We start from the raw sequence: 72,089 nt of genomic DNA, 5'->3' as shown, positions 1-72,089 counted from the left end.
AGCGTTCAAAAGTCCCATTAAGAAAGTAGTAGCCTTTTGATGTTAAAGTGGCTTAATGCTTTGGGAAAAGAGGGCTTGAGCACGCTGGTGATCCAGTATGCTATAGGAAAATTGTGTTGCTGGTACTTAAAAGCTCATGGCTCTAGGAAAATTCAAGTTACAAGATAGGTTTTGAGCTATAAAACCTCACACCGAGATGCTCGAGTTCTCCTTAGCTAATTATCAAAAGCCAATGTTGGCAAGGAATATCACACACTTCTCCCATGGAGTCAATATGGAGATTGCTCATTTGAGCACATTCTGAAAGGGCAACCCCTTCTGCCTCCCCTCTCTTTCACTGTTATATTTAAGTACATTAATATTTTAATCTTCTAAAAGCACAAGCAATTTATCTCTTCTTTAAAAATAAATAAGGTGGCAAATGTGATCATTTTTAGAAAGCAGTATCTAGAGAAACATTTTAATGTAGGTAGAGGCCTGTTTCAATACCCCCAAAGCATACAGAAGGTCGATCCAAAGTCACAAGGGACTAGCCATTTTGGATGCCCAAACTCACACCTTCTTTTAAAAGGAACACAGTTTTTAAGAGATAAACCTGCAACCACCTACTAACCTCCTGAAAAGACAGAGGAGCAAACAGACTTCCATCACTTCAGAGAAATATTTCCTTCCACGTTTTACAACAAAAAAGATAAATAATAATAATAGTAATAATAATAATAGAGACAGAAGGAGACAGACAGACATCTGGGTTATGTTCTAAATGTAATTAGAAGCCTGACAACAGGACAGAATAATGTCAAACAAATTACAAGCAATGTGTTTTCATTCACAGGGTGACAAGTCAACAGGCAGTCAGTTAATTTCAAGACTGATTATGTACCAACTCCTTAAATAAAATAAACACACTCAGTACACGTAAAGCAACAGGGAGTCCAAACACACCATCGATTTCCCTTTGGGCAGGGCTGAACATCTCAGATGTATCTGAGAAATAACAAGGGCGAGTATTTTAGGGGGGGTTGGTTTGTTTTACAAGCAGCTGCCACTTCTTTTCGGGTGCCCAAGCCAACATGCTTCGGGGCCCAGACTTGGAGCTGCTGAGCATCTCCAAGAGTCACTAACCTCTGACACAAGCGTATATAAGCATCTGTGTAAAATGACATTGCAGAGTGCGACTCCCACCCGCAGCCCTGCCCGAGGCGATAACCTTCAGGAGGAAAAGCCGTAGGATCCTGAACAAAGGTCTTTGGGAGACCGGCACCTTCACGCCGCATCAGATGACTCCTCTCCTGGGTTCCCCGGCTCCCAGACGCCACAGTGGGCACGCAGGGAAGGGCTTTGCTGTCTGAGCTCCACCGGGTGCACTTCCAGAGGCTGACTGGCACATCCCCTTCTCACTCAGGGGCTCTTTACTGGGTGGGGGTTTTGTTCCTTTGGGTTTGTTTGTGGGTTGGGTTTTTCTGGCCAGGGCAGGGAGGTGCAAGCCCCCAGCAGCGAGGAGCCTGCCGGCTGAGAACTGCACAGCCAGTTCTGCGGCAGTTACGTACCAAAGTAACCGTCAAAGTGGGCAGTGGTGGTGGAAACGGTACTTCTCTCCTAAGTGAGATGGTTCTGCCAAAATGCTTTTCAGAGTAGACCAAGCCTCAGAGAATCACAGAATCACTAAGGTTGGAAAAGACCTGTAAGATCACCAAGTCCAACCATTACAAAAAAAAAACCAAAACACACCAAAACAAAAAAAACAACCACACAAACAAAAAAAAACCACACCACACAGCACCATGCCCATCAAGCCATGTCCCACAATGCCTCGTCCACACACTGCTTGAACACCTCCAGGGAGGGTGACTTCACCACCTCCCTGGGCAGTCTATTCCAGTGTGTTACCACTCTCTCAGTAAAGCAATTTTTCCTAATATCCAGCCTGAACCTCCCCTGGCACAACTTGAGGCCATTTCCTCTTGTCCTGTCGCTAGTCACTTGGGAGAAGAGGCCAACACCCACCTCTTGGAACCCCCTTTCAGGTAGTTGTAGAGAGTTAAAGTGTTGCCTGTAACAGACTACGGACAGAGCGGGACAAGAGCAGCTACGAAAGACTCCACAATATTCCCCGCCCTGAACTTAAAGGTCCCACTGGAAGATAGTTCTGCTGAGCGTAAAAGGACCTAAAGCTGACTAACAGCAATCCCTGGGCAAACTGGGGTATGTTCTTACAGGAAAGCAGTGGCTGTCCTTCTCACGACATCCAGGCAGCTCCTGCCTGACAGCGGGTTTCCCAGCACAGAGCTGCACCCCTGCTCCAAGGGACACATTCTGCTTCTCACATCAGCACCTGCAGGGACCAATTTACACAAAGCTTCAACTTTCCAATTCCGAGGCAACTGAAATTAAAAAAAAAATTAAAAAATTTAAAAAACTCTTAATCTACCAAGTAGCAGAGGGGGAAGATGTGCAGCCTGGGGAGCTGGGGAGAGAGCAGTTGCAGAGGGCAGCTCTTCATTTTCCTGCAGCAGTAAGAACTACCTATTTGTTTGAATGATGGTGGCTTCACGGGAACACCAGCGCAGAGCCAAAAGACGACAGCTATGACGTAAATAGAGGGGAAAAGCAAACAGACTCAGTGCAAAGCGTTAAGGCAGCAATGGGACACGATGGTGGAGACGCCAGGCTGCAAGGAGAAACAATGCAGCAAGACAGAATGACAGATGAAAAAAAGAAAGGTTACAAAAGCAGAACAGACTAGAAAAGCACTTATAGGATAATAATCCTTGCCTGTGTTTCTAATTATATCTGTAATACTTAAAGCTGAAAGGATTTTAGAAGGCCAATTTACTTTTCGTCCTTTGTGCCATTTTCTGTTGGCGTTTGCCCCAAATGCCTGAAGACAAACGGTTGGATTCAGAATCTGTTAACGCACGTGTGTAGCTGGGGTGAACCGCTTCCTGGGAAACTCTGCAAGGGACAGAGCTGAACTGGCTAAAATCCCCCCGCCGGGGCAGGGACAAGCTGGGCAGCCCCCATCAGTCGTGCACCTTCCCTCAAACCTGCCAGTGGAAATGCAAATCCAGCAACGCCACGGCAGTAACTCCAAGCACCTTCTGGTGAAAATTTTAACGAACCAGAAAACTGGGGAACAGCACCAGGCTGCAAGTTAGACATCAACTCCAAATCCTTTGAATAAATAAATATACACGCAGTTTAGGATGGGCTATGCTGAAGGCTGGTGAGACCGGCTGGAACGATGACAACCCAACAGAACTGTCCCTGGGCAGGAGTAGACGTGGAAAGCAGAGGAGTCATCTTGTCAAATTTCTCTGGAGTCTTCAAGCGGTTCTTTAGAGCTTCACGTTAACCGATTAATACATCTACAAGCTTATAGCTGTGAACAACTTCATTTAAATTAGATTTCTGAAGCATGAACTGCCCCAAACTACTCAAATTTGAAACAAAAAGGAAATAATAGGTATTAGATTAACCAAGTAAAGATATATCAATTTTAATTGTAGAGCTATTCAGAGTAGAGTACTCTGGAGAGGGAAAAACACTTAGCCTATCTCCTTGGGAGTAGTAGTGCTTAGGTTTAATCTGGAGTGTTGTCACTCTACAGAGGCGTGGTGCTCTGAGAATTTTAATGCCATATGCCAGACTTCAAGAAGTCAACCCAAATTTCAGAACACCAAAGCCTGTAACAAACAGTCAATCACGACAAACATCGTAACTGGAAGCACTTTAAGCCTGGAAATACACAAACATAATGAAAACTGCAGCAGCACTACCACGGCACTCTGAGAATTAATGTTGCCATCTGAAGGGAAGGGGAACATCTCAGCACTCGCTGTCTGCTGCATGATTCAAGAGCCTGGCACATTTGCTGACACCTGAATCTCCCTGCTAATTAGTGTCTTCTGCCCAAAAATAGGGGGAAGGGAAAGACTTTTGGAAAAGAAAAATTACACCAGAGATGTTGTTATAACAGTTCAGAATATTTCCAGTAATGCTTCAGATGCTGCAGTGAGAGATCTTACCCAACAGCTTTTGGAAACAAGGTGGTAATATTTATCATCATCACCTTCCCCAGCTCAGTATGCTGAAAGCACACAGAAAAAAAAAAAAAACACACAGCCTTGGAATAGTTAAGTGTTTGGGGGGTGGGGTTGTCTGGTTTGGGGGTTTTTTGTTGCCTTCTTTCTTTTTTAAATTACTGATAACTGAATCAAACCAGAAAAACAGTCTAAGAGTGCAGCCTTTGTAAACCACACTAGACCTTGTCCCACAGCACAGTAAACACACTTTTGCAAAAGGACAAAACTACTCCAACATCTTGAGCAGACATTCTTGAGATCTCTAAAATGACCTTTCTGAGTGCTGACTGAAGAGGCTGAATCCCAGACTCGGCATGAACAACATGGCCCGAGACTCAGCCATCCCACCGTGCAAGACACGAAGACCACCATCCTCCCCGCCTGACTGCACCGCGAGGTTTGGTACGCCAAGAACATGCCTATTCCTGGGAAGGGCTCTTTCAACTGGTGTTCTCTTAACCAAAAGCTTATGAGCAGAGGGCCCTGCTGCTCTCTGGAAAGAGCCAAGAGTCAGAGCCCAAACTGAGGACAAGCAAGAGCCAGCTTGAACCCCGTATGACGACGAGGTGGCCAGCGGCAGCTGACGGCATTGCTGATGGGGCCCCGGATCAGCCAGCTGCTTCCCCCAGCTGCCATAAAAAGCATCAGCATTACCATGTTGCACCTGCAATTACTTTAAGCAATCAGCTTTAGAAAAACACCAGTAAGCAGGGTTCATTCCTCCTTTCGCCTAACAGTACAACTCGTACTTACCCCTCCCGTCACTAAAGAAATATTCCATTTAAGAAAGCAGCACAGTATCAATTTAACAACCAAGCAAACAATACCTTCACTTTGCCATGCCCGTTAACCTTTGATTTACAACTACATGTTTGTCAGTTTTGTTTTTTAAATTAAGATGTTTATATCCTGAAGGGTAACAAAGTTCACTATTAAATTAACATCTGCTATAAATAATGCACTACCAGAGAGTCAAAGAACATCTACAAAGCACTAAAAACAGGTGACTGAGCATTTAAGTGTCTTTCTCTGAATAACTTGAAAGATAAAAAGATAATAAACATCTGAAAACTAAAGTCCTCCTTTGCACACATTTTTGGTATAAGAATAGTCAGCTCCAAATAATTTGCTTTGTGGTTGCTGTCAAGAAAGACCCACGCAAGACAGTGCAGGCTCTTCGCTATGCCGTGGGCAACAGCTGACGTGGAAAGCAGAGGCTTCCAGGGATGGATCATTTGTCGACCCCATGTGTAGGCTGTAACACTGACTGATCTCCCAAAGCCATTTTCATTAATAAAAAGTTTCCCAGACCAGCCTTTCTCCTTCCTTAGCCCCAGAGGAAGCTTTACACAAGACTCCTGGGGGCCAGTCCTGCTCCCCCCCCCCTTTTTTTTTTTTAAAAAAAGATGGGAGAATCAAGTTCAGCAATTTCTTACGCTATATGGGTATGGGTAACAGGAGAAAACAGTCAGCAGATCATACGGCATTGGCTTCCCTGCCAGTGTCAGCAATACATGCTCGGTGTAAAGGCTGTATTTTTCATTTACGTGAATCCATGGAGCTCACCGCTATCATATTCCAGTACCCGCTGTCACTTCTGCACCATTTTAAAAAGGCAAAGGAAATAAAAGGCATAAATTATCTTCTAAAACAAGCACTTTTTTTTGTACCGAAGTCTTCTGTGAAGAAATATAAAACACAATTGCAACAAGAGCTCAGATTGCTGCTTTAGACTCTAATGGCTTCGTAACAGTAATTAAGGCTTCTTCCTGACTTCATAACTATGCCATAATGCATTTATCAAAAGTACATTACCACAATGGATGCATTCACTCTTTCTGCAATATTTCGACAGCTCCCTTTGGACACTATCAGTAAATAAAATCTTATGTGGTCCAATTAAAGAAAGCATAAATCCCAATCACTTTTCTGTCTCTATCTTGTTTTGAATGCACTGCTCTATCAAATTTTTAAATGGAAAATGGTAAGTGTTTTGGATACAGTAAGAAACTTCCTCCTCAGAACAACTCTGGGATGCTGAGTCTTTAAGAGGCAAAGGAAGGAAGGAGAGGAATGTTACTCAGGAGCTTCTGTTTTTATCACAGAAGGAGGAGAGGTTTTGACAGCGGAGAGACTATTGTCAAGTGCATTTGGACTCACATCAAGTCTCTGCCTTGACAAATTGGACTGGGAGTCCTTTCACAGTGAAAGTGCACGAGAGAACATAACATGCAATGCCGAGCCATTTCTCCACTTCAGTGAAAAGCAGAAGGGAATTACAGATCTCTCTTCCCCTTCCTCCCATCCAGTTGCCTCCAACAGGCTGGAACAAGCACAGCACAGCAGGGACACGTTCACAGATGCGAGCATCCTCCCACTCGTCCCTTACCCACGCAAACCCCGCTATTTTATTGTGGGGAACACAAACTGCTGCCGCCAGCTGAGCTCCAGGAGGAGTGGCACATGTGCGAAGCTCACACTGTGTGACGACTGCTACCAAAAGTGCAAATGCAAGTGGGTGAGTATTGGCATGAACCATGCGGAGCGGAGCTAAAACTAGGGCTAGCAATGTGGAGAATCCGTAATAGCCTCGGCACCAGGGTAGCTCAGTGCACTCTAGCCCAAACATGCTTTAACTGGAGGGAGGGTAAAAGGGGGAAGATGCAAAATACACATGACCTTCCTCACCATTTTTTCCACCAAAAGAGGCTTTGCATTAGCCATCCTGCAGCAACAGCTCAAAAGACTTTAGGGTGGAGACACTTTGGAACCCTTTCTTTAAGTACATGAAAGATTATTTTAAACCAAACCAGTACTCTGTTCTAGCAACGATCCTCAATCTTTGCCATGCTTTATTTTTGCCATACACTTCTCCCCCATCTCCTAACTGCTAGCCTGGGGAAAAATTGGCAGTATGTTTAAATATAGGATTATTAGTATTAGGTCAGTATTCAAGCCAGAAGTAACAAAACCCACTTCATTTAAGGGAGGTAGAGTGCTTAGCATCTGTTACTGGTTAATCTGTGGTGTTCACTCCCTTGGTGTGGAAGGTTTTACACCGATGAGTTCTGACTGCTCCTTAGTACAGGGAGAGCTGTGGGCACTAACCTGACCAGGACTCTTTACAGCATAGTTCTGCCCCTCCCGATTTTAGTACCCTTTGCAAAAAAATCACAGAACTTCTCTAACAGTATCAGAGAGAGAGGCAAAGCAGCCAGGCAGCATGCAAAGGAGCTCTCAGGTTTTTGTCGCTGGGTTGCAGGGGGTAGAGGGGGAAGAGTTGTCCAGAAGCCTTCTAGAAACCCTGGGGGTGAGAGGAGAGTACTAGAATCAGCTACAGTAAATGAAAAGCGTAATTCAAATACTGACATATACTTCACCAAGCCGTTCTTTAAACTACATGGGAAGGAGCTGCACCAACCTCCATTTAAAGAAGAAAAAAGGAGGGGGGGACAAAAGCTTAGGCACAGTATTATCCGGGGGCTGTTCCTGAGGCCTCCATCCAGAAACAGACTGCCAAGGTTTCATTCAATAAGGTACCGCTACAACAAAATTACCTCCTGGGTGCTAATGGTCTCTTAGTTATAAACAACCTCTTTAAATAAGGAAAAAAAAAAAAACCACGCTTATCAAGGAATTTGCCACACATTTCCTTCAATAAATCCTTCCTCCATTCAGTGCTTCCCAACAGGAGCTGGTCTACCAACTATCATCACCAGTAATTCTCTCTCACCAGGGGGAAAGTAACATAAAAATTCAGACCACAAAAATATCTCTTTTATCATAGGAGAAAGTTATTTTGAGCCCTCGCTGACTGGCTGATGTCTGTACACACTGATGGCCCCCTCTTTCTCCATTAACTGCCCGCAGAGGGAGAAAGGAACAAATGCTGACCATGTAAGGTGCACCCAGAGACTCAGGGTAATCATATTCATTTAGTTTTATTTATAGTAACAAGTATTTTATTTATTTGCTTTTATTTACGCCAAGAAGAATAGGTCCAAAGGCTCCTGGCAAAAGCATCCCATTAGGGCAGCTGGGTAAGTTGCCACCACGCTGTGCCAGGTATTCCCCTTCTGAACCACCTACTCTTGGCGTATGCCAGAAAAAGAAAGGAAAAAAAAAAAAGATTCCCCTCTAATTTCCCAGAGCTCCTGACAGCTCCTACCTGCTTGGTTTGTTCTCTGCCAGCTCCATGTCACTGCCAGCTCCAGATTTCTTGGCCGGTGCCCTACTCCGGCGAATGTCTCTCTTGGGGCAGCCAACTTGCTTTCCAGTTGAGTGAGAGCCCAGGGGCTGCCTGCAGAAACCCGGGAAGAGCTATCGGCGACACTGGGCAAGGAGGGCACCCAACAGGCTCCTACCCAGAGCTCAGAACTAGTGGATTGATTTCCAGACTTTCCCAGCCCAGCACACATGCCAGAGACAAAAGAGAGGACGTGCCAGCTCTCCCCAGGACTGCTCACACGTTCCAAGTCCAGGTGATGACGGAGCAGCACCGCACGTCACATACCTCTGCGCTACATTTGCGGCGGGGCAAGCAGACGGCAGCATGCAAAGCCTCCCAGGTGTAAGAGCCCACTGGCAGAAGAGCTCGCCAGGCACAGCGAGGAGCCCGAGGGAACAAGCAGTGCCCAACCCACGGTCCCCTCTGCGGGGCTCTTGCACCACACTCCTCAACAGGGAACGTCAAGAGGTCAAACCGGTCCGGAGAGAAGTGGCTCGGACTAAGCTGGACTGTCAAATTAGCCTCCACGGGGAACAGGGCAGCAGCCCTGGGGCTGGGCAAAGAGCTGCTAAGGCAGGGAACAAGGTGCATTTTCCCTAAGCAAAGCCCAGCCAGAGAGATGGGCAACTCTCATCCTCCAAATGCGTAAGCTTATTCCTCATAAAAAGTTTACATAGACTAAAGGAACTAACACTAATAAAGTTTTATCACTTCCTACACCCAGCCCTCAAGGGAGTCCCAGCAAAGCTCTGCAGGCAGCCGCAGCAAGAGCCTGGGATTGTGCTGCATCCCATCTGAAGGGGCGGAAAAAAATTCCTGATGGCAATCAAAAGTATCAAACAGATATTCAGGATATATTCAGCCCTGAATCAGAAAATAAATTTTAAAAAAATACTTCATCCATGCTTGTAAGCTGGTCGCACCCTTAACCTCTCCAGAGAAGTTTTACAGCTTGTAAAACCCTCATGATTCATTTGGAAAGAAACCACAGTCTGTGCTGCAGCCGCAGAAGTGCAAGGTTTCACGGGGAGGAAGGGATGCCTCAATAAACCGGACTTCGAGCACTAACACATCTCGGGGCCCAGCTACAAACACAAAAGAGGGGAAAATAGAAGGGCTTCTGCCCCATATCCACGAGACACTTTATGCAGAGAAAAGCACACCGCTTTATTTATAGGGAATTTTTCTTTTCAGTGTGCACCACTTAGCTATCCATTATCAGCCCAAAAACAACAGGGCACAGGAGACTGCTTTAATGAACAGCATGAGCAGGAAATACAAAGATGTGGAGCAAGATTTAAAGCGCAAATGGTTCAGGCACTCTTGTATTTTACAGAGAGTCATTCACTGGGCCTTTATACTTCATTTATCAAATTATACCTGAATTTGTGCAGTCATCCTGATTCAAGAAACCATCACGCACCTTTTCCCTACAAAAGGGGAAATAAATACTTTATCTGTAAAGCATTTTGCACCAGAGGATCTCCGAGTCCTTCCCCGGCCCTTTGACTCCTAAAACCACCCAGGCAGAGAGCTGCTTACCCTACAGATGGCCTTCAGAGGCGCAAAGAACTGAAGTGTTTTGCCAGTAATGGCTCAGGCAGTCGCATAGCCAGATCTCAGATCTACACCTCCTCCCTCGAGATGCACCCGACTGAGCCAATTACACATGTTGCTACCCTTAACGAGTGGGATTTTAGAGCCTCTATTTTTCTAGTGCTTCCCTCGTCATCATAAACATCCCAGTGTTTGCTCACAAGCTGTTCCATTAAAAACAAATATGCTGCCACTCCACGGCAGTGGAATTTGCTGCAGAAAATCATCAAGAGAACAGCCCTGTCTTGCCAGCCACCTGCACCACCTCTCCCCCTTTAACTCAAACCCAGAGGCATGTTACAATTACATTATTCCAACCAAATAAAATTATTTTCCCCTGTTCCAAGACATAAAACAACCACATTATTATGGCCATAGCCACTGTGATTTAATAATTTAAACAAAAGACACACACAATGATAGGAACATAGTAAGTAGCACAGCACTTCATTACGGCTGGAACCAGTATTTATGATCCCTGAAACCAAAGATGGTCTTGAAAATTATATGCCCAAATGCGTCACTTCAAAATTACAACTTAATCATATAATGTTCAGCACAGAGCTTTAAAAAACACTGATCATCTTTTGTTTTTTTTCCAGGGTGAAGAAAAGCTCCGAGCGATAATAAATCATTTAATGCATCGGTGGAAGCAGCTTACGAAACAGGATTTGCAATGCAAAAAGTGAATCATGAAGCATCACCTTCACACTTCACCCTTCCTCACGCATTGCTACTGAAGACTGTCTCTCCAACTCGCCCACTGCCTCCTACAGCAGGTCAGTGACAGGGACAGTCGCCCATTTCTCCATCACCCATCTGTAGGAAAGGGTTCATCGTGCTCTCCGAGCTACATGAGGAACAAGCTGAAATGCGAGGCAGCCACCCAAGATCTGCAAGTACTTTGAAAGCTCTAGACCATGCTGTATGAAGAAGTTAATCTAGTAAAAACGCTTTGGACACGTAGCCACAGCCCAAATACAGTTCTTCGCTAAGACTGAGGACAATGTGTTATTAACTAAAGTTTAATTATATCCACAAACATACATTTCTAGCTGAAGCATACAACCATGTGTCTGTAGATTTGTTTGTTCTTCTAGTGGTCCCATTAAGAAATTAGTTTCGTGCTCACTTTCATAGCCCAGAACACACATTTATCTGGTATTAAATTGGCTCCTGTTTTGTTTCCATAGGAATTCTCCTGGTTCCATATTAATTAAATTATGTCAGAAACAGACAACACTTCACAAAGGACCCTCTAATCAGTGGCTAATAAGGGCGGGCTGCGATACAGCATTTATGTAACATTGGTAAGATTATTTTCAAAAGACAAAGCACAGTTTCAAAGAACACGCTATTGTCTCCCCACCAATCAAGTGCGGCAATTAAGTAGATCTTAATTATTACATTCGCAATGCTTTGGATTAGGTGAGATCGATTTCCAACAAGTATCATTCCCTGTAGAAAGAAGAAGCCAGCTACTTGTAACATGGAGACAACGTATTTTTCTTTGAAGAGAAATTTTGCAGGAAGAACGAGTCAGCAGCGGACACCTAGCCAGGTCTCTACAGCCAACCAACAACCGCTACAGGAGCTTCAGCAGGGGAACCTTCCCACTCTCAAAGACCCAAGTATAAGACAGTCACGTCGAAAGGCTGCCCACTCTCCCCAAAACAACCCAGTAACCCAACTGCCACAGAAGCGAAGCAAGTAGCTCTGAATATTTTATCTCTTCCCACACTCTTTCAAGTGCATCAACCGTACGTGCCAGTGAAGAGCGTACACTCCATTCTAATGGAAGAGGCAGAATTCAATTAATGACACCAATCTTCAAAAGTCAGCAGAGACTGCAGAAATGGCTCATTCGGGAAATTTTTCTTTCTGAAAGCTTCCGTGCACTATAATAAAGCAACTATTGCAAGCACTTATTTATTAATACAGAAAGATTTATTTATGAGAGATCTGCAATCAGCTTAACCTCTGAAAGCGCAGCTTGATGTAGCTTAGCCCCTAGCCAGAGTTTCTCGTCTGCTTTTATGTCAGGAAGCGGCATCCATTAGCTCAGGGGTTAGTTGAGAATAGCCCAGGCAACACCTCGGCACTCACTCCGACTCAAGGCTGCCAAAACCAGCGGGCAGCCTGCAGTCACCCAAGCTCCACTTTTACGCTGGGCTTCGATACGGTAGAGGGAAAGAGGCAGACTCGGCAGGCAAGGAAAGCTGGTAGGTGGCACAGCCAGGGCGTGCATGATGGCGTTCAGGAAAGGAGCTAGAGAATTGCTGCTTTCCCTTAAACTAGCATGGCAGGCAGAATTATGGAAGGCTGCTAGTGTAAGGTAAGTTACCCAAATCCTTGCTTTTCTGCAAGAGGAAGACCAATGTCAGATGGCCACAGCAGAGAAGATGCAACACCAGCACATCAACATGTCTCTGCTGGGCAGAACATCTCCCAGAGCTACCAGCAACAGGAGGTTTGGCTACAATAGAGCCGCTTGATTTAAAGCGGCTGTACTATTAAGTTAACATATTTATTCATGATACAGGCTAGCTTATATTTAAAAGAAAGGGAAAGGGAATGGCACAGGGACCTGTTTCAATTCGTAAGAGGCAGCTGTTAAGACAACAGTAAGAAGTGGGGAGGGGAAGTTTTCCCAATGGTTTTGCCACATTCTTCCATCATGATTTCACAAAGCCCGAGGAGTCAACAAAAGTGTATTTTAGATCTTTAAGGAAGCAGATCCACATATTGCCGACTCTCTCTGTTACAAGAGACAAACCCAAACGAAAGCGTTGCCCAGTTCCCAAGTATCAGGATCCTAGTCCTCTTCAGTTTGTCCTTTATCACTAGTAAACAGCCATGGTGATAACAATAAGACTAAGTACAGCTGTCTAGAGAGACGGCAGGTACTGCACCGAACATACCACAAAATTAAACACAATCCTCGCCAACACAGAACAAGCGCAGATCTAAAAGCAAGGGCAGTTTTTCACCGGCAGTAGCCCGGCATCATGAAACTGCTTCCTGCCGTCCCACCTCCTGAACTTCCTGCCATCCCGTCCAGGGAATACAACTTTGTCCCTGACCACTACCTGCAGAAAACAGCCATCCGCCCAGACGTGAGCACTGAGAAGTCCCTCCAGCACACTCAGAGTGCTGGGACAGTCCCTTCCCTCCAGGTTATCGGAAGGTCAGCTCTGCAGAGCAGTAGTGCACTACCCACCATGACCTTGCGAAGGGACACCCTCTGTGCCCCGCTGCTTCTGGCTCCTCGCAACGAAATCGCTGGTACCAGGCCAAAACTGAGCATCCGTGTCTTCAGAACACAGGGAGGGAGAGAACTGCTCATCACTGCCTCTGACACAAAACAGCAAAATCAATGACAACAGATGACATTGTGCATATTAAATATACACGTAAAAAACTTCGAGATGTTAACATTTGTCATTGCTATATCTCCCTCAGAGCCTCTTCCCTGAGCCCCAGGAAACGCAGCAGGGTGCTCAAAGCAGTGCGGAGCACAGACCAAAAGGTTGACTTGAAACAAAAGAGAAATGGCTCAGGAAGTTTGTTCCACCTGCAGAGGAAATGACCAGGAGGGAGGTAAGTTGCATTAAAAATGTCCACCTTAAAGAATGGCATCAGACAACTGCCTAAGAGACCGTACAGTCAATGCAGTCAGCTGCCAACCACTGATCTCGCACGACTTGTCATATCTCTGCTAGGGCTCAAGTGCTGCACCTTCTTATCCAGGAGTCTTATGCACAGGCAGGACACCTCCACCGTCCACACAACTGCCCCTCCACTGAGCATCTCCTCAGCTCCACAAACCACAGGGACACCCTTGGCTGCTGCCGACGCAGCCACATAAAGGATAAGAGTGCTCATATAATCCTTGAGAGGCAAGTACCTGTGGGGCAGTAACCTCCCGGGGTGCTGGGGAGCCCCTAAGCTGCTCAGACCAGAGCATCTCTGCCCACATCCTCCGCTTCCATTTCATACGGTACTTTCTCGCCAGCACAGCTGCTGATTGAAGACTCAAAGGCAAATAAAAAACCCCTACACTTCTTAATCTGATTCATGCTTTTTTAATGACTGGAGTTAATATCATGTGGAAAGCATCTTTTGCAGGATACTACTTCGACCACTGCTCTTCATAAATATAAAAAGACTTGCTAATGCTCTGCTAAACTTCTCACAGAAGTATTTATCTCAGCACCCCTCTATTTTTTTCCAACAATAATCTAATTCATGTGCCTCTTATCTTAGCTATGAAACGGCATGTTAAATCCAAGATCACAGCTCATTTAGATAAATGGAATTGGGCACATCCAGCGAGTCATTCCTGCTGTGACATTTCTACTATTGACAGAGTTATTTCCAGGCCCAGCGTGGGCGGGGAACTGGGAAGACTCGCACACTTCAGCACAGTCACTGCCCCTCACTGAGGATGCACGGAACAGTCAAATTTTCAAAAGGGACCCTACCTGGGTCTATTAACATGTTAATAAGCATTCTGGCAGCGTTTCCCAGAAATAACCTTCAACAGTTACCTAGAAACATAATCCATCAAAATAAACCTCAAAATTAAAAAAAAAGAACTTTTATTGGTAGATTGCGTTCTAGCTATGTACAGAAGAATAAGTTGACAAACTAGAGTCGTTGATCAAGGGAATAGCTCAAATTAATTTCAAGGTTATTTTCTTAGACAGTTCTTTTACAAACACAAATAGTGCTGTCAGAAAGCTTCCCTTTCTTCATTCTTTGTTACTCTCCATGAGCTCCTAAGAATACAGCTGAACCTTATGGGCCTCTACAGGACTTAAGAGCACGCAGTGGAGCCTAAGCACTTCAGTAGGCGATGAGCTGAAGTGAGCCTATTGCTCTAGAGCTTAACAGTTAAATCATCCAGAATAGATTAAAATTTCCCATCAAATAAATTGAAAATTCTCCTTCAGCACTGAACGGTTCCCCCTTTTCTCTAGGGTTCCATCCCCAAATTCCTTTTAATCTGAACTAATATGGTATTTGCATATCCCTCTTTTTTAAAAAAAAAAATAAACACAACTGCTGGGATGATGCAGATATAGCACAGTCAAAGGATTTTCTTTAGATACTCAGAGCACTCCTGATCTGCGTATTGATTTCAACTCATCATTCTTCATAAACAAAATGGATATACGAGAGAGTCCATCAATACATCTGCTGGTGCATCTTTCTCTCCGCTCACAGCCAGCAAGCCCGTGCACAGAGACTAACGCAAACTTGTCCTGCAGAACGTACAGCCTCAGTGAGAATTGGTACTTTTTGGACAGTTTCCAGATGAAGCTGTAAAGCTGAGATGCAATCAGAAGTGGTCACAACCACGCAGCCACACCCATCGAAACACTTTTAGTGCCAGGGCTCAGCTGAGGTTATCTCACTGATACCCTACATACACCCTGGGGACATTTGTGCAATGTGCACATCCACACACTGATGTTTCGAAGAACATAAACCAAAACTTGGCTGCAGCACATAATTTCCCAGCAGTGCCTCAGAGCGCTGCGTGAGACACGCTCCGCTCAGCCTTCAGAAAGGAAGCTAGCCTTGATTTCGAGCGATGTATGGGCTTTGTGCAAGTGCAGACATAACAGTATGCTACCGCCCATTAACAACTTTACACCTTCCTGAAAATCGTATTTTCAGCCAAAAACCCCACAACTGATTATTAAGACAGGGCTCTCTATATCATATACCCCAGAAATTAATCATTCTTGTATCAGGGACCTGGTACTCCACTAAGACCCATCACAAGATAGCCTGCTTCTGGAAAATTAACTCTATGAGTCAGTCAAAAAGACACACAATTTAAGGATTTTCAAACATTCTTTTACTCAGAATTCTCTCTTCAACCCTTCTCTCCAATAATCAAGCATTTCTTGGATCTGGCATACACATTCAACTCACACTGCTAATTGGTCCGGTTGGAGAGAGCTGGTGGGGGCTCTACCTAAAGTCTTAGAGTGGGTTCTCTTCAAATCCATAAAGTTTTGCTTTTGGCCTCAGTGGAAGTAGGATTAGACCCTAAATAGGTCCAGCCACAATGACATAGGAGAGCTTGAAATGGATGAAGACAATACAAGGAAAGAGAATCTCAAAGCACGACAGTTTCATCAGATAAGGGTGTATTCTATGCAACAAAAAGCAGCTAACGTCACCCTTATCTGCATTACATCAAGTATCTTTCGCTTCCAAAAGCCCTTAAGGCTGCAGAGTTTTCAGTTACCTTCTCCCTCTCTACTTCCACCAGCATTAATACTCTTCCTTAGAACTCTGCTGCCAGCTGCTCATGGTCTCTCTGGATATCGTGAATTAAATTCTCGTGTTTTCTGACTTTTTCCACTGTTAGAAGGACATTTATCAGGTTAAGCCCAGATTTCTTTCCCTGTCTTACCAGCGGAGTTTCGGATGACTAATCAAAAGACTGAATATATTTTAAAGATCTAATTCTCCCTTCACTATTTATACTAGTCAATGTCACTTTGACACTATTCTGGCTTTCAACCGCAAAAAACTTTCCAACTTAAATTCCCTTAAAATGAACATGCTCTCATAAGCAGACAAGAGTGCTATTCGCTCCATCTTTCCCTTCCCCAAGTTAGCTTCAGCTGTCACCAAAAACACAGTAAGCATTTTCCTTCTTAGGAACTATGTGTTCTTGCAGTTATATTCAGTGGACTGGAAGAGTCTGGCATCGGAAAAAGAACTATCTGATTTCTTGGACTCACTGCAAGAGAACCTGTCTTGGCCAGATACAGTTATTACCACCAAGAACCAAGAATTTGGTTAAATTAAAGATGCCCTAGGCAATTAATATCGGCTATACAAACAGCGATCAAGCATTCACCCACTACAGATAGGTCTTTGGGGCTTTGACTGCTCTTTATAGGGTGTTTCTTCCTGCAGTTATAAACAACTGCGACCAAAACACTCACTTTGTAAATTAGCATAAAGACGTGCAGAACTACCATCCACGAATCGCTACCACTATTTTAGTAAATGGAAAGTAGTCAACAGCTCTTGAGAACCTTTCACATTTGTCTCTGTTTTCAGTTTGTTTGGATCTGAAAGTACATTTCAGCTTAATTCAGACTGAGCATTTAAGTGAAGGTCAAATCTACTATTTTCACCGTGATTCGTATTGCCTTCTTTCACCTATATTCCCTGTAATTTCTATTTCTATGCCAAGTCATATAGAAGGCAATATGGCCTGCAAAAGCAGCTGCACCTTAGACCTACCTTGAGATACTGAACCTGGGAGCACCCCTTTATATCAGGGAAGAGAGAGCTGCCACGTTCAGATAGCTAATCCTGGTGTGACAACTCTTGGACATTGCAGAGAACACTACCTCCGGGCAGCAGTGAGGAAAGAGTACAAAAACCACAAAACAGACACAAACCATCTCCCTAAAAATCTGCTCAAGGCAAGAGTTTTCCGCAGACACTTCTACCCCAGTTTCCATCTTTTGGCTCGCCTGAGCCCAGTCCTCAGGCAGAGGAAATATCTCTGACAACTTCCAAGCAAGTCCGGTCTCCACCCGGATCTGCCTCTACTTTAAGTGGCCTTCTCTCACTTCATCAATTGCCCCCTTCCATCACACTATTAAGGTATGGTAAAAGCAGGTCTGAAGCACATGCCTTGCTGTCCCCTCCGGGAAGGGTCCTACCTCCACGTCACAGGAAGGGCGCCAATGGGAATTTTATCGGTCACGGTGAATTGCACAGCATCTGCTCTATGCTATGCTCAGGACAACCTTCTCTACACAGCTTTTCCATGAGGGGTTGTTCATCAGGTCTTATTTTTAAAGAATCTGGGCCAAGTCATCCCTGCTGTAGCTTTAATGACGTCAATGAGCTACAGCAGGGGTGAAATTGGGCCATTATTTTTTATGTCCATATGTCATGTGCCCATTAAAAGAAAAAAAAAATGCAAAAGAAGATCAGGGAAGAAGAGAAAAGTTATTGAATCAAAAGACTATCCTGTGCAGAGATTAGCATCTAGATGTGGAATGTTTCACTTTTGTTCCTGCTGTACACTTATAAATATAGCAGTTTATGGAAAAAGAAATACTTCTGTAGTGTCAAGGTACAACGCGAGTTCTGTAGTGACAAATTATATTCACATTTTGTATCCTGTTTTGATAAAAAAATAACAAAAAAAATATTTACCAGGAAAAGGCCTCTTCAAAATTCAACAAAAGTAAGCGACACAGTTGCCAGTAACTTAGTTTCTCCACTGTAAGCCAGTATTAATCATACTCTGCATACCACCACCCAGTAGTAAAGCCCAAAGGACCTTGTTCTGAGCTTATTTCTTAGTAAATCCAAAACAGGATTATACAAATATCAAAAGCAAAAATATGAAACAGAAGTTTAAACCTAAGCAGTGTTTTCTGTGAATATTCAAAGCCTCAAACACCAACATGGAAAGGGACGCAGCTGAGGAAACCGAGCCTGCCAGATGTAGGACACCAGCCGCGAACAACAGCCCCTGCAACACATCACGACTCTGTGCTGTGGTTCAGAAGGCGGAACTGTATCATCTATCTGGAGCGAGTGTGCATGCGTGTTTTCCACCCACCGTGCCCCAGACCCTCAGGTACTGCCCTGGGCTGTAAGCAGCGACTCAGGCTAGCCAAACCACGAGATGCATCACAGCCAGCGAGACCTTCGACCAGAATTTCTCAACTCCATATTTAAAAGCCCACTTAACTAACATTTAAGCATATGAGTAATCATATTCTTACGAACGTAGGTAAAATTACTCACCAATATGCTTATAGAGTCACGCCAATATACCTTTAAAGCTAGATAGCAGATTTTTCAGAACCTTCCAGGAACAGCACCAGATCTCAGGAGCTTGGCGTTAAGGGCCTCTACTCTGTAGATAACTTTTATTTCAAAGCTTAATGGAGGATTCCTTTGAAATCTTTGACCCTAATTCTCCAAGTCTCAACTTTAGTCAAAGACTAAGTCTTCTTTGTAAAGGCCTTTTTTCCAATTGTTTTCCCCTTGCATTAATGAGTTCTTTTTCCCACAATAAGCCAGAACAGTTTGGGGTTTTGGTGGGGTTTTTTTATTATTTATTTTTATTTCTCTCCTCCCCCTCTCCCCCCCACCCCATTCCAGCACTGGAATCAAAATAACTTGAGATGGAAAACGTGTGACCTCCCAAGCCTTTATTTACAGTATCACAAACCACAAGGGAAGGATCTGTCCAAGTTTTCCAGCTGGAATGGGAACAGCAGGGAAAAACGTGCCCTCATTTTTGCAGCCATGATATTTAACACATCATGGGGGAGAAGGATGGGGAGAAGGTAGGACAGTTAGAAGCAAGTAATGATGCCATGGAAATATTGCATGAAGAGGTCTCAGCCATACAGGTAGGTTCACGTGATTACGTCCTTTCTCCCCAGAAATAAACAGAGCTTTGTACATGCAAATGTAATTGCAAAACCAGCCTGACACATATTTAATGGGGTTACTTCTTGACTTTTACATTATACAAGACTGTAAAATATAGAAACCTTCTGGACTTCACCTGAATTTGTATTCGTGCTCTCACGGTCTCTCTTCATCCCACCATCCCCCAAATTACTACAACAAAGACTGTCAAAAACAAGTAGCCTAGAAGCAGTGGAATCTTCCTCAGATATTTAAACAGCACAGACAAACACAAATTAACAAGGTTTAGATCTATAGAAAGTTACTTGCAGCAGGAAACTGTCAGTTAGTTTGTGGTTACAACCACACCAGTGTCACAGCTCCTTCCTCCCAGTTAAATACATATGTCCAAACAGCTCCTTGTGTCTAGCGTTTCTATTGTAAAAGGAGGAAAACAACCAAAAGAGAAACTCGCACATATTTCCACTAGAAATTTCATAGTGCCAGACTATACAGGAGACTATCTGTTTTGAAAAGAGATCCTTTTGTACCTTTCCAAACACTTATGTCCTAGACTGTCAGGTCTAACTCAGTTTACCTGTAAGTATCTCCTACCTTTACAAGATCCCATTCTCCCTCCCTTACCTACTAGCAGCTCCCCCTTCTCCCTGCCTAGCACGGTTACAAGTGCCACACTAACCCACAACCTTTACACACTGAGATAGGTGAATGCCACAATTGTACTGCTCCGTTACGCTGCCAAACAAGGTTCCTCTCCTTGCCAGTACAAAAGCAGCCATCACCCAGCTCTCTGAAGTGTTATCGCCTTGATCTAACTCACTGTAAAGTGTTTTGCAGTATGGTCTATGAAGGATCCAACTTGAGGATAGATTTCTCTGCATTCAGTCGATTTCCATAAACTCAGCCCTTACAAGGGGTACAGTTCTTAATGTCACGGGTCACACCATAAGCCCCCTGGTAAGTACAGGGCGCAGAAAAAGTAAGATTGAGCCCCAATTTGTGTCCATATAAAAGGGCACAGGGCTCTGGAAGGGGACAAGCTTGTCATATCACACAGCCAGGGTGGAAATATACCTAAAAAAAATAAAAATCACAGCACAGCATGGCACAGGCTCAAAGACAGGTACTGCAGGCAAGGCAGGGAGTGCTAGAAGGGCATTAGAAGAATCCAAATGCAAAGCAAACCTGTGCTTCCTTTTGAGAGGGCACCATACATTCCTTCTGTGGTGTGCACAAATTGTTTAGAGGAGACACAGCTTCCCCAGTGCACCAGACCTCTGTCCCCAGCCTGCCTCACATCTTCTCAGGCTAAGGCACCCTGTCATTCCACCTGCCTTCACCTCATCTACTTTCCCCTCTCCTATATATTAGCCTCCTGCCCAATGCCAGTCTCTGCCCCTTCTTACAGAGAGAAACACTCACTCCTGTTCCCATCCAGGATTCTGCAGTTGCAGGACTGGTGGAAACACAAAAAGGCATTGCAGTGCCCCAGACAGCTAGAAGTGAGGATGCTGAGGGACAGAGCAGCAGGTACCTCCTCATTCTGCATCAGCATCCTCCACCTCCCCCTATGATGCTGCTTCCCCCTCTGCCTTCTTGCCAAGGTCTCACAGCCATGCTTCGAGCATCACAGGCACTTACAGCTTACGTACACACACGTGCTCCTCAGATTCTGCTCTGCCCTTCTGCTTGCACCAGGGATTGAGGATGCTTTCCTAGATTTTGAAATAATTCTATGCAAAATACTCCCAGGTATGACCTGCAGAGGAACCTCATCCCATCATTTTCACTCTGTCCAGCAGTTTGGATTCAAAGCCTCCGGGTTTGGAAAAACAAAGGGCTGCACAGGGATGCTGGCAGAACAGAGGGGAAAATTACCCGGTGCCTACAGCATTTTCCTGGACATTGCTATTCAGCTTTTTGTTTTCATGAACGCTGCATTCCCTGACAAGGTTTAAAATCCATTTTTCTCCCTATGTTCCTCACCTGCCAATCCACGGACATTACTTGCTCTCTAGTGACGCAAGCCGCACGGATTCATTTTGCTGTGAATACAATTCTGAAGGCAGTTTCCCCTCACCTGCCCAGGAAATTAATGACCACTTGGGCACCTCTCTTACCAAGGATCATCAGCCCTGTTAAGTTCTTCAGGCAAGTGAAATGAGTAGAACCACAGCCTCAAGGCAAAGCAAACCCTAAACATTGCTAAGGATTGCGTTTCTTTGCTGTTACCACTAATTCAGAGAAACACACCCTCCTCTACAACAGCCTACGGGGGAGCAAAGGGGGATTGTGTGATCTAAAGCAAGGGAGGCAAAGCTCTTGGGGCATAGATGTTCTCCCTTAGCACAGGAGCACAAATTCACATGGCAATTAATGCCTCTAGGAGCATAAACTCCTCCGTTAAAGCTGCTGACAGCAGCTTTTCTTCCTAGAGAGACCTGTCCACAGCTCCTTCAGAGAGCTGCGGTGGCCAGAGGAGAAGCTGCCGGGCTCTCCCGAGGAAATCAGGTATCCCACAGAGGGACAAGCCACGGCACTGGGAGCAGCCTACCTGGACTGGCCCTCAGCTCTGCTAATCCTGAAGAGAAAGGCTTCAGGAAGGGAATCGACATTGGGGAATGGCGATGAATTCATTGGGAGCCAATTTCCCGACAGGAGATAATTAAGGTATTCAAATCGCCCTTAGTTTTCAAGGATTTCTGGTAAAGATATTGCACATTAATATAGAGCTGGCGTCACTGCGGTTTCACTGTAACTGGTGCGGCCTCGAGGTATAAGTCCAGAGAAACTGAAAGCACATTTCAGTCTGATAAGTGAACAGTCTCACATCCAAACTCATTTATCCTTTTTCTGTTCTTCCCAGCAATTCATTGCTCTTAAAGTAAAAACAAGCAATTTTTTAGTTTTAGCATCCAGCGGCAAAAATGCAAAGTTGCTATACCACATTATCACTGCAAAGAGAAACATTTGGTGGAGTTAAGAGTTAAAAACACCCTTTCTGACAGAGGAAAAAAAAAACTGAGTGGTGAGGAATGTACTGGAGCAAAACAAGATACAAAACTATAGTCAATCTAAAGGCTGACACCCCATCTATTGAAAAACTCCTGTTCTGCCACTAATTTTGTAGGCAGATTTAACACCACAATATACATTTCTAGAACTCACACAAAAGAGGTTTGGTGAGAGCTGGACCACACACACAGCGAATCCACAAGCAACACTGCAAAGGTTAGAGCATAGGGGAGTAGCAGGTACATACATTCATAAAAAGCATAAAATCTCTTTCAATTTCCTTGTAAAAAACACCACAGGGTACTTCCTTCCCCATCTACACTCTTTACTGGGGAAATTCTGCATGTCGATCCTCTTGGCTATGTAAAGCAAATTAAAAGTTCAGAGGGAAAAAAGGGGGAGAAACTAACAGCAGTTTTATGGTAGTACCAGAGGTTGCACGCTGTTTATTTCAACACAAATAAAATGCAACAAGATTCAGATTTTTGGGGGGAAAGACCCACACAAGATTTAAATATACACAAAAAATTTATGTTAATTGCACATCCTATGCAGCCATTCTCCCTTTTAATTTATTTATTTGAAAGATTTTAAGTAAACAAGGATGCTGACTAAGCAGAAAAAAGTGGGGAACATGAGTTTTCTTTAAAAAGGGGTTTATTACCAATCCACATGCCTATGCAATTTAAGCCAACCATGTCCTGTGACTGCCAAGCCCTTCTCAAAGGCAACTCATACAGCCATTCTTCCAGACTCCATTTTATCATGTTTCCCCCGAGCATCTATTCGAGTGGAACCCAAGCTAAAGTTAATCCCCTCTCTCACCAGCAGTGAGCTAGTGTCCGTCAGACTCATTACCATTCTCCCTAGTAACATCTCAATGGTTTTTTCTAATATAGAGAAAAAAAAAGAACAGCCATCCAGCTGAACTGCCAGAACCTACCTTCTGCAAAAAATCTCTCTAGATGCTTCTGAATCCAGGAGGGAGTAAAGACAGCATTGCTGAAAAAGGATGTCACTGTTGGTCCACATGTGTCAACATCCTAGAGAAAGATAAAACACAGTTGCTTAACTGCCGTGCCCATAGGAAATCAACAGCAAGAATAAAGCTGCATTATTTTCACAGTTATACCATGCTAATGGCTCCTATGCAAACAACATAAAGCTACAACATTTTCTAATTGCACGTCAGAGTTTCTCTGCAGACATCCCTCCGGTATGTCAGAAATTCAATACGTGATAGTAGGCGGCAATGAGCACCTCAGGGATTTAAACTGCATTCCAAGCCATGAGTCATCGTCATCTCTAACTCATGGAAATTTAAAAAAAAAAAGAAAGAAAAAACCACACACACGCGCTGCACTGACCACTCTCACGTGCTCTCTCTGTACGATACCGTAACTCCCCCCGAAAGCATTTCCCTTTTAAATTGGGTGAACGATTTCCACAAAGGGCATATCATCACAGACAAAAAACAGCACATCGCAGCGTTCTTCCAGATAGCTCCCCGGAGACCGGGCACGATCCCACACTCGAGGGTAGAAACAGAGCTGGAGCTGCCTTTCTAAACCCCACAAGTCCTTCCACACCTGGAGGACAAGCGAGGAGAAGGCATCTCCCACGGCTGCCGCAGAGGACGGCGTGGCCGGGCCCGGAGGATGGCAAAGGCAGGGGTGGTGAACAGGCAGCGCTCCGGAGGATGGATCCAGCTCTCTCCCCACACAGCTCGGGAAACGTCAACCCCAGGCAGCCCGTTTACCCCTCGTTTTCCAGCTATCAGCTACCTGCTCTCCCCCAAGCCTGATTTTTGTCAGGAGAGCGGAGGGCCAGAAGGAACTTGTAACCATTACCTGCCGAGCAGCTTATGTGTTTTGCTTCCTTGTGCCAAGCAGCCCCTTGCCTTTCTAAGGGATTCCTTCAGGCAGAGTCTCATCATTACCTCCAACCACTGGAAACTGGTTTTAATGCTGCTTTTAAAGCACCTGATTCGCACTTCAGGACACACACATGTGCTCCTCGCTGCCCTCTCCTCTTAGATCTCCCCAGGTACATTCACATTCCTTTAGGTCTTCTTTAATTTCTCAGCTTATCCTTGGTTTCTCTGCTCCTGCTGTCCTCCAAGCAACAGCCAGAGCACAGCAGCGGCTCTCGGGAGCGCCAGGGCTAACAGGGCGGATGGAGAAGGGAAGGCTGGAGTATTTGCAGCCCTTCCGCTGACCAGTGACCCCCGGGCAGCCAGCACGGCTTCAGGAAGTCGACAGAGATCAGAAGATAGCTTGGCTCTGCGTGCGGGGAGGACGGGACCTCAGCAACTCCCACACGCTCCTGAAAACCACCCGTTCAGATTAAAGCTGCCTCTAACTCGCTGAACTCCCCCAGCAGCAGAAATAGTCCTTTCATTTTTGGGTCAGGAAGGGCACAGTTGTCCTTCCCTGTGGCAGGAGCCACGTTTTGCACCAGAACGTGCGAATCTGGGTCCACACACAGGCGAAAAAGGCATCTCCTCAATTGGGACCTGGATCCAAGCCTTAAGACCAGCACCCACAACCAGAGCCTTCAAAAAAAATAAGTAACACCCCAATCTACTCTGCTCCCTGCACCAAAGAACCTGAAACGCTTGGAAAAACCCTTGATACCTTTAGCTGCGATACCCTGCTTCAGTTAAGATTTACACGTTATCAACAATTAAGAAAAAAGTAACCACTCTTTACTCTTGTACCTTCTTGCACAGCAACTTAAAAAAATAAGAGTGTTTGCACAGGTCAGATCCATCCCGGAGGAAGAGCAAACGTGAGTAACATTGCAGGACCATTAATCTCAGAGATCTCACCAAGAGCAAGCAGCCAGACAGCTTAAAAATATATTTAGTCCACAAATGCTTATTAACGTCATTTGCTGATTCACAGCTGAGCCAGTCGCATGGAACCCAAACGCCACTTCTGCTTTCCTAGGCTGGCTTTAAATAAAAAAGTTGAAAGAGCTGGGCATCAAGTTGCTTAACCCATCTCAAAACCTTCTGCAATGCAACTATTAGATGTCGATCTGTCTGGGCTGAAAACTATAGGCCTAGTCTGTAGACCTAAGGTTTAGGAGTCTGATCTGAGTTCTAAAGATGAGCTATTCCCATGTGCTAGGTCTGGCTCACGTACAGCTTTCCACTGCGGTCTCAGAGCAGCCACCACACATCTGCGTCCTCACATGCACCGTGCAGAGGAAACGCTCCCACCACACAATGGTATTACAGCATTTGCTTAGCTTTGCCAGGCACTTTGAGAGTCAAAAGCACCGAGTATGGACAGCCATCCCGATCCAGCTATCCAGGATGAGCTACGATTCGGTATTTGTAACACACGTACATAGATGCAGTTGTCTTACGTACTCACTAGATGCCATTCCTCGGTGTCATCCAAATATGACTGCAATGTGCTACAAAGCTGAATCTTAGTTTTCTTTTATTAACTATCGCTCTTGTTCCCAATATTAATACAGTCAAGATCAGATCATAAATAAAATGGACTCCGCAGGCTTACAACAAAATTAACAGTGAAAAATCACTACTACTTTTAAAATTACATCTTGAAATCAACTGAAGAAAAGTATTTCATGATTTCACAGATATAAACCTGTGTCAAGAATTTGTGTGTGCGCTTTGGGACAGAATTAACCCACTAAACTCTTAAGGAATCCTTTAAGTAAAAAATTTTTCCATAAAGGGAAATCGAAAGTGTTTCTTCCCCTACTGCTATACACAATGCAATGATTTAAAGCCCAAAGGATTGTCTCTTTAAAACACCTATTCAAATCTGTATGATGGAAATATATTTAAATATAAAATTTTAATCTTGCTTTGCATTTGATTTTTTAAACACTTCTCCAGGAAAGCAAGTGCCTCATTAGTCCTTTTAGCCATTCCACCCTACTGATCTGCAAGTAAACAAGAATCCTCACGTTACCTTTCTTTTTTAAAAGATTATATCTACATAGGTTTTTTTAACCCAATACATATCTAGTCTGATTGACTCTTACCACTTTTTAAATGTTACACAATAATTCACTCCTCAAATGCATCAGGATTTGTCAATGTCCACTCTACATTTGTTTTCCCAAGCTAGACAGGTTTCTACAGATGCTGGATATGCTAGACAACATCCTCCCAAAAGGAACATCCACCATAACCTATGCTTAAGTAAATTAATTTTTTTAAAATGGAGCCGGCCCAGGGCCCTGCTCCGTTTCACTGGTTTTGCAGAGCAGAACGCAGTTCTCAGAATTCGCAGGGGCCCGGACCCGCGGTTTCAGGGTGAGTTTCAGTGTTCGGCTGACCCACTGTGGGGGCAATTTTGAAAGCCTCACTGGGTAGCCATGCAAACCTGGAAGAGCAGACACAAAACCTCCTCAACTTAAGAAAAATCAATCTTCCCACCCGCTTTATTCTTTTTTGTTTCGGGGTTGGGCTTTTTTCCTTTTCTGTAGATTGGGGAAGGATGACAAAACTTCTTATTTTCAGTGACAGCAAGTCTGAAACAATTATTCCAAACAGAAAGACAGCGTTCTCCCCACACTTGCTAACAGTACTGAAATCAAGAGTGATTAAAAGCAAAAACATTTCTGAACAACAGAAACTGAAAGTATTGCCTTTGGGAAAACGTAAACACCGGCACTTTCTCTACGGTAAACACTGAAAGTAACAGATAATTAATGTAGTCTAGGACATTATGACATATTTCTAAAACTTGTTTTCTGGAATAAATCATACACGATTCACCTTGACTGTATTCCCAAGTCATCACTTTTTCAAGTCACTGCAGTTCGCAGAGGCCTCACTGATGCTATTCTTAATTTACTTATTTTTAGGCGTGAGAACAGGTTACCAATGCAAAATTTAAACTTAAAAATTGTCAGTTTTAAGACTCCTTTAGATTGATAATAATTAATGCTGTCTGCATTTCAGAAGCCTTTTGTGATAAGTGGTAATCAAATACACAGTTAAAACTGGTTCTGTTTTAAAATTATACTGCTGAAGTGTGAGAGACTTCAGCATTATTACACAAGGGATACACTTGTCCAAAGCAAACCACCAGGAAAAAGCAACCCAACAAAAGCATTGAGAAACGTGACTTAATGCAAGACTTCCCAAAAGGCTAGAAGAACATTTTTATTACGGGTGATTTGCAAAGATGAACCTTACAAACTTCCTCCCTTCCTCGAAAGGCTTTCAGGGAAGCAGCTCTCCAAGGAAGAGAGCTCTCTGGGCATCGGAGCGGCTCAGAACCGAACCCGTGCAAAGACCACAGCTGGCTTTGCAGCAGCACGGTAGCTCATCACGTGAGGCACGTGAAAGCAGACCGCACGTGCAAGTACATTTTGCAAGGAGGAAGAGGTGCCACCCGGCAGGTGGCAAGCGGCTCATTTTTAGCACAGCCGTTGAAAACACTACATTACACTAACAGAACTGGCGTTTACCTTTCCATGGAAGGCGATTAATTATAAGATGTTTTCTGCTGGCTTCTGAAGGCTTCTCTGCTTAACCGATGTGTTGCGCTCCACTTTTCAGTCCTTCCTTCTCAGAGGTGCCATCACTGCCACCACTGAAACACTTCGTATTGGTGGGACGGGCAGAGTTCCCACCTCGCCGTAGCCTGAACAAACACACTTAGCGATGACCACAGACCAGAACGTACTGGCCTCACGCCCGAGATCAGAGCCCTGTCAAGCAAGGGCAAAGGCAACAGAAAGCAAGATTCGCATGCTGTTTCTGCAAAGTCAGAGACACTGACAGCACTGTATTGCAGTGATAAATGAACTAGCAAAATTGTTCCTGGTGAACACCACAGCTGTTTTAACTCAGCCTACTGCTTTTGCACAATCTGCATTAATAAATACTAAGCCCCAACAAGTGTCAGCTGTGGTCAAACACTGCATGCCCGTGGTTTGGAAGCATCAGTTTCAGACCACTGATAGTCACAAGAGTCTTATCGTCAGAGAAGGTGTTTTCTGTTCTCGCATCAGTTAGTCACCCTAAAACAATAAGGGGATATAAGTGAGCAACTAAAAAGCAACAAACCAGAGAGAAATAAATTCAAAATGCTGAAAAACTCTATAATCAGAGGAACAGGCTCCAGGATGTGCCAGGAAATTAATCAACAAGCAAGATAAAGGCAGCAGTTAACTAGAACATAATGAGCAACTCAGAAAGGCACCTCGACCATTTTCCCCTCTCTGATGCTTGTACCATCTGGACCCTCCAAAGCGCCCCTGGGGTTACGTTCCCTAAGGAGCACAGGGTCCTGGCTCACTGCAAGCAGCCAGACCCAAGGGGAAGGGAGAGAAAGCAGAGAGCAAAATGTTTCCAGAAAGCTGCCTGGGCTCTGGACCTTGCTGTAGCTATAATGAGCTTTTCATTTGCAAAGCCCTCTCCCTCCTTTCTTAAAAGTCATTATTCCCTTGTATGACATGGGAGACTGGGGTGTGAAGTGGTACAACCCATTGCTCTGATTAGGCTGCAAGAAAAATACATTAAAAGAACCCTACGCTCTATATGCACCCTTACAAGATTTTGATGAACCTCACGTCAGCCTACATAAAGCGGGAAGAGTTCACATTTACCATCACACATGGACAGAGGCAACCTGTCCCCATGTCCTCCAGGACACCTCACCCTCCCGGACAGAGGACGACCTCCTGCCTCCACGGTGGGATCCCAGGAACTGCAAACAGCAGCATCTGCTCCACGCCGGCGTGGTATTGTTTTGAGGTGGGCAGTTACTGATTCAGATCTTAAAAGGCAGCTTTTATAAGCATCTATTTAGAGTCGACTCTCAAACTCCCCTCTGAGAGAAGTATAACCTACGTGGTATTTTTTTTCCAGGAGCACAAAAGGGGGGGGGGTGGGGTGGGGAGTAAAAGCCTCTTGGTGGATTCAGCACCTGTGTATGCTAAAGGCTCTTCATGTTTTATTCATGCAAATGCTATCGCCCCTGTGGAAATTTCGAAGTGAATCAGCCAGACAGGGTCTCTACAGCCTGCCTTCAGGAGGACCTTTTTTCAAAAATTTACTTTAATTCAACCATTTATATTGCTTTCCAGTCATTTCTAGCTAGGTATATTTCAAGCAGAGAACTCTACATCAGCATCCACCTTTCCCCTTCCCATATAAATGTGGCAATTAGCACAGAAAAATTAGTCAGCTATGCAGTATTTCACCTTAAATAAAGCAGCTCAAGAAATAATACACCATTTAATCGGTACTTGACAGCCAGGGAAGAAACACAGTGTCTCAGTTAACATGCTTAAAGAGGGTCTGAAATCCATTCATAGACCTTGACAGAAGCCTGCCCTTGTCAAGGAAACCCACAATCCGTAGTAACGCTCAGTATTGTGCTTTTATCCTCCGTTTTATCAGAGCTCATCTGCTGATCAATGAGGAGTCCCATGGAATAGCACTTTGAATTTCAATGTGAACACAGCAGTAGTGTGGTAATGATCGAAAATATTTACATATTGCCTCATTGATCGTGGGGTGTTCTTTTCCAACCATCTGGCTACTGGGCACTAATTTTTTTTTTCATCTTCTTTTATTTTTAGGGCTTTAGATAGTTGTAAAGCAGGTTATTTGAACATCTTTACAGGTAACATCCACCACTCCACCTGAATCAGGTTCTCCTGTTATTTTTAACCCAGAACATTAGCGATCACATTAATCAATTTCATCCCATTTCAGGGAGGGGAAAAAAGTAATTTTCTTAACAAGGACAAAACCAAAAAACCATAACAAACACCTGCTCCACGCTTACCAGAATGATGTGCCAATTCAGCTACAAGGTCTCATTTTTAATGTGACTCAAGGGTGTCACCATTTTGACAACAGATGAGTCCAATGGAAATATGTCGCTCACCCTGCGCTCGTTGCCAGCCTCCAGATAACGAAACCCTGTAAGGGTTGTCTTTTCCACCTCCAGATGGAACACCTTATGATAACGGTAATGCTAAGCCCCTGGGCTCCGGAGTGCGTGCCTGTGTTTATACTGCCTTCAGTAACTGCTCGAGTTATCCAAGCCAGGCGGTTGAGGCCAGCTGCTGCCATACAGACTGCAAGGATAGAGCTTAAACAAGCACCCATTAGTCTCCCTCGCCTTCCCCGGCTGAGCTGTGCACCCAGAGACTCACCCAGCTCACCCCGGCTGTCACCTGCGGCAGGTTGGGTCCGCCTCACCTGGCTGCAACCTCTGACACTCAACAGCTCCAGGGATACCCACCTGGGCTACGTAAAGCAAGAAACTCTGGTGAGAAACAGGGATTTAACCTCAAGAAAACCCAAACAAAAGCGAAAAGCACCTCTCTGCAAGGTGCTCCGAGCACCACCCTGTTGCACTCCCCCAGCACAGCACAAGCAGTTTTAGTTAACTCTTGCCTCGCTGATCCCAGGTTTCCATGCGAAAATAAATTTTAAAAAAGCTTTGAAAAAGCTTATCTGCACGCATTCTTCTACGAAGTTTAAGAGCAAGTTAAATAACATATGCAGGAAAGACTGACATCTCTACAAGTTTGCTGCGAGAGACTTCTGCAGAATACTTGATAGGAATATTAAAAAGGTGATTCTCACACAGTTGTCAAACTGATTTCAAGGGGGTTTTTAGTGGCTCCAAACCTGTTTATAATCAGAAGCTGACTCACCTAGCTGCTGGTACCATAAGCTTGATTTAGGAATAATGGGAGGTCTAAGAGTCAAATCATACTCAGCCTTTAAACCAGGAATAAAAACACTCTCTCAACACAGTTTATCTGATTATTTTGGTAGCAATGTTTAAGATTAACCGAGAAAAAGAGGTAATGTTTTTAGTTTGATAACAAGGAATAAGACACAAGTTCTGTCAGCAAAATGACATACAGACAATAAAAGACTGAGCAGGGAGGAAAAAAAAAGTGCTCTAACATATCTACCTTTGATAATACAGATGCTCCATTAGACAATGAAATCTCCCCTTTATGTCCAGCTCCTTTTTCTTCTGGGGCAACGGTATGAAGGAGAAGGACAGAAGAAGGCTCTTTCCCCTCCATCCTCTCTGCCCAGATGTTTTTGCAGACATGATGCAGAAGATCTGGCTCTTGACCTAATGAGGTCCACTGAAGGCCAGGCACAGAAGAAAAAGCACCTATGAAATGTAGGGAGCAGTTTTCCTTACAGCTTTGCATAAATGGTTATTGCTGTTAGAAATCCGTTTATAAGACTCTAACTCCAAAAAGTTTTGCTATCCAGAGTCTTCTCTCCCCCACCCCGATACACTGATGCTGCATTTCCAATACTACTGTTTCTCTGAGCAGAGCACCAAGCAGAGATATCGAAGCGCACGCCCTCAGCCAGGCAAGTCAAACCAGCTCTTGCTCTTCTAAACAAAATGACAGATTAAAACTGGGAAGCCAGAGCAACACACAGAAGCTGCACTAAAAAGTTTAATCCTTCAAATAGGCTTGCCCAAATACGCTCTTCCCTCTCACAGAGGTAGTGTATTAGATAAATGTGCCTTTTTGAAAAGCCTATTTAAAGGCATTAAATGTAAGCAGAAGACAGCATTAAAAGTTATTCCGTAGTCCTAAAACAGACAAAAGACACATTGTGTCCATGCTAAACACATTTTTGAGGATATTTGATGGAAGACATTTACCATCTGTTGAAGTTAAAACTTGGAACAGTATTTTACAATCCAGATACAGGTTAGAGTGCCAAGAGCCTGGATAAACAATGCTTGGAAACAAGGGAGAGAGGGGGAAAAAACCTCACCAAGCTATCTGCTCTTGTCCTTCTCCATCAGTTTGCTTCACTGGATCAGAAGCCTAAAAGCACCATGCTGGCCCTGCTCAAAAAAATAATGGCCCACCTGGAAACAAGGAAGACAGAGCAAAACTGGAGATGGAAAACTCCGGTATTTTTACTGTCTCTTCTACCTACTTGCGACCTGCAACATTTCAGATGTCTGCTACTGGTCTACCCTTGTTTAAAACGGAAGCGATCTTCCACCTTCACTTGTAAAGAGCACTGAAGGTCAACCACGATGAGTGCTACCGAGGAGATGAGGATGGCAGAGAGAAAGCAAGCGAGGAGCCTTCCTCCCCCTTCTGTTCTTCTTCACAAAATATCTCCAAGTTATTTACATACTCGGCTCCTGAACTCCCCCTCCAGTTTCACAGTTTGCAGTTAACTCTGCATTCTGGCGGAGATAACGCATGTTTAGCTTTCAGCATGTTTAGGCTAGAACACCCTCTGAACTCAACGCCAGGTCACCAAGCCCACAGAGGGAAGTATTTCCAGCTGCAGACTCTGGCTAGAAGATAACAGAGAGAAACATGAGGCTCCATCTCTCCACCACCCTGAAGAAATCAACCTACTCAGTGAAGGAGACAACTAAACAGCTTGGCAACGCCTACAGCTGGTGCTCAACCTCAGATCCAGTGAAAAGATGTAAATATTTAGATTTCAATTTCATCTGATAAGATAAATATAAAATGTCTATTTCCTTCTTTAACAAAAAAAAAGTAGCATTAAAATAGGTAAGCCACCCACATAGAGAAAATGATTCTGCAGTGTTTCTACCTTTAGGAGGAGGTTATTTAAGTTATGGTATTGATCTTGAAAAAATGACAATCGCAAGTGAAGTTATCCCTGTTGAATTGTCTTCTGACATATATAAAACATAATTACACCACGTCTATATATAAATACATACATAAAATTGTTTTGCTGTTCATTCCAAATATCTAGTGGCTGATGGCAGCCCATTATTTTTTTACTTCTTAAGAAATGCCCACGGCCCTTCAGGGTTCCCTGTGGAGTCATAACTCTGACTCCAACTCAAATCATCCGAAAAAAGCCCCAGAGCAATCCACCAAGTCCCAAACCATACGAGTAACCCATACAAGACACAGCAGAAGCTGAACTGCAGTTTACCACGGCTCTACTATAAAAACCTGAAATCCTTCCGTAACCTTTTAAAGCACATAATGGAATTAAGGTCCCATTACACATCCAGAGTTAACAGTCATGCAAATATCAAACTTCTTTGGAGCTGGAGATAACACAGCCTCGCCCCTGAAGTGCCAAGACATGCCGAAGTGCTCAACTTGCTGATGTGATTGCACACTCCCACCCTCCCAATTAGTTACTGCACCGTTAAAGAGAAACGCCTTCTCAGGTCATTGCTCGGTGGGTTAAGTCAGCTAATATGCTTAAATTAGTGTCCCTAAGCTCAGCGATCGTTATGTAAGTGCCAGCAATCCAAGCAAATCAGAGTTAACTTCCCTGTCCATTACAAGAATCACTGCCCCGATGACGAATTACGAAACTTTCAGCTGTTCATTATCTTCCCCGAGTCCTCCTAGTTACGCTGCAAAGATCAGATGTGCCTTTCCAGCTAGTAGCAAACTACCACTTGCTTCATTGTCTGGACCTCTGCTCCCCCAACCCCAAACAGACTATAGGCATTGTTGAAAAAAAATAAACAAACAAATCACTGCATCTGGTCTCTGACAGGAGACCGAGCTGTTTAAAGGAACAGAAAGGATGAATGGCAAAGCATTTTCCCTCGTCGTGTCGAGGGAGCCTCTCCAACTCCAACGGGAAAGCTCAACTGCTGTCCTGCAGAGGAGTTTTAAGGTTCCTGCTTGCAGTGTCACAGCACTCACCAACCTCAGCTGTCCAAACACGACCGAGTTGAGACTGTAAAATCTGCGCGCTGTCCTCACTATCCACAATACTTGGTGCTCGGGGTCGGGGGGGTGGGTGGAAAAACCTTGAGGTCCACAAGGACGCAGATTTCTGGATGCTTTAGCTCTTCAAGTCTGCCTGAGCAAGATTTTCTGGAGGCTGTTTAAAAGCCAGAAGAAAAATCTAATTTGGAGTCTTCAAGCACTAGCTCTGTAAGGAGAAGCCGAAGATCAGCCTTTGCTGCGAAGGGTTGTTGGAACACGTAGCCGCTGCCCGGGGTGCCCACGCTCCTACCCAGACAACCGCATTCTGCCAAGCACACTTCTTAATCAGCCGAGGTGTTTGCTTTCCGTCCCTGCCCTCGGTGGCATTGCAGCTGCAGAGTCAGAGCGCTGGTATGTGCCCTCCCGCGGGCAGGAGGAGGCAGGAGCAATGACCCCACACCTTCACTCCTGAACTGCAGAGCACCCTGCCAGGGCCGGTGGCTTCGCTGGAGCCTTCCACACGGTTCATTGACCCGAGCTGCCTGAATCACCAAACCCAAGATAAATGTATCCTTGTTACTATCCCTCGCATATGGAAGCCCGCACGCAGGAGACGCCGTTTTCCCTCTCAGGAAGAGGCACTAAATTTCTCCTCCTGGATGGTCTTTCACTGACAAGCCAGCACCTCCCTGCTGGGACCTCCTCAGATGTGCCCAAGCTCTCCAGGGCAGGTTTTAGCCCTGGGCTTATTAGATTTCTTCCCGCTCTTTCATGGCGAATCATGCAGCTCCCTGCACCCACGTATGCTCAATAACTATTTATCCCCACTTGCCTACGCGGCTTCTTATTTCTTCTCCCCTCTGAAGCTGGACCCTGTGTCAAACACACTCGGGCAGGGTTGCAGGACAGTGGGAAGCAGCTCTGTCTCCAGATGCTGCCCTCTCCCGGGAGGTCCCCCGGATCCCCACAGCCACCCTTCAGAAAGAAAGAAACCAGTTGGGAAAAAGGTATCTAAGTCCCTCAGGGGAATTTACTGAAGCCTTTTCCTGTGAGCTTCTAGGGATTACTTTTTTTGTTTTAATTAAAAAACCACCATTGGAACAGTCACACCTGCGAAACTCCTTGCCTATGAAAAACGCACAAGTATGACTTTGGGAGCTGTGTGTTACTGACCTGGCACTGCACTGATTAAAACTCCCTGAAGTGATAGGATCCGAGTTAGCCCAACGCGAAATTGTTTTGTTCTTCTTACATTAAGAACCTCTAAATATCATTTAACGCTTTGCTCATGTAAAATTTCGTAGGACTCTTGGCATGGACACCATTAGAGAAGCCACATTCCCTTTCAGTTCATGGGTGAGCTCACACAGACTCCTCTGCCCCAGCACAATGTTGTGGCATTTGGAGTTCCTCCAACACCCAGGAAACAAAGTTAAAAATAAAGTGGTTTATTTATTCCCTCCCCTACCATTAATTACTCCATTTCCATTCACACTGGATTCTACAGAACATTTTTGTTTATAATATGCTTTCAGGCTCAAAATTAAATTCAGACATATCTTACTAATTTGGGGAGATAAACAGAAATATTAATCCCATCATACAGTATGTCAGCCAGCTTTAAAATTAAATTACAAGGCAACTTCACCATTTAGAGAAATTTGCTATTAAGAAAACCATGAGGTTTAGATGTTGCTTTTTCCTGCCAAGAAAATAAAAATAAAGAAGACAGACATTGATGTCTGTTCCTCCCCTCTCCTCAAAATGAAGCATGTCTCTCAAATAAGAGGAAGCCTAAAAGAAAAACATAGTGTGAAAAAAAAAACAAACAACGTTTCTCAATGGATGGTGCTGGTCCTAGAACAGGACATTACCGTGAATATCCATGAATGGCATGAGTCAAACTACACTCAGGAGTAGGCATCAGCTTTCACTTGCCATTTTCTGAAGCCTTCCAGTCAGGCCGCCAAGATGGCAACTGAATGACAAGACTTTTATTTGAATGTAAGGGGGAGATTAATGCTGTTTTGGACTAATTGGAGGAACCTTCTTTAAATTAGCTTCCTTGAAGGATGTGCTGCTTCTTTATTGGCCAACTCACAGAGGCAGTAACAAATTGTGAATAAAAAGAGATTATTTAAATTCAAAAGCTCTTAGACCACTGTCAGTTGTAAGTTTTGAGAATTTCTGTTAAAAAAAAAAATCAGGACAAGGTCTTTCCAAACTGGTTGCTGTCAATTAAAATGAAAAGTTAGATAAAACTCCCACATGCCAGATGGTAAATCACAATAAATGCTCGGGCTGTTAGATGCACAACAAACAACAAACGCATTGAAATACACCATCAGAAGCAAACCCAAAATAGGAGGGATATTTTACTAAGTTATCATTTGGGGGAAAGATCCTTGTTAAGCTCATCAGAATCGAAAGTCATACATTGAGGGCTTCTTCCTTTCCTCACCACCTCACGTAAGCATGAGGAACAACTAACAATTTTAATAGTTATGTTAGCTAAGGGCTACTGTCAGCAAGAGCCTTGGAGTTCACTATTTAGACATCACGACCCTTTCTGCCAAGTTACTTTAAAAGAAATTATTAAAGGATACCAGGGAATTGTTTACTCAAACCATTACTGTTTCCTGAACACAGATGCAAGAAAAAGTTATATTAAGAAGATAAACAGCTGCTACTGTATGCTGTTTAAATGGTAACAAAAGCATCTAAGGGCCATAAAGGGAATAGTAAGGGAATTAAAAAGCATTTTTATGCACGAAGATGGCTAACATCCGTACATTCATTAAAGCGGTATCAACCATGCTTTTAATTAAAAGTTAGTGACAGAAACTTAAATATGATTAATGAAAGCTAGCAGCCTACCAGAAGTCTGCTCTATCAAAAAGCAAGAAGCACAAGCTGCGTTTCCAGCCCTTGCTTCCTCGTTTCTCTTCCCCTCTCAGAGATGCTGCCGCAATCCAAATAGATTGCAAGGACCACAAAGCAGCATTCCTGCAAAAAACAGCAACCCGGGACAAGCCTGCAACCACGCTTTCATGCTTGGTCATTCCTTATTTTGTATATCCCGAGGAGGCACGTCAATTACTGAGCAGCCTGGGGCCAAGACCACAAGCTGGTTACCTGTTAGAATAACCAGCTATACAGCGATCTATCCACCGTCGCAAGCATGAGGTCTGCCAAAGGCCGGGAAAAAGGCTGCCCTACAAACAGCAGTCTCCTATTCGACAGCGGAAAAAAAAAAAAAAATTCACTCAGAAGCCAGCGCTGAACTCTGTAACGCAGTCGGTCTTCTTGTGTTACTCAGGAGCACAACGCAGTCATGATAAAAATAAACTACGCGATAAAAATACAGCAGGAGCAAAAAGATGTGGGCACGGAGAGGGAATTAGTATGCAATAGGAGGATAAGGAGTCCTACAGGCTACAAATACTTCGACATGCAATCAAACCACCTCCTATTTAAGTCCTGATGCCCGTGAAGACTAATCTATTACCATTGTCCTGTTGAACCGCTGTCATGTACAGAGCTGAGGACATGCAGATTATGTCTTCAAAGACTGGAGACATTTTTTGGCATCGTATTACCCACTCAGCTGCTTCCAGACGCACAGAGCACATAGAAGATGGAACCTCTCACTTTAGAGCAGGTACTAACACAGGAAGAAACTTTTTTTTTTTCCCCTTAAACCCATGATGTAAATAAACTTTGCCTCAGTCATAGCGTTCTAACATAAGATGTGCCAGGATTGAATTGTGTGGCTGACCGAACCGGGCACTGCTCCCAGGGGTTCCCCATTCCTGGCTCTGCTAATGATGCCCCAGGTTGAGCACCTCAGTGCTTCTACTTCTTCAGTGAAGCGAGAGGGGTCGGGGAGGAGGTGAAGGAAGTGATTTAACCCTCCCACAGCTGGATAAAAAGCTGTTCATGCTGTAGCCTGCTGCCATGGGGCAGCAGCATACTCCAGAATGGAGACCGGGGCTGTTCGGGGGCACCAGGCTGGGCCCCGTCCGCCGCGTGATGGAGAGGCCAGGAGAAGGGACCGCCAGGCCCAGCAGAGAGGATCCCCCCCGTAAGCCCATCATCCAGCTAAGGAACAGGCTTCCTGCTCCTTCTAAAGGGAAAATCTCTTCCTCCTGCCTTCCGGAGGGGAGGCAGCGCCTGAGGAGCGCGGCCGATTTCCAGTCAGCCATCCCGCAGTCCACTGGCCGCAGGGGGAACTCGAGCCCCGAAAGCCCACGATGTTCTTCCTCAGCTGGAACCAGCCGAAGGTATTTCTTCTGCCAGGCCGCTGCAGGTCTCACCCCACTTCTCCTACCACAGGCAGGGAGGCCGTCCCCAGGCAGCGCCTTCGCCCCCTCCTCACAGCCAGGCCTCGGCCGAGGGGCTCGCGGGCCACCGCCCAACAAACCCTCGCCCGATGCCTCTGCCAGAGCCGAACTCATCGAAATTCAAGCCTGGGAGAAGCGGTTAAACGAGGACGGAGGACAAGGCAGGCCGTGGCCAGGACAAAGGCTCTCCTGCGGGCAGGGTCTGCTCTGGCCTCGCACGTAGGGCGCTCGGAGGCTGCCGGCGCCGTTCCCCGACATCCGGCACGGCTTCCTGCGCGTCCAGCCGCGACCTGCCCAGAGGGCTCCCTCTGCCATCACAAAGCGCCCGGTACGGAGGGTGCCCCTCCCCATCACAAAGCGCCCGGTACGGAGGGTGCCCCTCCCCAGCTGTCAAACGCCGACACCCCAACCACAGCCGAGGGCAGCGGGGAAGGGTGTTGGCAGCCTACAACCCGCCAGCACGGAGGGAAAGGACTAACGGGGGAGCGGGGGGCGTAACACAAGCGAGCCTCATTCGTACACCGGCGCGGTACGCTCCAGCCAGGCTAGGGAGCCTTCGGTACCTTGTGCGCGCGAATGAGGAGCCGCGGCAGCGCGCTGCTATGGCTGCTACGGAGAGCCCGCGGCGCAGCAGACCGCTCCCTCCCTGTCATTTACCCCTCTATTCGGGAAACTTTTACCGCCGACGCAGCCCGCTGCCCGCGGGCGGGGACGAGACAGCCCGACCCCGCTCAGGCCGCGGGAGCGCCCGGAGGTACCGGCCGGGCACCCGCCAGCGCCGCGGCCCGCAGGGGCCGTTCCTCCCCCGCCGAGGCCCCGGGGAGGGGCCCGCCAGCCGCCCCGGCCCCTCGGAGGAGGCTGAAGCCGCCCCGCGGGCCCGGCCTTCCCCCCGCGCCCTCCCCTCGGGCCCGCGGCGACTCCCGCCCCCGCCGGGGCACAGCCGGGCCGGCCCGGGGGGCCACCAGGTGCCGGGGCCCGCCCGGCGAGGCGCCCTCACCGCCCCCCGCCCGTCCCCTCACCGCCCCCCGCCCGTCCCCTCACCACGCACCGGCTGCTCCCGGCGCAGCGGCCGCGGCTCCCGCTGCTGCTGATGCCGCCGCGGCTCGGCGGCTGCCGCTGCCTACGAGTCGCTGCCTGCCGACATGCCCGCGCTCCGCTGGCATAATCCCCGGCGAGGGTGGGCCGGGCGCAGGCAGCTCCTCGCCCGCCGGCTCTGCCGCGGCGCGGGGACGGCGGAGGCGGGGGGAGGCGAGGCGAGGCGGGCGGGCCGCCGCAGCAGCGGCTCCGCGCTGCGGGGGGGGGAGAGCGGGGAAGGCGAAGAGCGCCGGCACTAGCACTGCCCCTGCCCTGCCGCGGCGGCCGCCGGCCGGACAGCTTTATTCCCCCGCCCGAGCCGTGCCCACCGCCGCGGGGAGCCGCCACTTCCTTCCCCGCGCCGGGCCGGCGCTCCCGCACGGCGGGCGGGCGGGACGGGGGCGCCGCCTGCCGGCCGCGGCGGGGACCGCCGCCTGGGGGCCCCCGGAGCGCGTTCAGCAGCGGGCTGGGCGCCTCTCCCCGGCCCGCACCCGTGCGGGGCTCCGGCGGGCCGCGGGCGCTCTTACCGCCTTCCTCCAGACGCTGCCCGCGCCGGCTTCCCGCCCCTGCTGGGCTCCTTTGCCGGGGGCCCGCAGGAGGGGTGGCTGAGGGTGGCGGAGCCGGTGGGTGAAGCCCCGGCCCAGGCTCTGCCCTAACCCTGCCCCCGGCGCAGGACCTGGTGCAGACCGGAGCAGTGCTGGTTACTCCTGCAACTTTACTCTCTGCAAAGAATGGAGAAAAATCGCTAAAGGTTTAGCAATCATTTTATTCAGAAACCGCAGGAAAAAAATCACCAACGAAATTCGCTGTTAACATTTTAAATACTTGCCGATTTGCTGCGGGTTTTTTTAAGGATACATCACTTCACTGCTTCTGTTCCACTCTGCAAAAAAAAAATACTACCAGCAACCAGCCCCTTGTTAAGGCCTGGATAATTCCGAACGCACCGGCTTCAGGAGGGCTGCACAGCTGACACGCTTCACGCTCTCCGTCCTCATCAAGGGCTCCCTTGCACCTCACCCAGACCCGCTCCCGTTTCTGCTCTCAGGGGCAGGGTACCCGTGCTCCTGCCTGCTCCCCCCAAAACCACAGCTAGCCCGCCTCGTGAACGAGTCCGTTTTGTAAAAGCTGCGCTGCCACAGCAAGTTCTAGTCCGCATTCTAGCTCTTTTTAGAGACAAAGTTCCCCGGGGAAGGCAGATTATACCTAAAGCTAGCAATGGTATAGAGACACTTCTTTTATTTATTTGCTTTTTAGCTATGTGGACAAATAGAAATTTTATTTTCCAAAGGTTAAATCGCAGACCTGAAGGAGTTGTAATGTTTATTATCAGAGAGAAAACTATGCATGGGAGTGTCTTGCACGGGCAGAGACAGAACAAAGCCTGGGGCTCCCAGCAAAACCTTGTAGATCTGGAAAGGCGATAAACGCCTGCGCTGAGAGGTGTCAGGTGGAAGAACGAAAGAGGATGACTGAAGTCCTCCTCAGAAGAAGCATAAGCTTCTGGTTCTCTGGGAAGCCCTTATTTGTCCTCAAATACAGAACAAGGCAATTTGCTCCTGTTAAGAGGAAGAATTTTAAAAGGGATTTTTAAAAAAAACCAAACAAAAACAGCCCGCAAAGCACGCAGCAAGCGCAGTCACGTTTTCCACAGTAAACGCGCACTTCGCGTGCCCCACTTTTTGATGCTTCGGGTCTGATTTCCAGAAGCACTGAGCATTCAGGCCTCCCGCTGATTTAATCTGGAACTGCAGATTCTCTGCCCCTCTGAAGAATCAGGCCGCAGGCACCATACTGAACAGGTCACCCCAAGCCAGACACTTACTTGAAAAGGTTGTCCTAGAAGTTTACCAAGGCAATACGTATATTTTTTTTCCCCCTTCAGTGTTATGATAGAACAGAAATAGCCTAAAGAGCTCCAACAGATGGAAGAGGACTTTTGATTAAAAAATAAATTCTGACTCACAATGCAGTTTTCTGGATGTAATAAAAAAGAGTTCATGACTATGAACAGGACTGGAAAGACTGGAGTGGAGATAAAGGGAGGTGATAAGGGAAGGCAGTGCAATAGCTGAACTGATTTACCTACTTACCTACCTACTTGCAATGCCTGTCAGGAAAATTGTGTTTGTTTTTGCTGTAGTGCTGATAGAAAGAAACAAGACCTTCAGCGGACCCATGTGACAGTTTCCTGGGATGGATTCCTTGGAAAAACCCTGCTGGCTGAATGATACTTTTGAAGAATACTTTTAAATTGTACCTGTTAATAACTTAAAAGTGGTTGGAAAACTTCTTCAGGTAAAAAGTAAAGCTGCACAAGGAAGTCAAGATTCTTTTTTTCCTCCCTCAACCCCTTCTGAGTAAAAATTACAAGTAAAAATATGGAATACCATCAAAACTGTACATCTCTTCACGTACCTGGAAGTATATTTGAGCAATTTATCTCCAAGCATTCAGGCCAAATTTCTACATTTTAGAGTAAAGGGGAAAATGAGTAACTAACATCCTTGACTTCTCCCCAACTCTCATCTTGCATTAAAAGAACCCGCAGGGCAGAACTGGCTGCAAAAATACATTTTTTCAAAAAGCCTGTGCATGGGTAGGACAGTTCTTCATCAAGTATCTTGAAACACAGCACTCTAATTTTAGAATCAGACCTTAACAAGCTTCCTTTATGACAGCTACTCTGGCCTTATAATCACATCATTGGTGGTTAAACATCTTGAACAAGGACAGAATTTGAAATGCACAATATGATTAAAACCTACATTATCGCTGATGTAATATCCCAGAACCTATTCTTGTTCTTGGGCAGGAGGAAAGAATCTAATTAAACATTTATTTAATATTAAAATACAAACTAGAATATCAACGTTGGACAGTAATTCAGCAATGCCAACTAGCAAATATGTATTTTTCACCACGAAAAATGCATGTATGTTCACAAATACAGCTTGGATTTGGTTTGGAAATGTACGCGATCAGAACACCGGCACGGCAGAAAACCCAGTCTGGCACGTTAAAACAGAAAACTCAGGTAAGTGGTTACAGTCCTGGAGCGTCAGCTGGAGTTGAGTTGCTCACTGGGAGACAGGACGGCTGCTCTCAGTCTCGTGAATCCCGGTACTCGTGGTACCAAAACGCTACTCACTGCAACTGTTGGGAGACGTCAAATAAATTTAGAGCAACATTTTCCTAACACAGCCAGCAGCAGCCAAACTAGCAAAGACACGTACCAGTTTGCAGCCAGCCAGCCATAATGAAAGTATTGCTCACTGGTTTGTCACAATGAAAAATATCCATGTTATAAGGTTTAAATTAAGATGATTTACCATATAACAGTAGTTATCTTTAACACAGGTAATTCATGTTGCTTTTTGTATTAAAGTTCAAAATTTCCCATTGGCTAATATTTACATCTTACCATAAATATTTATAAAATGGTGAGGAAAACGAAGTGCAAAAGGGTAATGCTATCGTTTTCTGAAAACAAGCTGCCTTTTAGTTTCTTATTCTTATTATAAATTGAATATCACTATTTAAAAATAATTAATATTTCTAAAAATATTACAATACAGGATAAACATTGATTTTTCAAGTGTAACAAAAATATGTTTAAAATATAGGTGGCTGTTTGAAGTACAAAATATTGCTGTTTGTAAAGGGTAACATGGTTGTAAAACTACTATTGAGGGTTTATAAAAATACAAAACAGTTTGCATTTACTGAGTGCATAATTACATATTAGTGCAAAAAAAAAAAAAGCATATTTGCATTCAACAGAGAATTGTCAAAGATTTGCAGAGGTACGTAAAACATGAAATCTTTTCAGAGTCATGCGTATTGACCCCAAATCTCTATTAATCCTCTCCAAGCGATCTTCCAGGGCTTCCTAAATGAAACAGTTAAAGAAAAGAAAGAAAGAAAAAAAACCACAAAAGATTTAATAACATACAACAAAATCCAATCAACCTTCTAAAATGAAGAAACTCCTATTATTCCTCTATTCAACTGGTGTCCTTTCTGACACATTACTAGCACACTATTAGCACCCAAAAACTAGATAGAGCCAGACCTACAAACTTTTCGCATTATTTTTATGTATGTGTGTGTATTCGTGGGTTGTTGGCTTTTTTTAAAACTGTTTCAGGTATTTTGTTTTTGGTTTTTTTTTTCCACGTGACTTACGAAACTCCATGAGAAAAAGCTGACAAGAATTAGGACAGGCTGATAGTTAGGGAGACACATTTAGGAACAGCGGACCACTGTACTGAGTAGCAGTATTGATTTACTAGAATGCACTTTTACTTTCAAATTGGTAACAAGCCCTGGGATTACAATTTCGGAAATGCCGAAGCTGTAGGCTTTGCAGAGACCTCTAAAACACAACTTTGAGACACTTGTTTTTATTAAAAGAGTCTGCAGAGCTTTCCCAAGAAGGTGCTCTCCTGTATTGCACCTATACTACTTATTTTTGCCTTCTTATTTTCTTCTTTATACTTTCAAGTAGACAAAATCCAACTAAACACACCAACCCTAAACTTTGCACTTTCTTCTACACCATAACACCCTCTCTACAGCTGCAGGGATCTATTTCACAGTCACTGCATTTTCTTAATGTATTGCCTTTATCTACCTCTCAGTGTTACCACAAGAACAGACTATTCTTGCAGTAATTTGGAAAAATGCATCCCCTGTACAAAAAAATAGGCAATATAAATAGTCTTATGCAGAATATACACTATGTAGTATGTGTATATATGTATACACAGACTTTTTCTTTATATGCTTATATACACACACACACTCTCACACAAAAGAAAAGTTGTCAGTTCGTGGGGAGGGGGAGCGGAAATCAAATGTTTTCAGGGCTAATTATTCTTTTCTGAATCACTTGCATACAAATTATCCAGACTTAGATCTTTTACCTAGCAAGTGCTGGAGTGTGTTTATAATTCACTCGCAGTAACTACCCAATCATCTTCTAATGCAGTAGTCTAGAGAACATCTTCCACACAGATTCAAAATTCAGCCATATTCAGGAACAATTCTCAGTGGTATGGAAAAATTCCCATAGTAATCGCACTTACTATATAGCAGAACTTTCATCTACACTATATATTCTCAAATTGTGGAAGAGCAACTTAAGAGAACCATCATATGTAAAAGCTTTTTCACCTGATTTAATCTTGCTTGCAAGGTCATTCTTCCACCAGAACAAGGTATTCGACTCAATGCAGCCTCAATCTAGTAACAGAAAATACTTCAGCTGTAAATTACACTTTCAAGAGCCAATATAAACCTTCCTAACTAATCTTACAAAAGAGAGGTGAGGTGTATAGATTACAAATACATGTCCAATCTTGTTCTTAAACACTAACTTATGTTACCGTAATACTGTGCCATACAAAACTGATCCAAAAGTTAACATTCGTAAGCAGACCCTCGCAAGGACCATTTTGAATAGAGTGCTCTTAGTTGCCAGAATAATCTTCCTTGTTTGAAAGGTTGATTTAAAGCATTGTCCATTAAGGAAGAAGGTAAATTCACTCCAACTCTTCCATCCACACTCTGTTTATGTTAAAGTGACTCTCCTTTAATGAAGTTAGGAACAGGAAAGGACTGATGTGTGGGAAGTAGAGCAAGGAATGATAATGGCACATTCCTAGGGTTAACACCAGAAATTGCGCGTGAATTTCAGCCATGCATTGCATAGGTACATGGCTACACCCCTCACCTCTCATACAACAACTATGTTTTGTCACAACTTTAAAATAAAAATAATCTTTGCCTGTTGCTTTTCTTGAGTCAGTTCATCAAAAAGCCTCTCTGTTTCAGCCAGAGTCTTAATCCTTGCTGCATACTTGAAGTCTCCCTCATAAGGTGATAGCACTGGCTCATATTTTTGTGCTATGCTCCTCTCGTCCCACGCTGTCGCTTTATTCATTCCAGTATTGACGGATTCAGCACAAGAGCTGTGTCTGACACCTGAATGCTGCCTTCCTATCAACAAAACAGGGGTCTTTTTATTTGTTTTGTAATTGTCTGAAATTATTACATAGGACAGAAAAAGAAACTAACAACCAGAAAAGCTGTGTGATCTTGGAGGTGTATGAATGGGGATAGTGACTAAAAAAGCCTCATTAGCTTGCCTTAAGCAGACTTCTCAGAAGAATGTGAAACATTTGTACGGGTCATCTTTCAAGTGATCTTTATAATACAGCATATTTTTAGGTTAACAAACAGATTATGGTATTGTGTTAATTAGGAATTACGTTTAATGGTACAACATTCCTAAATATGACCATGTAGACTAGTTGTCATGAAAACACTACTCTAAAAAAATGCATTGATAAAAACAAAGCAGAACGTTGTGACAAGAATTACAAAAAAGTGAGAAGAGATTTGATTCAGTCAATCATTTAAAATATCTGAAACAACTGTTTTTATTATAGTTGCTCTTTGCTATCTGTAATGCAATGTTTAGCAACAGAATTTTATTAGTATGACTGAGGATGTATATCATAACATAGACCCCACTGAGATATGCATTGTATAAAATGAGTTAAGCATAGGAAAACATATCGCCCTTCTTTCTCAATTTAATTATTTTTGTTGTTTCATTGTGTTTGTGCACACACACATATACATAAAAATAAAATCCTGTATGAATGGTATTTCTCTGTCTACAGGAATAAGACAATATGTAGAGGATTTTTAAAAGTTAGACTTCATAGAGTAAGATGTCAGCTTTCTATTTAAGCAGCTGTTACCAATGGGGAAAAAATTATGGCAAAAAAACTACTTTGACAGATTACCTTCTACATCATCTAGCGAGAGAAACTGGAGCCTTTTTCTTGGATTATTGTGCTGTAAAGTAGATGTAGGACCAGTTTCCAGGTCATCTAGAAGTATATCAAATCTACAGAACAGGAAGCACACCACAATTACTTGCTAGAAATTATGTATCAACCAATACACTTTTTCACCTTTTGGTTAAATAAACAAATTGTTTATAAAACAATTTCTATCCCACAAGCATCGCAAGTCTTTTGATTACTGCTAATAGTATCATACCCTGGCACACTTCTGTTTGCACACACCAAAATACCTCATTCACGTGACTTTCTTTCAGAAGCAGGCCAAGCTGTCACTCCCAAACACACTGAGCTCCCATGTTGTCATCCTCGAGAACCATCAAAGTGGTGCTAGACATGTCTTCTTCCTCATGCACACGTCCTACACTTTGATCTCGCAGCTAAGTATTATCTCTGAAACTCTACAAACCTTGCCAAACAAAGATCTCTATAGAAACCATAGTATCTAGTACAGTTAGCAGAAAGTTAAGTTTATGTATTTTTTAACATGCTTGTCGTGCCATGACAGGTAGGCAGATACTACTTTCAACTTTTATTTACATCTCCTGATAAGCAGCATGTGGATCTGGACTTATCCACAAAACAATTCTAGAACTTCTTTGTCACTGATCAGTGTTGTGTCAATAGTAAACCCAACATCTGATCTTGGTGAATGCTCATCTTTCTCAACTTGGTGAAATCATTCTAGATTTTTCTCGCCAGATTTTGAAAAGTGAAACTTAGGTTTATATTTAGAAATCTTCACATGACTAATTTTCTGGAACTTTTAATGAACAAAAAACATCAGGAACAGCATTAAGCCTGCATAAACATACTGCTGCTATAATAATGATCAGAACACAATTGTATTCATAAAACTCATACCTTGTCACTGTGTTTTCATTTTTGCTAAGCAAATGGCTAAATCCAGGAGAGAGGTTTTCTTTTGGAGATCGTTTTGGGCTGTATGTCACAGACACTGGTGCCAACATTATCTCTCTCCTTGCTGCAAAAGGCGAAAGTATGTTTAACTACCTAATGCAGTATCTCCCACTCACGCCATCAGATGCTTACATCTTAAAAGAATCCTCCTCAAAGCTGTGTACATGTTTATTTAAATTAGATGAAGTGCATCGCAACATAGAAAAATTAGAATAAACTTAGAACTCTGACGTTTTCTATAGTTATAGACAAGCTTTTTTCAGACTGTCTGTTACAACAATACAGAAATCCTATCCTCCTTCTAGAAATTTTTCTTCCTTCTAGACTAGCCTTTCATTATTTGCTTCTACTTTGAGTAACACAAACCAAACTTCAGAAAAGCACTTACTTGGAGTATTTGATTTCCTGTTTGAAGGAGGAAGGGACGATGACCTCTGGCCAGAAGGGGAGCTGTACCGTTTTGGTCTGTGTTGGTCTTTACCTTTCTCTGGGGATCGGTTAGCAACTAAGGAAGTTTCAACAAACCCAACAGTTTGTCGTCGATTTGATGTTTCTAATTAAAACAAAAAAGTTATTTGATTAATCAATCTTCTTCAATACAAGAACTCACAAATATTCTCCTGTACTCAGCTTTTAGTGTACAAAGACTGCACTTAAGTCTGCCTCACGTCAACGTATTTGTGCTGTTTTGCTCAAATCTCACTTCCTGCCCATCATATTAATGAAACAGATAGTTTAACTCCTCAAAAAGGATGCTTTGCAGCATGTGTGGGAGAAGTGATGCTAAGTAACACCGATTTAATAAAGAGACAGTGGAAAGCAGGACAAAAGCATCTTTTGGGAAAGAGGGTTAGAGTACCTGCCTGAAGCAAGAATATAAACATTTAAGAAAGACTCAATGTTTTCTAATTACAAGGCTTCCTAAATCAATATTGTTAGAACAGCTCAGTGCAGTCCTACAGTACACATGCCAGCTTTCTTAGTAACATTCTGATACAACACCATGAGAACAAAACTAAAATGCATGTACAGCCAGCCGGAGCTTGGTTAGGACTCCATTAACTGTTTATAAATACTGAGATATTCTTAGAAAAAGAACATTAACTACTCCCTAGCTCGAGACCTAACAGCAACCTTTGCATTCCCTCTATTTTAAACAAGTCACTTAGCTATACCATTTTGAATTTTCTTAGGAAAACTCCAGAAGTTTGCATGCTAAAACTGTTTTTATCCCATCACTCAAGCCTGATGGACTTTAACGTTGAGAATAACAAAACCAAGAGGACATGCAAACAAAGAAAAGCCAGTAAAGACAAGTTCAGGAATACAAAAATAAAAGTTACTAGCTGATGTGTCTTCTTTTTCTGTCTGTGTACCCCAATCTTTAAATGCTTTTCCTTCTTCAAGTTCTTTAAAGGCTTTTATAATTGGTGCTTCTGACATCTCATTTTCTTTCTTTTCTACTGTGTTTGTTGAAGAGTCTTCTTGTGAGGAGTCTTTTTCAGGAGGAGAATGATGCCTTAAAGAATGTGGGGCAGTGGGGGGGAAAAAAAGGATCAAGTTTTTTTACTTTATTTCATATATCCAAATACTAGCCAAGTAAACAAAAACCTGGAGAAATTTAGGTTGAGATTTACAGTCGTCAAAACAAAAATTTTAAGGGTGCTTTTTCATTTCAGCAAAGAACCCCAGAGGATTGTGTTATAGGCAATTCAAGAATCTAAAGTTGAACAGTATGAGTTAAATTTGGTGACTTGTTCTTTTTCAGGTCTTCTTAGAACTAAATACATCCTGACAGAGGCTTTAGAAACTTCTAAGTAAGAAGGCAAACTACTGAGAAATTACACCCTAAATTACACCTGAAGCTTCACACTGGCAGAAAGCTGCAGCCAACCGCTCCAGCTCACATCCAATACAAAAGAGCACACTGTGTCCAAACTCAGAGTAGAACTGGACACAAACACGGAGGCAGTGGCACAAGATGCAGTTGAAACTGGTATTTCAGGGAAGGTACTAAAGGCTGCTGCCGCTTGCTTCATACCAGGTTAGTGACAGAAGAAGGTTGTTTTGTTTCTAAGGAATTGTATAGCATCTACAACATCAAGAAGTGGTTTTTTTAGAACTCTGTTTAACAAGTACAAAATCTAGAAATATCCATCTAGTCAATTCCGGATAAAATTATTTTTAGAAGTGTTCAACTTTACGTCATAGTGGAGACTGAAGGAAAGCAACTCACCTAGAAGGAATATAGGTTTCTTCTAATCTGTTATCTTTGGCGCTTTCCTGCACTTCCAAAGGCTGGCCAGTGAAGATCGAATACTCCGCTCCTGGTATCAACCACTTTCGCCTGCTGACATCAGGAGTTGCCAGCTTGCTGTGGGAACAAAAAACTTCAAAATTATGAAAGGCTTTGGAATTTTTTCTTTTTTAATTTAAGAAGAAAATTAAGAAAATCCAGCTATTTATTCTAGTTAAGCAGAAACAATAACAAATATACAATAAACTTGTAAGTACCATGGAGAAATAACTGGGTTTTAAAATATGTTTGTAAAGTAAAAATAAAATATTAAAAATAATTTTAAAAAACCATATGTTGAGATTTCAGTCTAAATTACGCAATATGCTCAGAATGCGGAACTCCACAAAGACTTTCTTGTAATTTAATGCTGCTTACCGAGACCAAGGTTTGCATAACAAGCAGTTCTCAACTAATTAAACAAAAACATTTTGGTGTAGATTACTCCAATAGTTCAGAGCATCTGACTCCACCTTTCCTTTTGACACCATTTATTAGAAAAATAAAAAAAGAAAAACCAAAAAACCCAAAAAAGAAAAACCAAAAAACCCAAACAAGAAAAAGTCACCGTTGCTGACCTGAGAGTGTTAAATATTAACTAAAGAGCATCAGTGAGTATATTGTCTTGAAATATCAAAAGAAAAAAATGTGATTTTTTCATACACAGGAAAGTATATGATAATTAGGAAAAAAGGGTTCTTGTTTACACAAGCTATGAACTGTAACTACTATTCTGTAAATCTATCCTGCTGTGCATTCAATTGGAATGAGGCCTTCTTTGAGCCTTCGAGATCAGTTAGGGACAGATTAACTTCCAAATCCATATTGACTCTTACATCTTCCTCCCTGATGAACATGGTCTGCCATGTTCAGGTCTTCCTTTTTTCTGTTCATTGTTGAGGGATCTTGTTCATAAATATTAAAATAGCTCTAAACAGAAATCTGTCTCTGTAATATATTAATACATAAATTACTTGCATCTTCATAATAATAAAAAAACAGATCCCCCCAAAATACTACTGTTCAATATCTACAAATGGACACCCACAAAACACGTTACATTATCAATTTTGTGCTTTACAACATCAGTGCTGAACTGGGAAAGACACCCAAGAAGCCATAATCAAGTAATAAAAAATGAAGGAGAACAAAGCTTTTCAGGTTTTTAAAACATAAAAAACCCCAGAACACAGTCAACTTTAATTTCCCTAACATAAATTCACAATTCAAACTAGAGTATGCATTCTAATCGAACTTCCACTCTACTCTCAGGAAACCTGTACAAACTGTATTTAGAAACATAAAACGTAGTTACCAGCCTTTCAAATCAATGACACAGAAAACCTCTAATGGCTAATTGGACTATTAGATTTTATTCCCAAGATCTTTGTTGAGCATGGGAATCCCTATTCAGCTGAGCAACTGAGACCTATCACTCATTTAGGAAGACTAGAGACAGTCTCCCAAGTCACACATATAGTATCCAATTTATTTATTTGTTTTTAGTAATTTCTTGGCATGTGAAGTCTCTGGATTACGTCACATATTTAATCCAGTTTAGCCTACAGACTGACATCCTTATCCATTTTTAGCCAAAACACATTAAAAAGTATTCTAAAACACATGACCTGTTTTCACATTGTTGGAATATTCACTTACTTGGCACAAGAGGTTCTTAAATGACTTTCGGTAATATGGCGAAGTTTCAGCATATTTTCATGTTCTACCTGCTTGAGCTGAGCTTCAAGTTTTGAAATTGTCCTAATGTGGAAGTAGCAAAGATGCATTATAAGATGATTTGAAAGACATGAAAGAGATATCATAGTTCTTAGAGTTTACTCATTTTTATTCAGATATCCTGGGTAAAGCAGAAGAACAAAAGCAAGTACTATATTTTTATCTATCTATCTAAATAGGTATATAAATATATATTTGAATTCTAAGTTAAATAAGTTAGGTAGCTTAGCTAGAAAGACGGGACCAGGAGATGTTGCTGTGGATCAAAGCATTCAGCTCAGAGGGGTTTGGGAAAATAAAGCGAGAACATTTTTCCTCCTTGAAATGATGTATTTATACAAAGGCCTCCCTGAAACTGGTTTTAATGAGTGGCTCTCTCGCCTGTGTGTCACTCAGGTAACTCCACCAATCTGCTGCTCAGGCTCTTCACACGATTTTCCTCTCCACATACTCCAATCAACATCTTCAGTGAACTAGCCTTTAGCAATGCAACACCATCTTAGGCATTCCCCACCTGGGGAATAGAAATACAGGGGTTTGGAGCAGGATGTAAAGATCTCCCTTTTCCACTACAATTTCCCCAGTCTGGAAATGTCCCTAGCTAGCAGCGTCAAGAATCAGGCAGGAAAACAGAAGCACCAGCAATTGTCTGAACTGTCCTTCACACTGTCTTCATTTCTTCAACAGTCCCAATAAAAATTGAAGGCAGAGTGGTTTTGGCTTCCTTCTATTCCTTTCTTAAATTCTTCCTATTCATTCTTTCTATTCTTCTTCTTGAAAAATTGGGTGATCTGAGCAGCCAAGAAGAGGACTGTTACATCTCCCGAGGACCACATTTGCGATTTTTCTGGGTTTGGCTGAAGACTACACACAGGTTAATGTTCGGTGGCAATAACATTTGGAATGAATTTTGAGGTGATACTTGTAGCCACATTTCTAGAAGACTCATCAAAAAACACGCATTAAAAAAAAAATAAATATCTTCCTAACAGTCTGGGTTTCGGCTGCTCGTATAAAAACATAAAAGGAAATTAAGACAGCACATACAGAAGAATGCCAAGGGAGATGAATGATGTGAAACATCACCTCATTACAGTTCTACAATGCCTGCCCTAGATCTCTCTCAGATGTCCTCTCCTCTCACCTCTCTAGACTTTCCTGAGCAAGTGTACTGTTTAACACCCTTGACAAGGAGTGGCTGAGAAATCCCAAACTAGAGGATATGTTTATAATTTTAAGTCCCTCAGTGGTCACACATGTCTTGCCTAGGTCCTACCCAGAAAGTATAAAGCTCAATGGATTTCTGTTTTCCCAACCAAAAAATAGATCCAGGTAGCATGAGGGACATCCACAGGAGATATTATTCCTGCTCTACACATGGAACACCTTTGTATCCTTTATTCATGCCTAGGAGCCATAATCTTGAACAGCAAACTCTTGCCAGCATCCTTGCTCCTGCAAACCAGAACAGAGACTGGTTAGCTGAAGATGGGGGGTCCTGAGGAGACAACTGTAGCAGTAAAAGCTTGAGCAGTGGACTGGCTGGGCTAGCTGAGTGACAACCATCAGAAAGGAAGCAGTTAATTACGTCCCACTGGAAGATACTGTGATCAAGGAAGTAGAAAAAACACACATCCTAAAATAACAAGATTTTTAGTGTGCACAAAGTAACACAAAGCAACATGAAATGCTTCAGAAGATGTAATTAAAATTGCAAGATCTACAGCCTTCATAATCTAGGAGTAAGTGTTAGGCCATAGCCTGTATCTCATATTGTTAAAACAGTAGTAAGACAGTTTCGCATTTACCTTTTCAGATCAGAAATCTGCATGTTTGCATCAAGCAACTTGTTTTCAGTTGTATTTAACGTATCCTACAAGCACACAAGGGAAAAAAGTAAAAAGCCTAGAAACTACAGAAGTGCATTGAAAAAAAAATAATTAACTGTACATCAGTCTTGAAAACAATGTGTTAAATGCGCTTTTCTATTTGAAAGGGAGGTCCATTAAATTTCTTTGGCTGATTTTGCGGTATTTTTGCAGTCTATGACTGGAAAACAGTACATTCCAAACTCCCTCTTCTTCCCTTTCCCGGGCTCTGGAGATATAGTAAGACACTATCAGTTAAAATAAATATGGATCTTTCCATTTGATCTTTTTCAAAATACCTAATTTAACTCAGTTAATTCTATGGCACATTATCACATATTTTGCATGTTTATTTTTTTAGTTAACTAGCATGTACTTACTTTTACTCTTTCATGTTCTTTTCCAAGGGACTCATATTCTCCTAAAAGCTAAAACAAAACAAAGAAAAGAACACACAAACCCACACTGAGACTATATACAAATAACAGCTTTGTTAGCTGCTGTAAATTGCTTGTCTAACGTGTGCAGAAGCACTACAGGGGATACAGAGTGTACTTTAATATTATTTGTTAAGTTCTAGCATCTTCTAATTGGAACAAGAAGTTAGGCAAGACAAGCAGAGACAGAGCTACTTACACAATGTATTTCTAATACTCAAATTATTTATCTCTAAAGAAATTGAAGGAACTGAATGAACGAACTGGTAAAACTTCTCACTGACTTTAAAGCTGACTTTGTATTTTGAAATTTTAGTTTTAAAAAAGGAGTTAAAGCATGAAGTAGCTTTTCCAGCAAATGCTCATTTTGCCAATCCATTTAAAAATTCCATAAAGGTATTACTGAAGAATCAAAGGAATAATTCCTTTGATTCAGTCTAAAATCATACACAAAATTAACAGTTTTAGCAAGTTGTGATGACTTATGAAAGAAAGTCAGTCCGTTCCCACTAAGCTTAAGAACGGAAAAAATAACTTGTTCCAAAATAATTTTCTGTAATACCTCTAAAAATAAAATTAATAGCACGTGGAGTAGTAAAATACCTGAGACAGATTATGACAAGCATTATCACATCAAGCACACACTTGCTGCCTTCAATAATTGTTTTTAAGTATCTATTAGGTCCATAGTATCATCTAACACTTAGCCTACTGAGTAGTCAGCTGAATAATTTCTGTTCTCTTAGACGTGCATTAAGACTTTACAATGGTAAACTTTGCATAGGTTTCCGAAACACCCAAGACTCGCTGTGTTTGTAACACACCATGCAACTGTAAACACTGTTGCCTGTTTTCTTACTTACATTTTGAAACATTTTATTTTCTTCCTTTAGCCTCGTATTTTTATTATCAGATAACTTATAAGCCTTTTCAAATGCTTCCTCTAGATCTTTAAGCCTTGATTTTAGTCGACTGATAGTGTTATCCTTCTCTTTATTATTTGTGCGCATTTCTTCAATACGTTCTTGCAAAACTTTGGAAGTATTACTGACTGCATAAAAGCGTTCTCTCCAATCTGTCTGTAAGAGAAAAAAACATTCATTATAATGCTTACCTAGCAGATTTTTATTTCAGCACAAAGCATAATCTAAAAATCACCTAAATAGAAAAAAAGGGTACATCTGTACATGAACTAATCAAGATTTTTGCTTATTTCTGTGATGTATAAAGAATGAAAATGAAGACTAAAAACCAAAAAAATGTATTTATTTTATAGGACTTAAAATATCTAGAGGTTAGGCTTCTGATCCCAGCTGATTGTCTTGCTTGCCAGCATAGAAAAACGTCTGCCGACGGCGGAATGAATTAGTCTCTCCAGGTGTCTAACTTTGTCACAACAAAGTGTCCTGTTCTTTGACCAATAAATGCAGCTATGCAGTCCTAAGCTAACGGGTCTGACCTAGCCAGAAAGACTGTGTAAATATACTTAGAAAGACAATATTTTTGCTACAGTGCAGATGAGATTTGCTTTTGTCACAGCTCTAATAAGAGATCAAAAAAGAAAGTAATTAAACCAAAACTAATTAAAAAAAAAAATCTAAAGAGAGACATCATAAACACATCACAATATTTCACTCTTAAACTTTGTTTGATCCCTGCTAACCTGGAAAGGTTGTTCATAAACAAAAGTGATGATTATTCAAGTAGGGAGTCTTAAGAAACTCAGCTAGGAACGTCACTGGTGTAACATATTGGCTGATGTCATATATTAAGGAGAAAGGTTGAAAATAAAGAGAAAGATATGGAAACACCAATCAGCTTAATAATTAACAAGTGCATTCTCTTACCCTTTTAGGTAAAGGGCAACTTGATTTCAGAACATATACTTACCACTTCCTTTTCTAGCATATTATTCTTATTTTCAAGGGCTTTTATGCGAGCACTTGCTTCATTCAGAGCCGCATCTAATTCGTCACACCTATTCAGACGATACAGATTACAAAAATCTCTTGAAATAGTAAGTCTATATTTTATAGCCTTCTTTCCATCCTCAAGCATCCCCACGAATTTTGGTGCCCAGCCTGTGACATCCTCCCATAGTCTTCGGCCATGGGAGCAAGCATGCAGCATCTCTGCTTGGAAGGGCTGTGGTGCTCATGGCAGGCAAGCAGCAAGCGGGGAGCAAGCGCAGAGACTCCAGATGGCTCAGAACATAAGAGCTGCAGAAGCAAAAGCAGCTAAGATGCACCAGAGGAGAGTTCCACTTCAGCTAACTGATGATGCTATGTGATAATTAATGGCTGAAATCGTATCGCAAGCCACTTTAACTCAATAAATGACTGCTCAGAAGTCACTTTTAATAGTTAGAACACACTAGTGCTGGAAGGTAAGTACAAAAGAGTCCCAGCTACCCAAACACTTTTTCAATTATTCCGAAGGGCATAAATTTTGTAAAGTATTTTGGCTGCCTAAATTTGCAATATGTATTTTGACTGGCAATAATGATACAAAAATCACATTAATCTTATATATATAGCAAACATTCAACCTGTATCTAATGGAGTATATAGGTGAGGCACACAGACTCCAGTAGTAATACCTGGTCAAAGAGCACTGACTGGCAAATTGGCTTTATAAAGCTACCAATGAATTCAAGACTGGTCCTCTATCATCTGTAGTTTTGGCATGAAAGGTAAAGAGGGATGATGTTCACCAACATGACAGGTGAGCACTATCTTACAACATCGGTAGTTCCATTACAAATTGCTTAGGACTACCTCAGCCTGCCCCCCTTCCTTGAGCAAAACTTATACCGGCTTCAGAAAAGTCAGGTCAAACAAGACCTCTGCTCCAACCATCATACTTGCTGCCCAACAATAATTTTAAACTAATATTAAACAGCTGCATTAAATAACGTAAAATTTATGTTTAATAGGAAAATATTAGTATCATAGATGCATGAAATCTTCAGAATTGAAGAGTGACATAAACATTTCAAGATATTCTAAACAAGCATACTCATTTTTTAAAGTGGAAAGAATACCATGTAACAGAGGAAGAGGACAAGTAAGGACAAACAGTACCTGTCAGCAAGATTTTGATTGATTTTCTTCAAGTCTTCAGATGAAGCAGTTTTATGGCTTGCCTCTAGCTGCTGTTTTAAGCTATGTATCTCAGAGTCATAGTAAGCTCGTAGATCAGCTATGTGTCGAGCATGTTTTTCCCTCAAGTTCTGCCTAATCCTATTTTCAAAATTAAGAACAAAAAAAATTTCCAGCTATCCACATGACCATGCATTGCTGTATTCATTCACACATAATGAACTCAGCATATAAATCTCTCTAACAGAACTTTGTTGCATTCATATTAAAGCAAAGCAAGCTTTGTCATGTAAGCCAGTGGTGTAAGAGACCTTAGGCTTGCATAGAGGTCTTCATATTAATACTACTAGTAAGATACAAATACAATACAAAGCTTTACGCCCTCCTCTCTCCTTTGCTATGCACTAGAAACCATGCATGTAAAATTAAAATAGGAAAACCTAAACGCTCAACTATCTTGAAACCATGACCCCTACATAAGCCCTTACGCATGGAATATATGCCATGTCTGCTTGCCCACGTACAAATCACAAGAGCTTCAATAGCAAATGGGGGATATTTATTTTTCCCCCAAGTACAGTAATTCTGTGCTTCTCCCACCATTTGACTCTAAATAGGAAAACATAACCCCTACAGAAATTTTAAATCCTCTGCCTAAATTACCTCCCTCATACAGCCTATGAAGGAAGTATGTATTTTTATTTTAACATATAAAAAGAAATAACGAAAGCATTAAAACATAGAAAATTGTTTTGCCTTCCAGTTAAGGCTTTGACATCCAAGGAAGACGGAGCACAAATATTGTGCCTTATATTAAATAGTATGGTGTAAAGAAGAGTAAATAGTACAGTCTAAAGACAGACAATTATAAGAAGGGGAAAATTACTGTTCTATTTATACACCATCTGTACTTCAGGGGAGAAAAAAAAAGAAAAAAAGGAAATAAAAATAAGAGCAATGTCCAGCTATGTTCTAAGCAAACAGAACTCGCATATTTTGTTTGGTTTACTAGTATTAAGTTTCACTTCTTTCATGAGAGTACCAACTCTATGACTTTTAAAAAAAGAAAAAAAAATTACTTACTTTGACATTATCACAGGATCTTCAACAGATGTCACTGAAAGATTATATTCTGGCAAACTGTTGTCAGCACACTGAGTAACAGAAGATGGAGTTAGAGTCAGTGATTCTTCCTCCTCAGTGTTGACTAAATTATCACTATTAGCATCCATATATGCCATTGGAAAGGGACAGCTGGTCTTGTTTTCATTTTGGAATGGGTGATTTCTCCAGAGGTCCAAATGCACAGCTCTGCTGCTGGCAGGATGTTTTGGAGAATCATCTAACTGAGATGAATTACTTGTCTGTGAAAAAGAGTCTGTGTCACAATGACTTGAAAATCCGGGCTCCGCCATAGAGTCTGGAGAAAAAGGAGTAGTCTCTTCAGGAATATTGAAAAAACAGTGTCCTGGGTTCTGCTGACCTGGTTTCATATGCAGGGTTGGGTCCAATGTCAAGATCTAGGAAATAAAGTTAGAATGCTAAAGAAATTGTGATTTAACTTTTGTTCTTGTAAATCGAGTTTATCTGAAGACATTAGTAATCCATATAATATATTGCAGGAATTATACTGAGTATTTCTACAATCATTTGGTAGTGACAAGCAAGATGAAGGGACCTGTAACAGCTTAGATGATGAGATACATTCCCAATGTTTGCAACCTGAGTTTCTAAGTTCCCGTTAAGAATAAAAGACATATCTAACATCTGTAGCTGTCTAGAAAACCTTGTAAATTTCAGTTATGTAAATAGAAGGACTATGATGTCTGCTTGTAAATTGAAACAATAACTTTGGTACAGTTATGAAATCACTTCATGGATTATATGAACAAGACAGTCACATAGTAGCCATCATTACTGGATTCTGTACAACACTGAAAGCTGTATAAAGAAACAGACATGATAAGGAATATTTCCACAATCTGTGCATCTTCTGTTTCACAGGCAGAATGAACTTGTCTTGTGGGAAGTGGTAAGAAAACACTACTTCTGCAACTGCAGTTCCACAGGCATTTCATCAGCTGCAGCCTCAGAGTAAGCAGATTCGTCCCTGTGCCATCCTCAAAGTTGTGCAGCAAAGGTGTTTACCCAGGGTATTCTTAGCAGTTCTTTTCAGCTGGATCCCTTCCCAATCTGGTTCACCACACGGCGGTACAAACTGCTGTTCCAGCATAACACTGGAGGTGGCAGCAGGGGCCAATTAATGTGAAATCAGCCTGTAACGGATCATATCTTCAAACTGAGACGTGAAGTAAAGAAATTAATGTTACCTCTGGTGGGTGACTTGACTGGGAAGAAGGCATAAAATTCTGGTCTGGCAGCTGCTTGTTTTCCCTTTGTCTTTTATGATAAATATCCTTCAATGACGACAACTTTGTTTCATCAGCAGAAGACAACTTAAACAGGCAAAATTGCTACATTACTTTTTCTGAACACAACCCTCCATCCTCAATATAGATAAACAAGTTCTGTGGTGGGTTTAGCTAATAAAGCAGTTCAGAACAGAACACGGCTGTATTCAATGCACCCAGATTAAGAAAGGGTCTTTAAATGAGGCACATACATCTTTAATATACTAGTTAGTCTCTTTTCATCTCCTATACACACAATTTCTTTTAAATGACAAAAGAAGGTCAATAAATTGCAAGTGAAGTTAGCAGGGGTAAATAAATAATGAAGGAACAGAATATGATAGACTGAGTTAACAAAAGAGTTCTCAGAGAAAGGTTAGCTTCTGGAGGGCTGATTCTTTCCATTGTAGAAAAATGCAAAGATGACAAGCAACTGTAAGACAACTTTTAAAACATGTACAAAGTTTACCTGATCTGGTGACACTTTTGTGGAGAAAATACCAGCGAACTCACTTCTGAAATTCTCTGGTAAAGAGTGATACATGTCCTTTTCATCTAGTTTCCAGTACGAAAGTCCTGAAAAGAAGAAACATTAAAGAAAAAAAAAAAAACACGTTACAAAATTTGAGCTTGCGGCTATAGAATAGGAATCCCAAAATCCATTAGTAAAATGTTACTTTGTCAGCTAACAAGAATGCTGTATTAATTATTGGCATCTATTGCTTAGGGATCTCACTAAAGCATTTGTTACCAGAAGTTAGAAAAATCTCAATGCAAAGCACAAGCAGCATAATCAGTATTACATCACACAGCATCAGTAATGAAAGCTATAAATTAGTGAAAACATACAGGTTTACTCTTTGGTGTTCAAAGAACAAATCCTCATTTACCACAAACTTTTATATTTCTACTGATTCCAGTATAGCACTTAAAACTTGTATTACCCAAGGAATAATCCTGGACAGCCATTTGGTATTACAAACTCTCTGGTTTGGTACTCAACAGCACTCTATAGCATGCAAAATGACAGACTACCAGGACTAAGAGGGATGACACAGGAAGAACAGATACAGTCTCAATCCCAGTTCAATTTCTTATATGTGTCCCCCTCGCAATGGGTTGTGAAGAAGCAATAAATATACACAGTTTGCAGGGCTGCATCTCTGTGCCCCTGTTTGTTACCAAAATGAATCCACCCTGTTACAATCAAAACATGTGAATTAGTTGTTTGGCTTTCACCAAAGCAGAAAAAAGAAAAACCCACACAAAAGAACAAACCCCAAAACCCCCAAAACCAACCACCAACCACCCCTCACACACACACCCCAAAACAACAAAAGCAAAACTATACCAAAACACAAAAAAGCAACACCCCCCCCCCAAATTAAAGATTCACCACATTACACACTGCATTATTTTGTTCTTGTCTATTCACACAATTATTGAATCATGCCCTTGGCTTACAGGAATTCTGCCTCTATTACCATGCACTCCTGTGATTACTAGACCAATGATGCTAATATTTGAAAGATCATTTGATACCCTACCCTACCATGATTTTAATAGTAATTACATTATGAAACAGTTTCAAACATAAAGCTCAGCTTTGAAGCATGGAGAAATTTGAAGAAAAAAATATTGCTGCATGTCCTACGTGTTCCAGCAGTGATACACAGGAGCTACCATCAGTTTGAAACTCAAGAGCAAGAAAAGCAGAATTATGCTGTATCAAAGTTTAATAGCTTGTTGGTACTCAAACCCTCCTCACCTCCCCAAAGTTATTGGAGATGCATTCTAGTAAGAGTTTTAAAAAACAAGAATTCAAAAGAAAAGGAAATTTAAGTGCAAGAAATTAACTATACCTGAAGCTTCAGACACTAAGGAATTTGGACTTTCATCCGGTTGATTGAGGTAAAAAGCGTAAGGTGGCAAAGCAGCATCAGTAAGGTTTGTCTAAAATTACAAAGGAAAAACAAATTTACAAGGAAAAATCTCAAGGAAAGGAAAAAAAAAAGTCAAGGGTACAATTAAAAAAAAAATTGCACGTAAACTTTATTAGTCTTTTTAAGCAACGAGATTAAATTTAATTACACAGCATGATCCAAACCTATACAATTTATATTCAGGGCAAATCACAGCCAAAAGGGGAACTAAGCTAAGCCACATAATTAAAAGATACTGATATTTTCCAAGTCATGTGCCTGTCCACTTGTGGAGCATTTTTGAAATTAACTGGTACAAAAATACACATTTTGGACAGTCATCTAAACTTTCTTGCTCCTTAAGAAGTACAAGTATATAGAGGGATGACTTACCAATAAAGTGTTACTCTTTCCTCATCCTAAGACTGGAATTTCTTATATTTAGCTGTTATGACTCCACCTACCACAAATGCGGAGGTAAACACTGCCTATTGTCTCAGATAGACAAGACACTACATACCCTTCTTCTCATCACTCCAAACTTTCTAAGCAACCTCCCCAGCTAATTACAGAAACACCTTCGAAAAGAGTGGGACCAACACATGGAAAAAACAAAAAGAAATCACAGTTTAAGATTTGCTACAACTCTCCTCTTTCTTAATCAAAGGAAGATGTGTCATTGATATAGCACAGCGATACAAAAGCAACTGAGTAAGGGCAGCTAGCTTTAAAATGGTGACCTCGCATTGCTCTTTTCTACCATACTTACAGCTTTTTGTTCCATTACAGCAGCTTAACAGTCATGCTACTGGGCAAATTTATACAGCTCATACAACTGAGGACTAAAACAGGATAGTAATCATTGAGTCAACAAAAGTAAGTAAAAAAAAAAAAAATTTAGAACTAAAGCTTTTCAAGTTTTTGCATGAAGTACCATCTCACCTCAAGGCTATTTTGTCCCTCTTAATGTTTTTATTTAGGTATTCTCCTTTGCCTAAGGAGGAAGAAAGGAAAATGAAGGAGTATCAAATGAATTCTTACAAAGGAACAGAAAGATAAAGGTATTTTCAAAATCTGAGTTTCTGGCACTAATTTCCTTAGGCACCCTCCTGTAGCAGAGAGAGAAAAGAAACAATCCACAGCAGATAAATTTGACTCCTGGTTTGACATATCCCCTTACAGGAACATCTTGTTTCCACTGACACTAGAAGACGACTAAAGAGAGCAAGCCCAAACAGTTTCTCTTACCCTTTCTGGATCACCCTCAAAGTGACCACAGGAAAGAAAACAGACCCTGCCTTGAATCAAGTGATTCATATTTGCTAGTTCTCCTATTCTCTTGTAGGTAAAGCCATTCACAGAGTTTCAGTAATTATTTCCTTAAAAATAGCATAAGGAGAGAGGTTTGTGACAACTAATATTCTGGAAGTAATTCTAAAACTTCAAAGTTACACATATGATGATTACTCATACAATCATGTTACATAACGTCCTTTTGCATCAGGAATATTATACGTGATTAAACTTCCCTCCCCAAAACAATCAGATTTGTGGACATACACAATTATTAACTCAAGAATATGGGGGGGACAAACGAAATTCTTCTCAAAAAGAAGTATTTTGAGCAGATTCAGCAGTCACAGCAATAGGTGTTACTACAAATGGTTCTAAAGAACCAATCAGATTTCCTGAATGTCTTTTGTGGGTGTTGATTACTTTTAGTAACCAGTGCTGTAACTGTGCTTGGAGTAGTTCAATTTAGCCAAATCATAGTCATACACAGGCATAAAAGAATGCTTTATTCTTACATAAACAATACAAAAAAGAAAAGTTAAAAAAAAAAACCAACCACCATGTTTGGACCTTAGCATGAGAGACTGCTAGGAACACCAAAAAAGCCCAAACCAAACTAAACCAAAAAAATCCCTGCAACTTAAAATCCCGATCTGGAAGAATACTATCTGTCCTGAACAAAGTGGCTAATGCCTCCAGACACAGAGAGTTCTGTGTACTAAAAAAAGGCATTACCAGCTGAAATCAAAGTTCCTTCCAAAAATTTGTTATGGAAATTACGCATGCCAGCCACCATAACAGGGTTCGACTCTAGGTTTCCTTCTACAAATTTTAGGGCACAAAAATTACCATGACCTGAAGCTTCAATTGAGAATGTGACTATTACCTCTATAAGGAAAGAACATGTGCCACTTAGGTAAATTAAGATAAAAATTAGGCAAGGAATAAAATAAGCCAAAATAGCTATGTGAGTAAGTATAGAATGATCCAAGAAGTAAACTCTGCCCACAGAACTTTAAACATACGATTGAGAACACCACTACTCAAATGCTTAAAGCTAAGTATGAAGGCACATGCTGAATCAGAACATACTGTAACACTGAAAAAATACCAGTGACAAGAATAAAATTAGAAAAACATCATAAAATAAAAAAGATACTTACATTCTCAAGTGGAAATTTCTTTGCTTGCTCATTTTCTTGCATAGAGTTCACACATACTTCTTCAGCGTTTATTCTTTTTGGTTGGTTTTGTTTCAACTTTTGTGCCCACGATGTTAAAGATTTACTAGATGGTAAGAAATATACACACATATACTGTAAGTCCATGCGCCCTTTTCAGTGGAGACATTAAATCAATTTCTTCAAGGTGAAACACAGGCACTAAAACTCCACTGCCTTTGTGCGTTTTTGAGAAACAATATGAACTAATGAATGCTGAAATGTTTTAGGGCTCTTTTTTAAAAACGTAAAGCAAAACAACAACGATAAAAAACACAAACAAACAAATCACTGAAAGGAAAGGTGCTAATCAACTGCACCTATAATCAAAATAGCTTTCCTACTACAAAAGAATTGTAACAAAGAGCTCTATCTTTTTAGGCAGGCAACTATTTTTTGGTCTGTTCAAGCAGATACTGATCAAAACCACAAAATTAAGCTGGAATGTAAATGCATTGTTTTTTCTTACTGTGCTATCAATCTGGCTGTAAAGAAGATGCCAGCTAAGACACACTATGGATGCCTTCCAACTCAAGAGAATCTTCAAGGATAAGAAAGATCGAAACAAGATATAGAAGGAAACAGGGGAAAAAAAAAAAAGTAGAACAGAAACAAATAGAGACATCCTGAAATTCTTCTTAGAGGTACATGTAGACAATTTTCCCATTTTGTTAAAAAGTGACACTTTGAAAAACTACATATTGTCCCAGTTCGGGACATACAGTGGAAAGAATGAAAAAAGGTTACAACTAAAACTTAAAAAACAACAACAAACACAGTTTGGGTTAACTGAAATATTCCACTTCAGTGTGAACCCTTTCTTCCTTCAAATTGAGTTCATAATACAAACCAGGAAGCAATTTCAAAGAAAAAAACTTGGTTTCTTTTATAAAAAGGACACAACACCCCCCCATACATTAATGATTTCAAAAGTTGTCTTACAAAGGTTTTTCAAACTTAAAAACACTCTTGAATTGAGCTTCTCCAGCTCTAAGTTTCCCTGGCTGTCCATGAATTGCAGCTAATCCCCTCTTGAAACTGTGCAACACGAATCAAATACTGGAATAAATCCCAACAGAAGGGAGGTAGAGAACATACACATCAATGAGGTTATAATCTACCTTATATGCTGAAATAAGACATTTCCAAACCAAATTCTCTAAAGAAGGCTAGTTCTGTGGTTTATTATCTACTTGCAAAATGCAAGTTTGTTTTTACGATTCTCTGTTTGCCCAACAGAGAGAAAGTTTTATCTCTGCAAAGTACTATCAGGGACTCACAGGCAACACGCTGCCCACAAGACCTCCGATACTGCTCCTGACCACATGATGCCACTGCCATTACAGTCCAGTCTGACAGGCAGAGTGAAGTACGTTGTTAAATTCTGTGCGACTAGAGCAGTATTTGGTCAGTATCATTGCCAAATTAGCCAGCCAGTCTTTTAAAAAAATCTTGGTATATCCACCGACCTATTGAATACAGCAAAACAAAAAAAGATCAACCAAAAAAAAAAAACCAAACCAGAAAAACCCAAACATGTTTGGCTGTTGTCTGATACACTTTATTACTGTAATGCATGCATATAAGCTGGCAAAAAAGACTGGTTGAGCACAATAGCAAAATATCAGTCATATAAAATTGGTAATCAGCACCTAAAATTCTGGTGCGCAGATAAACACTATATGCAAACTGTATCTTAGCTCATATAGGCAGAAGAAAGTAGATTTTCATATTTTTCCCCAATGTTTCTACAACAGAAAAACATTGCAGATGCAACTGTGCATCACACAGAAACATTAGGCTAAACAAATAACTTTATCTACCAAGCAGCATAGTATTTTTTACAATCAAGAGGTTCAATTAAATTCTTACATGTTTCCAGTTGCCAACAGCTGTTTACTGAATGGGGACTGTCTAGAATAAATTAACATATTTGGAAGGTTTATCACTTACCTGGGTTTTTTTCCACATTGAACTTCATCAACTTTATGTTCAAATTCAGCAGGAAAAACTAAAATACCATTCCTTCCTGATGAAAAATTTTCCTCTACTTTTTTGGGGAAAAGTTCTCTTTTATTTTGAACACTGGCTACAACTGTGTCACTCTGCAATACTGCTGCATCACCCTGTCCTTGTGAAGTTTTGTCCATGCAGTCTGTGCACTTGTTAATGTCGTTAGATTTGCTAGAGTTCAGTTCAGAGGCAGAAAGAGTACCATACCCGCTATTCGTTGAAGCATCATTTGCAAAACATTCCTGATGCAGATCAGACGCATCTGGCTGACTTTCTGGTTCATTAGATCTAAGTTGATTGACAATGCACTCATTTTCTTCAAAGATTTCCGAACGCATCCCCATTTGACTTTCTAGTGATGAAAAAGTGTCTGTAAGCTTGGCAGGCAAACTTCTGCTCTTACCGGCACCCCAGTTGCTGGTCTGCAATTTCACTAACTGCCTTATCTCATCGTGAATCAGCTATAAAAAAAGGCAAAATTCCTATGAGAATGTGCCACAAATCACACCTATATTTTGACACATCTTTAATTCATGTTATTAGTGATAGAATTGGAGTACTTTTTTTGAGTAACTCAAGTTTCCAATGTGTAGATATCTCATGCATAAAATAGATAGATGCATACTGTACATAACAGTAAAATGTCCATGGTAACAATCCTTAACTCCATGCAGTGAATTACAGATCTCAGTAGTCATTTATTAGTGTAAAAAAACCATGCATGCATGTATTCACTACATGCCTTCAGAACTATAGTTAACTACCAGCCAGCTAAAGAAATATAAACTATCTAGGTATGTTATCAGAAGCGGACAAAAATCTTGTGCTAAATTTAGGTCTAAAAGAATTTATAACTTGGATATACATTTTTAAAGTTTGCAAGGATGCTTTAATGGCAGTATAAACCATTACTCTATTACGCTAATAGGAATAATGTACCTCTGTAAGATTATATGTGTAAAACTTGACTTTAAAATATCTGATTTAGATAATATGTTATTAGACAGTTCATATAATACAAAGACCTATATTTTGATTGTTTTGGTATCTGATGGAGTGAAGCAAACCTGTAACTAAATCACTAGATTTAACAGGTTACTTACTCTTTAGTCTACAACATCTGCGAAGAGCTTTTTCAGTATATTAGATAAACACTTTTTTTTTTTTTTTTTTTTTTTTTTTTTTAAGAATTTTACAGTTGTGCACTGGTATACTGAAACAGCTCTGAGAAACAACTAATGCTTTTGTCAAGGGCTATGAAAAGGCCTCATGCTAGTGCCCATGGCTGTGTTCTTTGACCAGCGATCATCACTTCTGCAGAGTTATATTGAGATTACTGAACTCTGTATGAGCACACAACTCTTATTACACATTACAAGACCAGAGTATATAGTTGTTTTCAAGAACATATTTCAAACCAATTCCCTCAGGAAAACAAAACCAAAAGAAACCCCACAAAAACCTTGCAATAATTTTAAGAACATGTAACTCTACTAATGTTTTTTCACAGAACTACAGTACATTACTCACATATGAATAGCAAGTGGAAAGCACAAACTGAACAAAAATCATTTGTTCTCTGAAAGTAAGATATAAAAAGTAAGACTTAATTTCAGAGGAACCTACATGTATAGCTAGTCAGAACCAATCCTCATATGTTTTACTAACTTGCAGTAGAATTAACAATTGAATTTCAGCTCAGTCTTTCTATGTAAAAAACAAAACCACAAAAAAAAAACCCCAGGGATGAAGTCTTCTGCCATAACAGTTTTTTGTGTGCTAATGATTTCATTCATGACTGCAGCAATCATTTGCGCTTTAATTCTGTGATTCAACTCTGTCGAGGAAGGTAGGGAAGGGAGAACAAAAGGGAAGAAACAGAATTGTGGGGAAAAAAAACCCAAAACTGATCCGATTCTCTGCTGACATTTAATCTTTGTCATTAATACCTTGTGCGGGAAAGTGAAAGGCTACTATTCCAATTAAATAGCACTTTTACTTCTCTTTGCATAGTCACAAATAATTCCAAGAGAAGACCTGGGAAAAATAAGACAACATTTCTATAGAGTTTTGGGATTGTAGGTAACTTTTTTTTTCCCACAGCCTCTTCAGTAAAGTCTGGTCTTAGGATGATCCACAGGTGGTGATACTTTGTCATTAGCACAATTGTCTTCTACTGTATAAATCACACAAGCCAAGGACGGACCCCACTGATTCCAAAATTAACTCATGGTCTCTTGATCCATATTTTCACATGAAGATATATTTTTATAAGCACAGCTGGTCTTTACACACAGCATAGTGAAAGCCTTATCTCAGAGTCATGTCAATGCTAATGCAGCATCTTGCTTTTCTACCCCAAACAGTAGATTATTGGGTTTGTCTTTTTATTATTCTTATTAGAATGTGTTGAGTTGCCTGTATTTTAGTATTTTCACTAGGTCACTGGTATACCAGTTTAAGTTTGGAATAGCTCCATCTATTTTATCCAATGCACTTATACAACCAAAAGTAAGTTCTATCTGTTGATTTTATATTTAGTGTGGCAATTCATGCAGTTAGTAAGTCCCTGCTGATAGCATAAACTCAACTCTTCCAGAGGTAGCCTTTCCTATTAATAAAGACAAAAACCAGCAAAGCCAACACAATGGATTAGTCAAGACTATGATTAGCAACAAGTGAATCAAACCGCTACAGTAAGAGAAAGGAAATACAAGGGTAAGGAAACACTGGAGGAACAAAAACAATGAGATGGGAGGGGGGAAAAAAGGCAGCAAGGGGGTAGAAACAGGAGATAGGATAAAAGGACAGTACCTCTTGTTAATTCAGTTCAGGAACTGTTGATTACTACTAGTGTAGAGGGCATCAGGAAAGGGAAGGGAAAAACAGCAACCAAAATGATGAAGATATTAAGCATTATATGTTTATAGAATTACTGTCGCTTATACATACATATACATTTCTTCTGCTTTAACGGATAAATATGGTTCAGTAAAAATGTGAATCTTCACGTGGGTAATTTCTCATTCTTAGAAAGGAGACTGTTCAACTGAAGGGTTAAATAAGTGTTCGAATATTACAGTGAACGTTTTCCTATGCTATACACTGTCTAGATGAGGGAATGATGAGTTGCATAACATTTTCTAATGAAGAGAAAACTACAATGTCTCAAAATTAGAAATGATGCAGTCTAACAGTTACTAAAAACGAGCTTGTACCTACAATTTCCAATTATTGTGTAGGCATTCTGAACCAGATGCTTGTGAAAACAGAACAACTGAACACAAATAATCCAGGAATCTTTACTTCTGAAATGGTTCCTAACAGTTACTTTGTTAATTAGCCAAAGCTGTCTCAGATACACATCCTGTAAATCGGCATTCTATTCATCCACTTCCATTAACTGTCTGTCTGATATACTTACAGAAAAAGACAGGAGTGCCAGAGACCATATTGCATTGGTTTGGGGAGGTGGGAGGGAAGGGGTGGTGGATTAAAGAAACATTCAGCCTAACCTACCTACACGAACAAATCATTACTTACTTGGATTTGATGGTGGAACTGCTCTTGCTGGGCAACTATTTGTTCCTGGCATTGTTTTTCTACCAGTCTCAATAACTGTAGCCACCTTGTCTATTAAATCACAAAGTAAAATAATTAAAGCACAGTCATATTGCATCTCTTACCTTTTACTCTAGCTACAAAATAGTTTTGCAATCTTATATTTAGGTGTTGACATAATACAATGTTTAATAATAGCACTGTGGTTGTCCATCCCACAATACATTCAGCCCCCTATTCTGTCAATCAATGGAAACAATTCACTGTGGACACCCTCACTTAAAAAAAAAAGAGACAGCAAGATAACACATCTTTACAATTTAAGTTTGGTTTAAAACAAACAAGCAAATTAACAAGGGCAGAGACTTCTTCTATTTTAAAAAAAATCAAATGAACTTAAAAGGCAGGAAAGCACAGTCAAATTTTGGAAAGGTTGATTCCAGTTCAATAAATTATAGGCAATTTTCAAACTGGTAATTAAACATCCCTATGTCCACTGAACCATTCAATTAAATAAGAAACTCTTCCCTTCAACAATCCAGCTAAAGACCACGATGCATAACTATTTAGTGAAAACAAAAAGATAATTTTAAAAAAATCAAATATATGGTGTTCCTAAGATGTGGCAAAATCTGAATTTTAAAAACTATTTTATCTTAACGTTTATGGAGCCTGATACTTCAAGCATAAGACACGGGACATAGAACGCATGTGCCTAGACACAGACATCTATATTCTTTTCTTGGAGCTGTTAAAGAGCACCAAATTAAGCATCTGTCAAGACAGTTTGATGGACCACTGCCAGAAAGCTCAAAAATTCTGCAGGAACAAGCCCATGGTGTGGAAACCTGATGTTCCTTGTGAGACTAAAAATAATGATAAAATTTTAAATAAAAAAGGACAAAAACAACATTAAAAAAGGCTTTGAGAGAATTAGCTTATTGAACCTACATTATGATTTTTTGCATTGTTTTAAACCTGGAAACAAACTTATCATCTACGCATCTTTACAAATGGAATAAATAAATAATTCAACTAAAACAGAGCCATTTTTAGAAAGAAAACTTCTAATTTCTAGGATCACTTCAGACCAGTTTGACGTGCTACAATTTTAAAGGTTTAAATTTTTCAGTTCAAAAACCTGCAATCTTTGAATAGTTTTTCCTCAAAGTTACAGTACTTACATCTGTATTGTAAAACACTACGATAAAAAGCTAAGCTATTGTAAAAAGCTAAGATAAAATTGCAATAAAATCCATCCATGTAATTAGTTTATATATTGTAAAAGAAACTGGCCCATCATGAACAATAAACACATACATATATAGATCTTACTGCTAAACTATATCATCATTAGATACGTCCTCCAAAATGCAAAGCCAATACATTAATATAATTATTTTTTTTAAATAAACCTTAACATCAAATACCTCACAGTTCTTCACAGTTTCTGAGTCAGCATTTCCAATGTTCTGGATATCTTGCATAAAAGAGGCAAGCAGCTCAACAGAACCAGGCATTAATGAGGACCTGGTATTCCCTGAGTAACCAGAAACTCCATTGGGATTGGATGAGGGACTTCTAGTGAAACATGAGGAAAAAATATTTCAATTATTTATTGTGCCAGTTGTCCAACACAGTGGCCAAAATGATAGACTACATATGCTATACAGCCATAAAAGAATTAGACACTTAATTTACAGGGTGACCCTCATCATGCTGAGAAAAAAAAAAACCTGATCCGTTCATGAGGGTGTTTTTCAAGAAAATGTCAACGAATCCACAGCATACTTCATTCTTATCTTACTACTAAAATGCAGTAGCTTGCCAAGAAGAGAGACAGCATAATCAGCACAGCTATTACTGCTCACGAGTACAAACATCAGTAAACACAGCTTTTCAAACCTATGTGCTTCTTTATAGATTCTGAGGTCAGAAGCTTACAGAGATAAGCTTCTGTATAACAATGATTTATGAAGTCGAAGACTACTGCCTCCTTTTGAGAAGTTACACATGCAGTAAGCAACTTGTAATTCTCATCTTAAGAGGTCAGTCAAGAAGAACCTCTCCTAATCTGTCGCTTAGGCCATTAGTCCGTATTTGCCCTTCTTATTCACTGGGAATACCTTGGGCATCGAACAGAAAAACAATCCAGTTTTTCTACGCTGCTGTTCTCTACAAATGACTTAGCATAATGCATGATCTTTCCAAAGACTGATCTCTTACAATTTGTCCAAGACAGGTTTCCCCCCCATTCTAAAAGACACAAGGCAATGGTACTAAGTTTTTAAGGAAGACTTAACAGTTCTTTCAGTAAGGCTTTTCTCCTTAAGGATTACACCTGTAAATGTAAAAAGCCCCTAAAATATATTGCAAAGTATTACATATTATTTCACCTTAGTAACAATGTTACTGTAAAAGCATACTAACTAAGCAAAACAAAAATAATAAAAATATTTGTTAGGAATTCCTTCAACACGTTACCTGTTACAATTCAAGTTACAGACAGAGCTGTGGGTATTTCTGACATCAGAGTCTGCAGAAGATGAAGGGATTTCTTGTACAGTATTCACCACATTACACTTTTCCATATCTTAGTCCCAAGTATGACATTACCCTGAAAATACAAAGAAGTAAGCATCACCTTATTTTAAAAAGGCATTTGACTTTGTTGTTTGAAGAAACAGAATTTGATTAAAGAGACAGTTGTTTCAGCCAAACCACCCCAGAAAGTGCTGGCATTCCACAACCAACCTCTCCTCCTTGTCTTGTGCTATGCTTGCAAACAGGTGCTATTTAGTCAGCCCTGTACATGCTGGGACTCCTACAAATCAAAGAGATTCCTAGCTGTGCATCACACATCTAGACTGGGCTGTAAAGGGTGTCTGAATCCAAAACAGTCCAGGTAGAACAGTGTTGTTGGGGTTTGGTTGGTTGGTTTTTTCAATCTGAGGCTCCACAGAC

General features: G+C 41.7%; 1 protein-coding gene across 1 annotated transcript; it reads right to left on the bottom strand.

The window, feature by feature from the left end:
* Positions 1 to 42,273: 42,273 nt before the first annotated feature.
* MPHOSPH9 (M-phase phosphoprotein 9) lies at positions 42,274 to 71,737 on the bottom strand. Its single transcript, XM_059827516.1, has 23 exons — positions 71,610 to 71,737; positions 70,556 to 70,706; positions 69,108 to 69,197; positions 65,505 to 66,025; positions 63,495 to 63,618; positions 60,979 to 61,069; positions 59,586 to 59,692; positions 59,036 to 59,161; positions 57,789 to 58,225; positions 56,688 to 56,846; positions 55,495 to 55,582; positions 54,468 to 54,683; positions 53,548 to 53,595; positions 53,108 to 53,172; positions 51,222 to 51,323; positions 49,516 to 49,640; positions 48,610 to 48,795; positions 47,655 to 47,819; positions 47,210 to 47,330; positions 46,286 to 46,389; positions 45,259 to 45,512; positions 44,646 to 44,714; positions 42,274 to 43,359 (listed from the first exon to the last, which is right to left on the bottom strand). The coding sequence occupies exons 1-23, from the start codon at positions 71,714 to 71,716 to the stop codon at positions 43,258 to 43,260; spliced, it is 3,558 nt and encodes a 1,185-aa protein (XP_059683499.1). The 5' UTR covers positions 71,717 to 71,737; the 3' UTR covers positions 42,274 to 43,257.
* Positions 71,738 to 72,089: the final 352 nt, after the last annotated feature.

Source organism: Gavia stellata, chromosome 21, assembly GCF_030936135.1.
Source record: "Gavia stellata isolate bGavSte3 chromosome 21, bGavSte3.hap2, whole genome shotgun sequence".
In the NCBI taxonomy this organism is placed as follows: domain Eukaryota; kingdom Metazoa; phylum Chordata; class Aves; order Gaviiformes; family Gaviidae; genus Gavia; species Gavia stellata.
Note: the sequence above shows the minus strand (reverse complement) of the source record. Positions and strands in the feature narration are given on the sequence as shown.

What these genes read in the sequence shown, in the direction of transcription:
- MPHOSPH9 (XM_059827516.1), bottom strand. Translation starts at nt 71,716, where the DNA reads ATGGAAAAGTGTAATGTGGTGAATACTGTACAAGAAATCCCTTCATCT. An exon ending in AAGAACATGAAAGAGTAAAA is followed by an intron (nt 53,173 to 53,547) that starts GTAAGTACATGC and finishes GTGTGCTTGTAG; the next exon opens with GATACGTTAAATACAACTGA. An exon ending in TTAAGAACCTCTTGTGCCAA is followed by an intron (nt 49,641 to 51,221) that starts GTAAGTGAATAT and finishes TTGTTCCCACAG; the next exon opens with CAAGCTGGCAACTCCTGATG.